Source organism: Megascapheus bottae, chromosome 15 (assembly GCF_031878675.1).
Source record: "Megascapheus bottae isolate mThoBot1 chromosome 15, mThoBot2.hap1, whole genome shotgun sequence".
Classification (NCBI taxonomy): domain Eukaryota; kingdom Metazoa; phylum Chordata; class Mammalia; order Rodentia; family Geomyidae; genus Megascapheus; species Megascapheus bottae.
This window is the reverse complement of record NC_143523.1, coordinates 39,712,565-39,784,653: the sequence shown is the minus strand read 5'-3', so window position 1 is coordinate 39,784,653 and position 72,089 is coordinate 39,712,565.

Genomic DNA, 72,089 nt, shown 5'->3' with positions numbered 1-72,089 from the left:
AGATTCCACCTCACTCCAGTTAGAATGGCCAGGATCAGGAAAACTAATAACAACAGATGCTGGAGGGGATGTAGCCAGGAGGGATCACTACTACACTGTTGGTGGGAGTGCAAACTCATTCAACCACTATGGAAAGCAGTATGGCAGTGCCTCAAAAGGCTAAACATAGGAGCTCCCCTATGACCCAGCAATTCCACTACTTGGCATTTACCCAACCATCCAGAATCTAGGGAATACTAAATCCACTAGCACAACAATGTTCATTGCAGCATTATTCACCATAGCAAAGATATGGAGCCAACCTAGATGTCCCTCAGTTGATGAATGGATCAACAAGATGTGGTGTTTGTACACAATGGAATTCTATGCTGCTGTCAGAAAGAGTGACATTGCCCCATTTGTAAGGAAGTGGAAAGACTTAGAAAAAATCATATTAAGTGAAGTAAGCCAGACTCAAAGGAACTTAGGCTCAATGGTTTCCCTCATTCGTCATAATCAGTAGAAACCTTGGGCTCTCCTAGCAGAGATCTGCAATAGAGCAAAACCTTGATACATAAGGCCATATAGTATGAAGCTAATTGAAAGGACCTCCAGCATATTGAAACAAAAGCCATATAATGAATGATTGTTGTCCTTAATGTACTATGTTATCTCTCATCTCTTTTGCTGTTCCTTGGTTATCTCATATTGTTACAGTATCTCACTTTGTTATCTGATATATTGGATATATTTGTATTTGGTTATTTGAAATTGGATAGGGAAGGGGGAAAACAAGATGAGGGGGGAGGGTGGGGGGAGGGTAATGGGTACCAAGACATGTGAAAGGGTATCAATGTATGTGAATTAATGCACCTTCTATCTGGCAAATATCATGTAACCCTTTTATTAATTACAATAAAAATATTATAAAAAAAAACATCCTGAAAGGAATGCCTGAGATACTCTGAAGTTCCTCTCTTCTGCCACTCAAAACACCATCATCATCATATCACAGCATTTCCACTGATACACAGGTGTGTGTGTGTGTGTGTGTGTTTGTCTGAGAAGGAGAATAAGAGAGAATCCAATTTTCACATCTTGAAAGATGTAAGACCAATGGAAAGACAACTCAGTAAACATTTGGGAGACTGAACACAGTCAGGAAATTCCCCCAAATCATGGAGAGTTCTTTTTGCTTTGTTTTTGTTGTTGTTGTTGTTGTTGTTGTTAGGTTGTTTTGTTTTTTTTTTTACTGGACATGGGGCTTGAACTCAAAGCTTGGGTGCTGTCCCTGAGCTTTTATGTGCTCAAGGCTGTTACTCTACCACATGAGCCACAGCATCACTACGTCTTTTTCTGAGTAGTTTATTAGAAACAATAGTCTCACAAACTCTTCTAGACAGGCTGGCTTTGAACTGAGATCCTCAGATCTCAGCCTCCTGAGTAGCTAGGATTACAGGTGTGAGCCATCAGCACCCAGCTATGAAGAGTTATTTTTAGTTTAATTTAGTTTGGGTTGTTTTAAACTTTTAAACAAAGACCTGTGCGATTCTTGGATAACTCTTACCAAAAACTATGCATTTAGTAAAATAGATTAAATGCAATGTCTAATCTGACATGTTAACATTAATCATCGCCAAGCACCAGACACTGCCCTTAGTTTAAGAGGACAAATAAAACAGGATATGCCTATGGAAATAGGTAGCTTTATTCTCCTGTTGTCCCATTTGAAACACAATTTCTTCTGTTCTTTAAAAACTTGCCATTTTTAAGAAACTATTTTTTAAAGTTTTTCACTAGCTTTATGAGTGTACATTAATAATGCAATGGAATTTTGTGATGACAACTGCACAGGACCTTTGAACAAGTTAATTGAAGGGCCAAACCTGTTCAGAAAAAAAATAATCAATTTTTATTACAACTCAGTACTCTTGAGGAGGTATTTAATATAACTTAAAAAAACTTTTGCTAAATCCATCTGTACATTCTTTGGTCTGCACCATTGTTTGTGTCCTTCTATATATGAAAAACTTAAATAAACAATTTAAATATTTATTTCTGTATACTCTGGTCCATGCAGGTAATTCTCTCTACTTGGAATTGCTTTGCTTATTTTCTCTGTCTCTGTGGAGTTGAGATTCTATCTTCTTTCCCTTCTGACTTCTGAAATTTTGTCCTTAAAAAAAAAATAGATGGCTCTTTCCTATGCACTGAAGGGAAAAAAATAGTTCTTTTCATTATGTTATTATTCACTCTTTATGTTTGCTTTTTCTTCTCTCCTGTCAGTACATCCCATTTAAAAAATCTTGTTCAATAACTAGCTAGCTGAATTCATTTTCACATAAATTTATTCATATCACAGCAGCTACTTGGCAAAGAATTCTACAAAATTCACTGACCTTGAAAGCCAGATAGGTATGAGGAATGCTCTAACTCTTCTTACCAAACAGAAATATCAGCAACGTGATGTTGTTCAAATACTGGAGGCTCCAGTGTACAAAATGGTACTATCTCTGCTTATTAAGTGTGCCAACTTTATTCATTTTGGGACATCAGCTTATTATTTTGATGACAACCTGCCAGTAGTCATTTGCTGCAAGGCGAGTGTGCCTTGCCCAGTATAATGGGCAGAGATTCCTGAACAGACTGCCTCTGTCGTTATGATCCATATGGCTAAGAACAAATGAATGGGTTGGAAGAGAAGGGTTCTTACTCTGGATAACAGAGTTGCTCAGCTGTATAAATGAGGGAAGCCAGGGAGAGTCAGCACATGGCTTTACTTTTTCATTTAATTCATCTGCTGGTCCCTTTCTTACTGCCTCTTCAGCTTTCTTCAAAGAACTTATGTGTCATATGATTCATCTTCAAGATAGTCCTTCCTTTACTGTTGTTATTAGTATACATTTGTACACTGAAGGTCTCATTGTGACATTTTCCTAGAGGCATACCGTGCACTGTGATTAAATTCACCTCAGCACTTTCTCTCGCTACTCCTCCTTAACTCAGAGGCAGCAGGTTTCATTGTTCATGCTCATACATGCAGAAAAAAGAAGCATCATAATTTATAGGAAGAAAATGGAAGCATATAATTATCCTTGTGGTACATTTAAACTATGATCCAATAAAAAGGAGACAATGCTATCCTTGTATTCCTGATCTCTTAATGGGAGGCACCAATGTTATCAATGAGATAATCAGTAGTATCTTCCATAAATATAGAAGAAAGAAACTGACATGAACTCCTGTCAACCTCTAATAATCACCAGGAGCATTTTAGTAACTATCTTCCTATGAATACACACTGATAATTCTAAATAAATGGTTTAAAAGTCCTGTTATCATGGATTGTTCACTCTCCTGGACTTTAGCTCTCACAACCATCACAGGTGTTGAACTTAACAGGTGTTTGTCAGTGGTCTTCATTCATACCTATGCAGATGGAGCATGCTCAAACTTGAACCAGCTAGAGTTTCAATCAATGGGATATGAAACGTTTTCATGAGTACTCTAGAATTTCACATCAGTCACTCTGTATTTGTCCTTGATCTATCTCCTTTCCCTATTGAGACAAGGCCAGATTCTTGCATGTGGAAACTATGCTTCAACTCTTAAAGAGACATTTTCCCCCAACATATCCCTAAAGAGATTTTCCCCTCTGCAAACCTGAGGCTCAGGTAGGTCCACTTTAGGAGGTCTGAGATACAGCACAGAAGGATACAGCATAGAGCCACCGGCTCTGGAAGTCGACTGACAGAGCAAAAGGCCAAAGGAGTCTGTGTGGTTTTGTGGAGTTTTAATCATTTATGCTTTGTGGAGAAAAAGAAGTCATTCTACCAAGACAATAAATGGTAGAGAATCTAATGCTGTAAGCTCCCAGCTATTTGTCTCAGACAGTAGACAAGTGATCCAGTCTGGAGGAGAAGGAAGTCGCAGTGCTAATCCAGGGAATATTAAATGCTAGGCTATCCTCAAACAAAGAGGCTGGAGACCCTGTCCATATCTTTCTATAAAAGGGGAAGGAGGTAAATGTCTAAACAGATTAAAATTAAATCTCAACCATTTGTGAGAATGGCAGTTCAGAAACCAGAAACAAACACACTTACAGGGAAGCAATGTCTTATAGTAATTGCAGACATAAGTTTGTAAGCAGGTTTTTCACTATAAATTAATCCTGCCAATCAAATAATAATTTAGTGTCTCTCTGATAAGAAGGCATCGCATCTCTGCAAAAGGACTTAATCTCATTACTTGGACACAACCAGTTTTTATTTAGAGTTGAGAACTCAGAGAACAGGTCCCCCATTTTTATTTTATTTCTAAGTTTTCATTGACTATAATGCACTGTCTATGTTATCATCTGATAAATGCTGCTTTGCCTATTGACACAACTAAACTAAATAGTTGAAATTATACAATGCCAGAAATGCATAATATCTACTCAATGCAACTAAGGATAGTACATTCTTATTTTGATAGCCTATATAGTATAAAACATGATAGAACACACACATTTTTTAAATTTTATATATCTATTTATAAGTCTGTAGAGCATCTGAGCAACTTTAGTTTGTGATTCTAAATTAACAACTGAAATGATTGAATTCCAAGATTTACATTTTGATATTTTTTTTCAATTTGGCTTCAGTTAGATATTTCATTCCAGAAAAGCCAAACTTCTTCTAGTGCAGGACACTAGTCTGCAGAAGTCCCTCCGAAAGTAAGGAGATATTTAGCATTGATGCTCAGTACTCAGTTCTAAAATTTTAATTATTTGGTTGAATCACCAGGTCACTTATTTTTAGTAGATTTCTCCTCTTGAAATTTTTAAATGGCTCACTCAGTCATCTTTAATAGCTTGAAAGAGAAAGGCATCTATCTTCCCAGTTCCCTCCCCAACTCCAACTCTCCCCCCCCCCCCCCCCCCGCCATAACCCATATACAAACCCAACCCAATTAAGTATTCACAATACAGGAAAAAGTCAAGACTAAAAGGTTAAGGAATGCACTATTGATCAAAAGTCAGAATTTTTTAGCTAAGAAAGGATTTTCAGAATGTGACAGAAGACTCTAAAAATAGGAAATGTATTTCAGCATCAGCCCACGTTCCATGAAGTTCTCCAAGCACACTCATCAACTTAACAGAAAACTTTTCAATTGGCACCCAAGACGTGAGCTCAATAGGCCTCAAGGCTAAGCAGTGGGATCCAGAGATTTGAAATCATGGTGAAAACTCTCCTGGTAGGTACAATTCCCTTTCCTTTAAGCATGTTGGGAAAGACTACCATCTGGGCTCTCCTAATGGCTCAATATGTGAAATATATTTCTTAAAACAGAGAAGCTGGAGGCTAGCCTTGTAGAAACAGGCATGTTTGTGGCTTAAGGAAACAGCCCTGTTGAGTTCAAAGAGAAGCTGAGACCAAAACACAGGCAGGGGTCAGAGAAAGAAAGAGAAAATAACATCTTTCTATTCTCTCTAATGCATTATTCTCCCTCTAGGGAGGCAGACATAGATACATGTTTTTTTTTTCTTCTAAAAAATCAGATTTCTCTTTACTTTGGCAGGAGATAGAATTGGTTTGTGAGTGCTTTATGCTCTAAAAGTTTGCCTAAAGCCGAGATTCTGAGTTGTGACTGATCTAGGTACAAAGACACTAAAAGAGAAGAAGAAACCATGTATTTTGTGCTGATGACATAATAAGAATGTCCCCTCATTTGAATGTGATTTCAGCTAAATAATTGTGTTCTAGATCTGATATATTTCTTCCAAATTTTCCAAGTTTAAAGGGATTTGATAAAGCTAAAGTCCCTCCATATATCCAAGCAATGCATTGATGACTACAGTAGAACACAGACAAATATTCTGTCCTGTTAAGCTCTTCTGACAGGATTTCCAAATTCATCTTGAAAGACATTGAGCATTTCAAATGCTCTGTGATTTCCTATGCTCACTATTTTCCTTTATGAAAATATAGCTAAAATGGCCCCCAAACTAAAAAAAATCAGTGAGTGATCCCATGGTAAGGCATGTTTGAGGTATTTCCAAAAAGAAAACAAAACTTAGCTCTTAATTTAGGAAGACCAAAATAGCAACTTGCATTTCAATCAGGATCTCCTTTGCTCTTCACAATGAACTTGTGAATTAAGGAGAACAGATATCTGTAGATGGAAGGAACATGGTATTAACTAAAGACTAGTTCCCCCACCCCACATACCTCATCCTCATCATTACTTTAACTCTTTCCTTGCTAAAGAATGAAAATGCCACTTACATTTGAGAATTGACATTTTCAACTGACAAGAAGCTATGCCTCTCACTAGACAAAGCCTGGTAGACATGGCAATCACCAAGAAAATGCCAATTACAACCACTATGAGCTACCCCTTCTGTGTATCTGTCCCTCCACCAAAGCTCAATTAGAAGGATTGTCAATATCAAATGTAGAGGGAAATATAGAACAAGTGAATGTCAAACGGTCTGACATTTTCTTATAAAAAATGGAAAATCTCCTCTTCAGTATACAAAAATGAGAACAAATATGCACAAAAACACCTGAACTATAATGTCCTTATCATCTATATTGTAACTAAAACCGGAATACAGTCTCAGAATCTATTGATTAGAAAAAAGATAAATTCAGTATGTTCTATTGCAATACTTCTCAGCAATAAAGAACAAACAAAAATACTAATATATAAACACATGAATAAACCTCAAGAGAAAAAAATCTTACATATGGAAGTACCTACTACACATTTCTGTTTGTGTAAAGTTATACAAGAAGCATAAAGTAAGGATGAAGGTTATCTAAGACAAGAAGAAACAGAGGGAACTTGTTTCAGTGATTGTTATATTTCTTATCTCTTTAAAGGGTCTGATATCAGAGGTTTAAGTATTTTCTTGGAATTCATTTTTAAAGTACACTAAATATTTTCTCATTCTGTTAAATTTACCCAGATGCAAAAGGCTAGCCTGTCAACAAATATTAAACTCACTGGTGATAGGCATAGAATTAGATAGTATGAGTAGAAGTGTCTGATATTTATTTTAAAAAATAGTGTATAAGTTTTCCATTGCTGCTGTAAGAAACAATAACACATTCAGTGGTTTGAAACAATACCAGGTTGTTAGCTGCTATGGAAATCAGAAGTCTGCAATGATTTTCACAAGGGGCAGAACCTCAAGGTACAAACAAAGCTGCACTCTCTCCAGAGGCTCTGGGGGAGAAGCCATTCTTTGTCATTTCCAGGTTTTAGAGGCTGTTCACATTCTTTGGATCTGCCTGTCACAGCCAGCAGCAGAATGTCTTCACATCTCTTTCAATCCATTGTCACATCAACTCCCCCTCTGACTTTTTTACAGGATCCCTGCGATTACACAAGCCCAAAGAGATCATACAGATAATCTTCTCTTTACATATCTGTGCTCCACAGGATGCCATTCACAGCACCCAGGATGAGGACAAGGGACATCACATGAGCTGGTTTTTCCCCATGAGAAATGAAGAGCTATCTGACAAAGCAAATAGAGTAAAATGCTGAAGGCAGCATTCAAGTGGCAAGTTCCTAAGTGTTCCTTTTAACAGATTTGGCTAGTTAGCCATTTCCCATGATGAAATATTAGAGGACAAATCTGAAGCATAAACGTTTATCATGAACAGAAAAGAAGTTTGGCAAAAAAAAGCTTTGGAGGGCTGGGAGTTTCGCCTAATGTAGAGTGCTTGCCTAGCATGCACAAACACCGAGGGTTGATTCCTTGGCACCACATACATAGAAAAAAGCTGGAAGTGGTGCTGTGTGGTTCAAGGGTAGAGCTCTAGCCTTGGAAAAGTCCAAGGACAGTGCTCAGACCCTGAGTTCAAGCCCCACACTGGCAAAAAATAAATGGACACCCTATGGGAGGGTGTTCACAGAATGTGGCTGGACCTAAGGCCTTCTGGTCAAGATGAGAAGCAAATGAGCACAGAATGAGAATGGATTGAGAATTGGGAGTGGCGAAAGAACACTGATGAAGATAACTGTGGTTTGGGGACCAGGGTGAAACTGAACAGCTAGTACTGAGCCGAGATTTCCACCTAGCATGTCTCCTCCAATCTCCTAAATGCACCCCTAGTGTTGGGGACAAGAGGAGAAGCACTAAGCCCTAAATTCAGTGACGCACACTCTTTAACCTAGCTACTCTAGATTTGAGATCTGAGGATTGTGGTTGGAGGGCAGCCCAGCCAGTTAAGCTCCATGTAACCTGCAAAAAGCCATAAATGGAGCTGTGGCTCAAGTAATAGAGCACTAGTCTTGAGCAAAAACAGCTATGGGACTGTTTACCTATGCTCTGAGTTCAAGCCCCAGTACTGTCATGCAAAGAAAAAAAGAATCTTAAATTCATCATTAATAAGCATAAGGTAAAGACAAAAGCTCTCAAGCTTTTTGAGAGGGAGAGCAATCTAACTTAAAAGGAAAAGTAAATTACAGTTTTTACAAACTTGAGAATTTTGCCTATAAAATTCATATCTGTAACCTTCATAGTCCAAGGAAACTGAAATCCAGACAGCAAATTCTTTTTCTGTTGTTTATAAACCAAGAATTTATTCCACCAGAAAGAAATGAGAAAACCAGAGATTAAAAAAAAAACAGAATGGACATTTATAGAATTAAAAAGAAAAATTCTACTGACAACAGAGAATCAATTAATTTGATCTAAAAAAAACAATACAGGGGATTTTCTCAATCTATATTTTTTCTCAGTGTGAGATAATATATTTCTTCAAGATGCTAATACCCAATAGAGCAGAGATATTCATCCAACAAAACAAACATCACTACTCACAGGACTATAAGCTGTAAACTAGGCAAATATGAGGACTACAGCTGACTTACTTCATCCTCTGCCAATGAGAGTCAAAGACAGAAACTGATTCTTGCTTAAACAATAAAAAAACACATCCAAAATAGCAATGTAATGTCTGTCGTAATTAGAGATCAAGCATAATAGTCAATCCATGTCTCTTCATGTGCCATTAGAGTACTCTCTTGTGTTAATCAAAAAATCATGAGCAAAGTACTGGTACCACCCCTATAATTCCAGCTGCTCAGAAGTGTTTGAGATCTGAAAACAGAGGTTCAGAGTCATCCAGGCTGATATAACGAGTAGGCATGGCTCACCTGGCAGAGGACCAATCTTGGACAAAAATGTCAAATGAGAGCTTGGGGTGTGTTTAAACCCTACTGCTAGCAGTAAAAGAAATAAAAGTACATAGTTGATACTATTGAGTATCCCCTCAAAATTCGTGTGCTGAAACTTAATCCCCATTATGCCCATATTAACAAGTAAGAAATTGTAGGAAAGGATTAAGAGAGACTTCATGAATAGACTAAAGTCTTGTGTAAGGGCTGGAGGGGAGTGCCTAAGCCTCTTTCACTCTTCTGTGTTCAGTTGCATGAGAGCCTAACGTTTATCCTTCTGTTCTTTGGGTTCTTTACCATCTGTGAGTAACAAGACTTTTCCTCACCTGTATCCTAGTTTTGAACTTAAAATCCTTCAGAACTGTGAGAAAATAAATTTTTCATTAGAAGTTTCCCAGTCATGGGTATTTTGTTATAGTAAACACAAAAACAAAGATGGATGAAAGGGGTTTTCTTTTGCAAATTACATATCAGCACAACTTGCCATTGTTTGAGGTTGCACTATACTCATAATAATCATGTTGGTCACATATGTTTGGTGAATTTTTTAAAAAAAGAAACCAAGTACAAATTTACTTTTATTTTCTCAAATGAATCTATTTAATTCACCATATACTTACTTTGAGGAAAGCAAGTTTTTATGCCATTGCAAGGTTGGAATTTTCATACAGGTTCAAATATGAGGTAGATTGGAAACACAGATTTTTTTCCCCCTAGAATGGAATAAATTTACAATGTAAGGAGATTAAGGTCATTCATGCAGAGAAACTTGATTATCCTTCTGAGACTCTGAAATATCTTCGATACCCCCACAGGAAAATAAAAAGTGGAAAGAAGTTTCCATATCGGAATATTTTCTAGCATGGATTATTTAAGAGATAATCAAATGTTTGCAGCCTGGGAAATAGAACAGCAATGTCATTATTTGTAAAAAGACTTTGAGATCTTTTTGTTTAAGGCTTAACAAAATTTAATATTTGCCAAATATATAAACCTACTTCATTAAGAATTAAAATAATAGAACTATAAAGTCAAGAGACCTCTCTTATCACTATGTCAAGATTCTGTTATAAAAAAAACAATTACACAGGGATAGCTTAAGGATTAATAAGATAAATAAATTTCTCCCTGCCTAATCACATTCTAAATAGCTGTGATTACGTTTTGTGAGGAAAAGTCAGGAAGACATAAAGCCTAAAGTTCTGCATTATGTCTAATATTTTTAATACAACCCTCCCTTCACTCCCACCCAAAAATGCAATCGAGGGCCGGGAGTTTGGCCTAGTGGTAGAGTGCTTGCCTAGCATGCATGAAGACCCGGGTTCAATTCCTCAGTCCCACATACATAGGGAAAAAAAAAGCCAGAAGTGGTGTTCTGGCTCAAGCGGTAGAACTCTACCCCTGCAAAAATCCAAGGACAGTGCTCAGACCCTGTGCCTAAGCCTAGGACTGGCAAAAAAATTGCAATCGAATCTATACCAATGAGGTACAATGAAAGAATTTCACTTGTACTTTTCTATAAAAAAAAATAGGAGATGATTCAGATTACTATTCTTAATAGTAAGACAATAATAATCAATGATAATATAGTACACATATTGGATAGTTGGGAATTCATTAATATTTTAAATTATTTAATATTTAGGTGAACATAGTTCTGAATGATATTAGATAGATGAGTGGGGATTTTTGGAATTTTCTGTCTTTTTTTTTCATTTCATTTCCAAAACTCGGATATAAGACATTCATGTGCATTTCAAGACCCAATCAATACTTTGACATTTGCTGCCTTTGGTTTTCAATATGTCAGGTTTGAACTGCTACTCAGCCTTTGGCTCTTTCTGATAAACACCATCTCGGGAGAACTTGACTAACCCTCGAAAAGGAAAATATAAACTAAATCCAACTAATGTTCTAACATCACCAAGACAATTTGTCCTGGGATCTCAGACATACTTTTGGCCTCATAAGCAGCAGTGCAGGAGCTCAAAGAGAAGTCACACATCTAACTAAACTCTAGTAGAGAGAGCTGGTGCCAGCCAGAAGATAATTGATTTGTTTGTATTCTTTGTTTAAAATAATGTGTGCTTTCAGACAATGCTCCCCAAGGTGCTGAAAGTGCCACCTGGCTTCTATAGAACTCCCACAGGACATGTGGCACTTTCTAGGGCCTTTGGTACTAACCAAAGTGCCTTTCACTGGCTTACCCACCAAGCTTCATTCAAGTTTTTTTGTTTTTGTTTTTGTTTTTGTTTTTGTTTTTGAGTAGGAGGATGGGCCAGAAAGAGAGGAAAAGCTGTGATAGTTCAATTAAGCCTGAAAGCTACCCTTTCTGGTTTCAAATGAGCATGAAAATGAGAACACAAAACAGAGGCATAAAAAGCAATCATCATTTTTAATTTGCATGGAGACTTTCTGTGGTAATCTTGCTAGGGTAGTCCTCTTTCCTACAAGAAAAATATTTTGGGATGTCCTTATCTGATTATGTTTCCAAATAGTTGGCACTGTCCTGCTGAAAAGAGAGCTGTGTTCACCTAGACACAGATAGGATGGGAAAATTTACCTGAAACTTCTGGCTATATTATTTTCTAACTAGTACTTTTATTCTGAGAGTATGCTATTTGGGCTCTGGCTCATTTTTTTTTCTGATCTGACTGGGCACCACAGTTCTGTTCCAGCAAACTCATTATGTGTCCATCAATTGGCCAAATCAATATGGAATATTATGTAGGAGATGCTAGTAATATATTATTGACCATTTTCTTTCTTACATCTGTGTGGTGAAATACAGGAAGTCTGAAGAGCTGCTTATTAGTTTGTCTCATCCACCTCACAGTTAGAGCTTTCAATTTAAGTTCTATAGTTTATGCATTAGGCGAGGGCTCCAGAATTATTGCACTCCACCTAACCAAAGGCATCTGACTTTTATATTTACTGGTGTAAATAGCAATTTAGCAGGGTGATAGTATTTGTTACACACAAGTAATTTGGCTTCAGTCAATTTTCTTTGAAAAATTTAGATTACAGCCAGTATTAAATTCTCCACAAGAAATCAAACAAACAGAAGCAATATGTGTTATGAAATGAAAGGAACCCAAACAAGCTGAGAAGTGGTGTGGCTCTGCCAAGGTGATGTTATTGAATCTGGCATTGTGAGAAAAGGGCTCAAAGAATACAGCCATCTAGGACTATTGAATTTCAGAAAAGTGAGGCTGGAAGGATTAAGGGATTTGGCCAACAAGACACACAGGGAGAGCTCACAACCAACCCCTCCAGCACAATCCATAAGTACTTTCCCTGGCAGGCTCCACATAGTACCCAGAGGAAGACTCAGTTTTTAGATGAACTTGCCAAGTAGGGTGTTATTCAAAGACCTGGACACATATTGTGCTAAGTAAAGAGGGAAATAAGAAAGATGCATGGGTATGTTTGCATGGCTGTGACCAAAATGCCTGAGGAAGCAACTTGAAAGAGGACACATGTATTTTGGTGCGTGATTTTCAGAGGGTTCAGTCTTGGGTATCCCATGCACAGAGGAAAAATATACAAGCATGTGTAATAGAGAATTGCTACCCAGCTCATTGCACACAAGAAGCAGAAAGGAGACAGGAAGTGGATCAAGGGCAAAGTATTCTCAGAGGTAAGGTATTCTCAAGTACCTACCACAATGACTTAGTGTGAACAGCCACCCTTCACTTCCAGGACTTCCTACAACAGTACATCACCATTTGGTGACCTGAACTTGGACTTAGGAACTAAGGGGATTTTTCATATTCAAATCATTGCAAAAGGTAAGAGAAGAAAATGGAAGAATTACAGTGAGGAAGAAGGCCAGAAGCCTAGACTGATGGCAGGACAGGGAAACGTATGTGGGTGTACATGTCCTTATGAGTTAACCAGAAAAAGGGGCAACTGAACAAGTGCACAGTATTCAAACATCCAATAAATGAATGAAAAGACAAGAAAGTTGAGTATAGTGCCACATGCCTGTAATGCCATGAGAGGTGGAGGCAGCAGCATCTTGAGTCCAAAGCCAGCCAAGGCAAAGTTTAGAGAGACCTTATGTTAAAAAAAAATATATATTATGTGGTAGGACACTTTCCTAGCATGTGCAATATCTGTGTTCCATTCTTAGTTGTGAAGAAAACATTCAAATGACTTGCACATGATAACTAGCCTATAACTATCTCGTCCTTTCCTTGTATTTTGTTTGTACTAGTCTTCCCTTGATTCCTGTGATATGAGGTTCCTTGACTTGTAGCTGAGCCATCACTATTTTCTCTGCTTCAAGAATTCTTCCATTCCTACCTAACAGACTAGCTAGTTTAATACATTCTTGTTTGATGGATTTTGGCTTAAATATCATTTCCTCCAGAAAGCATTCCTGATCCTATGCCAAATGTGAATCCATCTGTTACAGATTTCAGCAGCACTCTCCTTTTTCCAGACATTTTGATACTTGTAGCTAATTACTCAATAGCAAGGATCTTAGATAGAAAATCCACGTCTGCAAGTGTCATATCTCTCTATTGGCCATGGTGTTCTAAGTACTTAGAAAGTGTGCGAGATGGTATTTTCTGGACTCACATAAAGGGGAATTCAATTTGACAATTGTTGATTCAAAGGATGGAGCGGGGCTTATAGCAGCATCCTGATAGTTCTGTTTCTGTTGCTCATTCTCCTATTTCCACATGCATTTAGGGTGACATTGTCTTGGAAAGGGCATAGAGAGTGTGAAGGAGAGTCATGGAAGGAGTGAGTTCATGACTACACATCGTACATCAGGTACCAGTGGCTGGCATCTGTAAGCCCAGCTACTCGGGAGTTGAGGTCTGAGGATTGCAATTCAAAGTCCATGAGACTAATCTCCAATTAACCACCAAAATCCAGAAACGGAGCTGTGGCTCAAGCGGTAGAGCACCAAGCTTAAGCAAAATAAATAATTTTAAAAACCCTAAGGGACTGCACTCAGGCCCTAGGTTCAAGCCCAGTACACACACACACACACACACACACACACACACACACACACACACACACACACACAGATACATGGTATGCACACAGGGACTTATTAAAATGAAACTCCCTTAATAACTAACACTAAGAAAAAATGTGGGTTAAAAGAAATTTTTTGAGTAGTTTGTGATCTGCCTCTCACAAATTGCCTCGACTTTATTGCCTATGTCTTACCCCCATTTAACATTTCGTGCTTTTTGTCAGGATAGGCTAAGTTAGGCTGCAATCATCAATAACCCCCACATTTCAGTAAAGTGAAGAAAAACTAAACACCCATTTTCCACCTACACTAGTCCTAGTCCATTATACAACCAAGAAGTTCCCAAGCATCTATCCCCCTGTGCTAGCGCGCAGTCAAACGGGACACTGCAGCCTTGCAGCAGCTCATAATAATAAGTTTACACTTGCTGTGATGTACAAGGAAGCACAGAGACATGATGGCTCTTAAAAACTTTGGCCTGTAAAAATGGACACATGTTAAATATAGGCCATGTTTTAAAGAACTTCACACATGACCACACTTACCTCAAGGGGGAGGGAAGTCATCTGAGCAGTAGAAGAGAGAACAGAATGATACCAGATGTAAGTAATGTCTATAACATCCTTTACCCTAGATCCTGGAAAGATACTCTTTGCTCAAACTCCCTTGCAGCTAGGGACAGCTGTATAATGTACAGTAAATTATTATCAGTTTATCCCCATCAGCAAAACATATTTTGCTAAGTATCATAAGGTCCGTTTCTCTTGCAGTGAAATTAGATTAATTGGGGCCCTGATACAGTGACGTATTAGCATCAATTCTCTATGTTGGTGACTCTGGAACTATTTGAATATTTTCCCATGGAAATTCAGAGAAGCATATCTTCAAAGGCATGGAGGAGGGAGTAGGATGGGGGAAACTCAGGCATTTCTTTCTAAGCTAAAGAGAATTTTCCAAGGAACCATTAGGAAACTTCTCTTTACCTCCCAATGGCCAGAAATTAGTCACGTGGCTACATCTACCAGAAAGGAATATCGGTGTGTTTTTCAAGCTCTTTAGAATCAGAGGGGAAAGGATGAGTACATCACGATTTTGGGCATTACCCTTGTCTGTGATAAGCATATCAATAAATGCCTTTTGATACCCTTTGTACCTGCTCAAATAAGCAATGAAATCAAATGATCATTGAATTATAAACACTACAGAAAATGAATTAAAAGCCATGTTTATATTCTATAGACACTAACACACTTGGAAGATGGTAAACATACCTGGTATTCCGAACTAAACCAAAATGTCTGAGTCAGAATAAGTAATTATTCTTCAATGGTAGGCAAGCATGAAAATTTATTTACCTATCCTTACAGTACCATTCCCTTTAGTAAGTAAATAGTATTCATTATATTATATGAAATATAATGCCTTATAAAATAAGGCATTGTCTTGTGTGTATATTCCTGTGAGTTTGCTATTTGCTTTTTGTTTTTCTGTTGAGTAAACAGTCTATAAATAGAGCAAACTTAACATTAATCACATGCTTTAACCAATGGCTTCCAAACTTTCTACAAAAAGACACTGTCATCATATGAAATATATATTACAGCTCACCAGCCCAAGAATTTCTGGTTCCATAGATTTTAGCTGGACACCTGATAAATGAATATCTCTAAATCTCTTGATTGCATTTGAGATTGGAGTTACTAATCAAACTACTTTGCTGGAACAGACTAAGAAAATGCTTATTTCTATTTAAATTTTGAAGTCTGGGAAGAAGCCTGTCAAAGCCTTGCCTTTTGCTTCATTGCAAATAGTTGAATATCTCAAAAACAAAGGATCGTCTTATTAATGGAATTTGCTTGAGAAGGCAATTTTAGTGTCTGCTACGTAAACCATAACTTTCAATTCTGTGACTTCCAAGAAACCAGGCTAGAGACAATTCATAAACCAAGAATCATCCCTCTGCATCTGCCTTCCTAGTAGGGATGCCTATGCTCCTGGTTTAAACAGGTGACGTGTGATCCTTATCAGTAATAGACAAAGAAGCATTACCCTACCTATACTCATGCTCAGTGAGGCACATGAACATTCTTCCTTGTTTCTCCACTTAGATGTAATGCTTTGCCTCATTTCTCTAGCTCAACTGCTTGCAAAATCTTTGAGATAATTTTGCCTCTCAACCCTCTATTTCTACCTTAAACTGGAAGCCTAGTGACACAAGGGGCCAAAGTGATCCCAGAATCACAACCCCATCACTTATGCAATGAACAGAAAGAATAAATTACCTTCAGATAAATTGCATTTTTCCATTCTCACCAGTAAATAAGAGAATGTGCTTCAGAACAAACCAATCTTCTTTATGACAATGTACCTCAAATCCCTCAGCATTACAACATAACATTTCTTATCCATTGAGAGCAACTTGTTTTAATTAAAGCAGTCATCAGAACATAAAAGCTATCTCATTGAAAAGTTGGTATGTGATTCTTTCCATAAAGCATGTATACAAGTGATCCCTAAAGAGAGCTTTCATCATCTGAGCAAAATGGGCAAGTGCACAGGTGGTCAGGCCAATTCTCAAAGCCAGGCTTTGAATGCTTCTTTCTTGGAGTAGGAATAAAAAAACAAGTTGACTTCCCCACTGGGTAGAGATATACCAGAAGACTGCTGCCCCAGGATAAAATAATTACCAATAAAGAGGTAGCTTAACTCTTGACTAGTCTGTTTTCTTTTCTTCCCTCCCTCCCTCCCACTTTGAATTACTCAGTACTCCAAAAGAAGAATAAATCAGCAATACAATATGGTTAATAAAATCAGAGATAAATTTACAGCAAGAGAATAATTACCCTATGTATTTAATAGTCTTGTCCTCCTCCATACATTAGGTTTGCCTTTAGGCTAGTTGTTAAAAGAGTCAAGAAGCAAATGGTAAGTGAGTATAGTGATTATGGTTCACAATCTAGGAAGGAAAGTAGATTAATGTCTCATGGTTTTCAGAATCTGGAAAGTGAGAGGTGAAATGGGGAACTAAATGACACTCTCAAATATGTAGAAAGCTTTAAGCGCTAAGGGCTTATTCCTGAACATAAGGAAATAACCTAAAGTATAACAAGAGATATGTTTATTAGATATCCAGAAGACATTGAACAACGAATTCTTGCTAGTTATTAAGCACATGTATGATTATCTGAGAAAATAAACTCCAAGACCTTCTAGTACAAGAAGTACTACAGTACTATAGGGAAACAAGAGGTAAAAGAAAAAACAAGTACAACTGAAAAGGGAGGAGAGAGAAACAAACCTTTGTATTTTATTTTGTTTTGTTTGTGCTCATCCTGGGACTTGAATCCAGAGCCTGGCACTATCCCTGAGCTTTTGTTCTCAAGTCCAGCACTCTAACACTCGAGCTACAGCTCTACTTCAGGGATGGCCTCGAACTACAGCCCTGAAATCTCAGCCTCCTGAGAAGGTAGGATTACAAGTTTGAGTCATGGATGCCTGGCCAGTCTTGATTTTTTTAAGATGGCATTTGAAGTCATCTGCATATTCAAAACACCATAAAAGTTAACCCCATATGCTGTTCATTTTCCCTATATTGAAATGCAAGAAAGCTCTTGTTTTTCCTGAAATTTTGTAATCCTTTTGAAAAACATTGAACTTTGTTTTGGTTTTGTTTTTGACCCAGGAAAATTTAGCATTTGATTTAGTGAATTATCCCCAATCTTATTTTTTCCTTTTGTTCCTACAGTCTCTAATTTTTATCTTGGTTATTTTTTACTCCATGTGTGAACCTTACACTGATTTTTTTTTAAATCATAAGTTGCTTCAGACCTAATTTTGCCCATTGGTGGAATGTAAGGTGCAAATAAATGAAAAATATTTCTTGCTGCCTTATAGTCATTCTTCCATCTGTTTGTGTCACCTTGCTCAAGGATAGAGAAATAGTTCCCCGATTCTTCTGTGATTCCTTCAGAACTTGGTCAGTGGACAGGAAGAATGATCAAGCCAGTGTAAGCTACTATCTAACTCTGTGAGGTCAGCAAAATACAAAGTGCTGATTTTCAAGTTTGACTCTGCTCCCATCATTTCTCACTTTAGAAATAAAGAAAACAACCTAAAGACAAGTTGCCATCACTCTACAAACAGCAAACTTAAGTTGCAAGAATGTGACATGTGAAAGAAGGACACTAGTAAGATTTTAGTTCCTAGTACCAGACCTGAGTACCCATAAATCCTTAGTTCCCTTGGGAGAAAAAAAGAGAAAAAAATACCTTTTCAAGTGAAGTCACCTCACATATTCCAATTACAAAATGACTCAATCCCTTTAACTAAGAGAAAATTATAGCTTTTGTTTCTGTATGTAGGCGGAGGAAAATAGAAGACTAAGCACGTTAAAATTCAACTACTTTGTATAAGCATATCCAGAACAAATATCAATTTCAGAATTCTTCTAAGGGGTATAATTAAATTGATTTTTACATCATCTAAGTAAAATAAGTAAGCCTGCACCTTATAGATATTAACGCCTTTAGCAATTTTGTCAGTTCATAGAAAAGTAATTCATATAAAAAAACTTGTGTTATCAGCAAAACAAGAAACCAACTGACTTATTTGTACAAGCTGGCCATTTGATGCTGAATTAATAATTTCATTGTAGACATTGATGTAGAGTCCTTTCATAAAACCAAAAGGGAATGTCTAAGGAGCTTTTTAAAGCTTTCTGAAATGAGCAACATGCTAATCATATCCATCAATAATTGTTATCACAGTGGCAAAATAATACATCCTTGTCAAAATTAACTGTCACTCACTGCTACCAGCAAAGAATAGCAGAATGTTCATTTCATTAAAACACAGCATGTTTCATGGACAATAAGTATTTGTCCTCTAGTGAAAAGAAAAGGTAGACTAGGAAACAGTTTGTTGGTGACTTGTAGCTCAGCTTTTGGGAATTTATATAAAAAATAAATAAACTAAAGCATATCTTTCTCACATAATGTAATAATTGCAATGATTCAAAAACATAAGCTTTTCATAATTCATTTTTAAGACGGCTCATTTATAGAGACAAATTAAAAAAATAAACAGGTAAGCTAGTGGCTTACACCTGAAAACCTAGCTACTCAGGAGGCTGAGATCTGAGGATCAAGGTTCAAAGCCAGCCTGGGCACAAAAGGACCTGAGACTCTTATCTCCAATTAACCTCTAGAAAAAGGGAAGTGTGGCTTAGCTCGAGGGTAGGGTGATAACCTTTAACTGAAGAGCTCGGGGACAGAGCCCAGGCCCAGTTCAAGCCCTATAACCCACAAAAATAAATAAATAATAAACAGGTAAAATGATAACTAAAACCAATCTTTAGATCACCCTGATCTATTTATGTCTATAGATACATATATTATATAGGCATAATACATTGTCATATTTTCACTAGAAAGCCTTTTATGACCTATTTCCATTTAAATACATATCATCATTATAAATATATGTATATATTTCTGTGGGGGGGCAGATGACATTAGGATTGTGTGTGTGTGTGTGTGTGTCTGTGTGTCTGTGTCTGTGTCTGTGTCTGTGTGTGTGTGTGTGTGTGTGTGCTAGTACCAGGACTTAAACTCAGGACCTCAATGTTTTGTTCAGCTTACTCACTTGTGGCTGGCACTGTACTACTTGAGACACACCTCTAGTAAGCATTTTGCTGGCTATCTGGAGATGGAGTCTTACAGACTTTTCTACCTGGGCTGGCTTTGAACAACAGTCCTCCAGTCTCCCCCAGTAGTTCTCATTTTCTGTGTAGTAAAAGTATTCCAAAGCATTTCTTACATCTTTTTTAAAGACATCACAATTGCAGATTCTACATTATATATTGTTACCCTATTATACAGAGCACACTTGTTTTCCTAACTGAAAATTAATCCCATTGACCAATCTTGTCCAATCCAATGGCAAGGCATCTGGCTACCTCTGCTAATCTACTCTCAACTTCTATGAAATTCATTCTTTTATATTCTATGTGACTGAGATCCTGAAGTACTTGTTTTATTTGCCTGGATTATGTCACTTAACATAATGTCCTTTTTTATATTTAAACATAATGTATGTGATAAATTCCCCATCACTAAAGGTCTCAAACAGTGCACATGCTACTATGCCCAGTCAAGTTAAGTTGACTTTATGTAGATAATCTCTTAATGCTGATCATTTTCTCTTAGTGGAATTTTCATTGTCAAAGGAAAGTGTATGTTTAAGGTTGATACATATTTTCCAATTACCCTAAAATGATGGTACCCATTTATAACTTTGTAAGTACTGTGAGAATTATCAACATTCTCATGGTTCTCTAGCACTGGACATTATTATGTGGGTTCTTTTTGTTAAAACCTTGGCTTTTACAATAGTTTTTGTATTTTTTTTTCAGTGTTGCACATGAAAGGATAAAGGTGGATCCACAGAGCACAATTCTTCTATGGATCCTGTCAGATTTGGTGGCTTTTGCAGGACAATGTGAATTGCACATATTTTTCAAAGGTGAAAAGCCTACAGACAGTCTAAATCCTTCCTTATAAGCTAATTAACCTGACGTTACTGAAAAGCTTCCAACTTCAGGAACCCTTGCCCTATAGCACAGCACCTGCAGTGTGAATGGACCCCAGGGCAAACATGTTCTTCGAGCCCTTAGAACCAAATCATCCAGCTATCTGGATTCACTTAGTGGTATTTAGTGCGACAGAGAGCTAAAGCACTCTCCAGCATAAAGTGATTTACTGGAAAAATCCTCACTTGCTCCTGAGATACTGAAGAGATGAACTTAACCTTTTGCCTAAGTATTTCCGATGTATAAATTAAAAGGAAATCGGTTGCAATTATAAATGAGCATTGTGAAACACAACTTGTGAATGTCAAGGCTGAATACCATTTAAATCAGCTGTGAATATTTCTGTATCTCTAAAGAGTCTGTACTAAGATCCTGCTATTCATGTGCATAAAGGTTATCAGTAAAGTATTTACCTTGATGCTGTAATTGTACAACAACAACAAAAATAAAATCTTTAGGGTTTTGTGATTTTAAAAAAATGAGAAATTGGAGGCAGGTCCTTTAAATATCAATCTTAATTGCAAAATGTGAATATGCTAATCTAATTATATACATTTAAGGATTAGAAATCTGCATAGATATAAATTGCATGGCCTATTCTTTTATTAGAAGTGATTATCACCTTCACTTTTGGCATTTGATAATAACTGACAAAATACCATAAGTTCTCTCTTGCTCTGCAATTCACCAAGGCAATATTACAACTCACATAGATTAAACACCTTTGACATGAGCTCTGGAATTGTCAGAATATATACTAAGACTTTACTTGAAAGGAATTTTTTTAGTTAATTTTTTATTGTAATTAATAAAAGGGTTACATGATATTTGTCAGATAGAAGGTGCATTAATTCACGTATATTGATACCCTTTCACATGTCTTGGTCCCCATTAACCTCCCCTCCACCACCCCCCCGTCTTGGTTTTTTACAGCATGATCATATTAATATGACTTCTTAATTGTGGGACATTTGTTATAGACCACACATTCCAAATGGATCACCCAAAGTGTGCAACAGTCAGATGCAAGAGAAAAAGTTCCGTCATCTTTAGTTTACAATTTACAGTTTGGGGACGGGAACCATCTGCTTCTCTGATATAACACAAGCATTTGAAACATCTTAGAATCCTCCCATAATTCTCGTAACCCTGTACTCATAGCAATTTGTTGATACCAACATCTTCTCAAGTAAACACGATGCATGATTCCTACAGATACTGTGAAAGATACCAAAAATGAGCCAGATTTGACAAATCTAGATTCCAATCCTGGTCTGGAAAGCTAAAATTCAGAAAGTCACTCTACTCATCCTTCTAGCCTCATATCCTGATCTTGGCATAGAAGCAAACATATGGCTACACATGCTAAAGATACACAACGTTTTAGAAGCTGCTTATCTGAGAAATCAGGCATACTGAAGGAAGATTCTAGGAAGCAAACCATGTTCATAAGCAGAATGTGACAGGAAGCTTCATTCAGATTACACTCCAATCACCAAACAAAGGAAATGCTTTGTTTTTCTCTGAATACATGGTCTCCCACTTGTGTGGATATCATCGAAGCAAAGAAAGGAATGAAACATTAAATTTGATCCTTTAGCATACAGATCTTTACAAGTTTCATTTGTCTCCTTGGGTAATTTGTTGTCTTTCAGTTGTTCCCTTTTTACATGCCTCATCATTATGCCCAGGTGGGGCTCCTCTCACCTCATGTTGGTGAGCTGGAAGTGGTTGCTGAAGACCATTTCCTGACACAATTACAGCCTTCCTGGTCTTCCCTTTGAACAATGGGTATTCTTGTGGCATCTACCCACTTTTAAAGTCCTTGTTCCAATCATTATGGTTTTATCCAGGTATGGAATATCTCTGGAACCTCTTTCTTCCAGCTCTAGACCTCTGCTGGTTTGGGGACACCTGCATCCTCAGTGGAGAAGAGGGTGGATTTACTATCCCCTTCACTCTCCTCAAATGCTGTTCAAAAGGCTCTAACTCATTGCTCATGCCTGTCTGTCACCTCAAAGGCCTGCTGTACATGATCAATACTGAGATTCCTCTAGAAGCTGGGAAGATTTATCCTCAGTAAATATCAATTCATATTTTTCCATTAATAAGAAAATCATCCTGACTTGTCTTTTCCATTCACATCCCAGATCAACGAATAGTTTCTTTTCTTCTCTATTGAGAGTCCAGCCAATATTTCTTTTTTAATTAGATTTTTGCTTTTATTAGTTGCTTTATTATATGATGTTTAGAACCAGAATTCATGACAGAGAACTATAATGCATTTTGAATTGTCCAAAAGACTGGCATATTATTCAAGTTAAAACTCAGTTTTCTAACTCTTGGTCTTTTTTGGAGGGGAGCATTAAATCCTGGTTTGTTATTTTATAGTGGTGTCACTTCAGCTAAGGTACTTACTGTTCTCAAGTCTCAGCTTCTCTACCATCCAACCAATATTTCTTACCTGGGTAATTACAATTATCTGTTTACCCTATTTTGCTTTACATTGTTAGTCTCTTGGCTGTGTTTTCAATTCACAAGATAAAGTGATCTTGTTTAAAACAAAATCTTCTCAAAACCTACATGGACATGTCACTTGGAAGAAACTCCTTATGGCAGCCTGAAAGAACTTGGATGATTTTCTCTCCTATTGTCTCTCTGACTACATTCCCTTCCGCTCTTCCTCCTTCTTTCACATGTTCTAGATGTTTTAATTTCTATTTTAGAAAATACCAAGCCTATTCCTCCTTAGAGCCTTGGCATTGCTATAGAATAAAAGACTAAAGGACGAAGCAAGTTTGTTGATTTATTTTACTTAGAAATTAGGTAACTACCTTTTGCAATAAGTTAGTCTGAACAAATTAGTTTGAAATATCTACCAACTAAGATGGCTATTTGTATAAAACTCAGACACAAAATCAGGACAAAAAGTATTCAAATGGAATTCATGAGTAGTATTTAAAGTAGAAGTGTAAATAGGATCACCAAAGGAATTAGCTGGCTATAGAGAACTTAAGCCCAGGGCATTTCAACTTACACAAAAGAGGAGGAGCAATTAGTAGAAAGATACCAGTATGAAAGTGTTGTTCTCCTTGCACAATAAACAGAAGATAGCATTCTGCCAATAATTAGCCTGTTTTTCCTATCAGAAATTTTCTCTTCCTGGGCTCTTGACAATACAAAGTATCATTCAAAAAAAATAATATCCTACCAAAGATGTTAACTTACTACTATTCAAATGCTATATGATCTCTTCTGAAGTAGTAGTTAAGCACAGTCTCTTAGTTCTAAGTAATATGAAATGGCAAGAATAAGAGGGATAGGCCTCCAAGGAGATTCATTTATAAAAAACTGAACTCCCCTTGCCTACATCCTTAGTCTAACACTTTTTTTGATGACTCCCCAAGATTGAAAAGACTTCCAACCAACCAGCCAGTAAGGAACTGAGGCTCTCAGTCTCACAGACTTTAAGTAAACTTAATTTGATCACCAACTACTGAAGAGAACTGGAAATCAAAACCCTTTCATCCAAGCCTTCAAATAAGGACATATCCTCATTCTACAACATGATACCACAACTATAAAGCACAGGACCCACTTAATCCATGACCAGTTTCTGTGGGATAGCAAATGTTTTAAATGACTAAAGTAGAATAATTTAACTCAATGATCGATGATGAATATATTAAGGAAAATTACAATGTGGAAATCACAACAGCGCCAAGCAGTATTTATTAGGGGCTCTCTCCCTACCTCTATCAGGCATCTGATGCTTTATGATAAGAGTCATAATCATCTTAGTATGAATTATATTATCACTGACTTAACTTTTCTCTGATATAATTGTATTTTGTGTCTTATCTAAAATTGAGGAATAAAAATAAACAGTGAATAAATGAGAAAAATGATTTTAAAAAAAAAAAGCCTTCCTTGTCTGAAGAAGGTAGCCAAAGTCTTTGGCCTTCTTTTAAGCACTTTAAATCATCTCCTTTGTTTGAAACTCCTCTCTCCTCTCCTGCTGACTTTTCTGCTAGTCATCCCCACCTTGGCGACATAACTCTAATTTAGGCCTCTATGAAAACCCATTATGATTTCCACTTCACCACCCTTGAATGCTGTTGAATTAAGATACCAGCATAATTAATGGACCACCTTGCTAACACTATTTCTTCTTCATATCACAGAGAAAATGTCAAGTCCCATTTTCTTTGAAAAATCAAGACTTCTAGGAGATTTCACTGCCACTTATAAATTGGTAAATAAACAAAAAGAAGAAGAAAGAAAGAAAGAAAGAAAGAAAGAAAGAAAGAAAGAAAGAAAGAAAGAAAGAAAGGCAAAGACAGGAAAAGTTAACAAATTTATTTGTTCATACAATAATCATACGGGTCTCTAATTAGTATCCATTAAAATGTGTAAGAATTCCTCTTATTTCAGCCTGATTTAATGAGAATCAGTTACTGTCATCTCCAGATATCCTCAGGAAATTGGTTCCAGTGCACCATCCTCCATGTTGAATTTCCTCATGTACAGTATTTACCTATAATTTATGCAATTCTCCTATACCCTTTGCAACATCTCTAGATCACATAAAAACCTAATATATGGATGCAACACTATACTGTTTAAAGAACAATTACAAGAATGTATATTTTCAATACAGACACAACTTTCCCTAACATCATTGATCTGAGGTTATTTGAACCTACAGATGTAGAACCCATTGGTACAAAGAGCTCGAGGCATGCCCTAAAATAACCATGGAAATTCGGGGTGAAATATTACAAGAATTTATCTATAGTCAATACTTCAAGACAAAGCAAAACAATATTTTCTTTTTTCCTTTCCTTCTTATTTTGTTTAAAGCAAAAGGGAATGTAAGTCCCAAAAGGAAGGGCAGAGGGTCACTCAAACTTCCAGGGTGATTTATACTAGGTAAATGGCACTTCTGGAATTAAACTGAAAGGTGGGAGTAGAAGTGATATTATGTCTGAATTGAGGTCCTGGGGGCTGAGGGCTGACATTTGAAAGCTTCAGAGGGAACAGAAACCACATGTGCTCCCATGGCTGCTGTGACAAATTACCACAAACTTGGTTGCTTGAAACAACGGAAATTCATACTCTCAGTTCTATAAAACCAGAAAAATGAGAAGTGTGAGTAGGGCCTCCCTCCCTCCCTCTGGAGGCTTTGGAAGAGAATCCATTCTGAGCCACTCTACACTTCTGGTGCCTGCAGGTATCCCGTTGGCTTGTAGTCACATTACTCTAACCTTTGCCTCCTCCACATTGCCTTTGTTGTGTGGATCTGAACCTTCTTTATTGAATTGTCTCAAATCCCTTTCTGCTTCTGTCTTACAAGAACACTCATCCATTGGTTAAGGGCCTCCCTACCTCATCTCCAGACCCTCAACCTAATCAGATCTGCAGTACTAGTTGCAAATAAGACAATAATTCAAGTGTCAGGAAATGGAACGTAGCTATGTCTTTGGGGTTGTTATTAGAGCAACTGTGGAATCTTTAATTTGCATGAGTCAGGGAGCCAAAAACATATATTTGCTCAAAAACCACTGCTCAGTCTGCTTTGAGAAGGGAGAAAAAGAAGGAATAGAAAAGTATTCACCCAGTAGGCAAAAGAAGCTAGAAAGTCTAGATACAGAGGCTGTCTTCTCTATATTCTGGGTGATAAAGAAACAAAAGCCATATAAGAAAAAAATATACAAAAAAAGGGAAGGAAATACCAAGGCCACATAGCATGAATTCAGGATCCAAATGTAGATGTAATAAAGGATATGATTTGCAAACCTGGAAGTTGGCATAATTTTTCTAGGACTTATGAATATCCTGGAGTCATCAAAAGAATGTCAAATTGAAGTATACCAACACATCTACAATTCAGGGAACACAAGAAGGCAACAGAAATTATGGTGCTTCAGGTACAGTGGAAAACTAGATTCTGGTTACAAATATGTGTCTGACTTGTAACATTACTAACCACTGGTACCAGATCTGCTTCCTTGTCTTGAAAATAGAGGCTGTACTATTATACCAGGATGGCATCCTAGGACACATAAAGACACATCAGAGGCTGTACATACAGGTATACCATTTACAGATATATTTATGAAAATACTAATGTGTGTAATGAACAAACATACATGCACAATTTCCCTTTATTCCAATGATTGTACAGATGCAAAAGTTGAGATTCTCCTAACTAACTTTTCTAGTTTGGATATATTTGAAAGAGGTTGTTCCATGCCACTGACAGCAAAAGCAGCCTATATACCACATTTATGTAATTCAAGCATCTGTCACCTTTAAAAATCAAATGAAAAGTTTTTAATGTTCAAAAACTCACTGACATTCCCCCTGGAAAGTCATTTCCAAGTACCCTTTAAAAAAGTAAATGTGTAATGGAAATTTTAAGTTTCTTATTCACAGCTTCATGCCACTGTGTTTCCTTGCTTTTGAAAATCAATAGGAGCTATTAATCATTTCTCCCATAACCTAGAGACTCACGATGTTTTAAAGGTGAAGTGGAAAATTCAGGCAACTTCTTCAAAGAAGAATGTACCCACCACTGTAGAAAACTCCCTTCATGGATTACAGATAATCATTGGAATTTTAAGTTATTAAATTATTATGTCATTTCTCTTGGGGCATCAAGTAGACACCTCAGGTATGAGAGGTGTTATAATGAACTGATATAATCCTCAAATCATGTGCAATGAAATCATTGTAAACTAGACTCAAAAGACTTAGGTCTCAGAATCATAATCCAGGGTAGCCAGCAACAACTTGGGATTTATTACTGTGACTGTTAATGCCTTTCTCCTCTCTGTTTTGCTGGAATTTTTACAGTTGGTATGATAGTGTCACAAATGATAGTGTCATAGAGAGAGACTACAAACAAACAAAATGGTACTTGAGTTGTACCAGGTATTCTCACTGCGAAAGCTTTCCCCAGAGTGACAGTTAGGTACGGGATCACAACAGGACTTCTACAAGTAGGTACTCATTTGCCTTGCTTAAGTGAATATACACAGCATATTTAGAATCATTAAATGAAGAAAGATTAAAGGCAGCTGGTTAGTTTAGAGACATGGTTCTCAAACTTTAGTGTTCATCAGTATTACTGCAGGAGTTGTTAAATCCCACACTAGAGTTTCTGATTTCATCTGACTGAGGAATAGCTTAATAACTGGCATCTTTTTAAGAAGACCCTAGACTTTGTCTTTCTTATTCCTAAATCTGGGCTGGAATGATAATTTCCATTTCTAATATCCCAGCTAGCATTAATGTGACTGATTAGAGAGCTATGTTTGGAATACCATGGGTCTAAGGCAAGAGATTTTTTTTATTGGGAATCGAGAATCTTTACTTTACTTTCATGGAATTCTATTGTCAAGGTGATATACAGAGGTGTTGCAATTACATATGTAAGATAATGAGTACATTTCTTATTGAATAATGTTATATCCTCCTTCATTTTTATCCCACTTTCCGTCTCCCTCCGAATTTCTCCCTACCAAATTGTCAAGTTCATTTCCAACAGGTAGTCTTGTGAGTATCGCTATTGCAAAATTTTTGTGTGTTAAATAAAAATACTCCATGGGAGGCCTCCATGAAGATCAAGTACGAAGTTGCTAAAAACTGTATCAAGACAAGTATGCTAAGAGATTAATAATAGCAATGAGGACAACCAACACATTGTTAACAGTGAGTACACTTCTCTAATCCTCACAGAAACGTAGATATATATTACCTACCCCTTTTTCAGAAAAAGAAACTGAAGCTCTGATCTCTCTGAGCATAATGTCTACATTTTTCTACTCCACATGACTGGTAAGAAATAAGATTAAAAACAGTGACCAGCTGCTCCTGACTAAAGATTTTAAAAGTCAATTTCCTACTGACAAGAGATTACTGGTTTACTTTAAAAGGTATAAATATATCTGTTACTGCTTTATATTGACTATTGATAGGCTAAAACAGAGTTCTGTATACCTGTTCTGAAATTACCACTAATGTTGGGGTTTGTTTTTTCAATCTATTTTAATTCCTTTTCCTCTAAAACAATGAGTTAGAATTTCATCCAGAGAACACTGAAGATCCAAACAAAATCATAGGCTCCATCCTGATCTGATGAAGGCTGAACTTTGTTGAAATTGATCAGGTAACTACATCCTGATTGAATCTGTGCCCAGCCATGCTCCATTTCTGTCTTAGTTGGTTATAAAAGCCACGCTTGTCTCTACTGGAAGCAGCATCTCTAGGGCTGGGAAGGATAATGAGGTCAGCTCTAACCAAAACGTAAAGCTTTTTCTTTCCTCTCATTTACACGCAATCAGAGTTATTGAATTCAAGCCACATTACAGTTGCCTAAAGATAGCTGTTTCTGCAGTACTAATCAGTTCAAAGAGACACAAGGTCAGCAAAGGATTAGAGAGGTTCAGTTGAACACTCTCTGAAGAAAATGCCTAGGCACAAGTCACAGGTGATAGGAATGTGAAGAAGGTAGAAATGAACACAGACTAGTCAAAACAGCAGTAGTAATGAAATGTGATTGGACTGAAGTAAAATGTGATTAGAATTCTCTTTTTTAGCCAGCATAGCCTTTAAGAAGAGGATGACACTGTAATGGAAATACCATCTTTTGGTAAATGAAGGAAAATGCAAGATTTAAAAAAAATTTAAAAAGCAGATTCTTCTGTGCAAATTATTCTACTGAAGGGAAGCAGAAAAAAAATCACTGCCAAGTAGGGCAGCTTCAAGTTGTAATTAAGGGTAACCCTCCATGCTGTGGGCTGACTGACATCTGGTGCCAGTCCTGAAATCCAAACAAGTCATCAGTAAGACAGTTTAATTAGTGCCAGTGCTCTGCCCCTGGAGGCAGTATGGCCCCATCCCCAGAATAGGGCAAGGGGCCAGATTTTGATGCTTGTCCCTTTTTCCATACTGTCTTTTTTTTCCCTTCCCAAAAAAAGTTACCATATTCTCTTCTCTTTTGGGGTAACATGCCAAGAAAAGGCTTTCACATTTCAAATAGTTATTGATTCAACTGATTTATGACTACAAGGAGACAGAGGGAAATGATTAGATGGGTTTTCCTCCTGCTGCTATGATTAGATTTGAAAATTCTCATGTTGAAGCCAAAACAACCCTATTCTGCTCCCTAGAGGCCTTTCTTCCCCCACTAAGGGACATCGGTTTCCTCGGGGGGCCCCTGTCACCCCAATGAGGGAGAGAGGGAGGAAGGGAGGGAGAGAAAGACAGAGAGAGAGAGAGAGAGAGAGAGAGAGAGAGAGACAGACAGACAGACAGACAGACAGACAGACAAACAGAGACAGAGAGACAGAGACAGAGAGAGACGAGAGACAGAGAGAAATTATTCCTCTTCTGCCCCATAAGTAAACAAATCAAAGGCACTGTAATTCTTTCTAGATGGAACTAAGTGCCAATTTCTAGGAGAAACTTCATACTTGACATTAAGAGGACACTTGTAACCTGTTGAGGAAAAAAAATTGTATAGTACTGAGAAAAAATTGTATAGTACTGAGAATGAGAGCCCTTAGATTCTGGGGGAAGGGAGGAAAGATCTACCACTAATTATCTTACAGTAAAGTAGATCTGAAAAGGGGCTTAAGGCGACAGACAAGAATTCACTGTGTGTCATGTAGGGCATTTTTCAGTTCTCTGGGCCTCCGGTTCCTCTTCAATCTGTGTGACCAAATGGGACATCAAGCTCTGGAGGTGCTTCTCACACTGAATCTCTGTGGTCAGTCACCAACATCATCAGTGGCGATTTGTATTTCCTCAGCAGTTTAGAAGTTAATTTTGACATATGCATCCCCCATTTCATTTGACCTTCACAATGATCCTAGGAAAAAGTATGAATAAGAAAAGGGATCAACAGAAAAGTTAGAAGTTACTATGATTTTACCATTATAATCCTGGTGTTTCTTGTACATCCTTTATAAGCCTGAATATGTGGAAAGAACATATTATAGATTGTTCCATGGAAAGACACCCATCCTGGGAATCTTAACTCATCACTTACTGACAAAGACTCAGTGTACTTATCTGATTAATAAGAACTAGTTGAGTCTATAAAATACAAAACCAGGTATCCGATATGAAGCTGGCATCAGATCTTGTTCTTACATTCAATAACTCACGTAGTACACAACCCCTCATCTTACAGGTCTGAGGATCATTCTTTGCTCTCATCAGAACAACAGAATCACTTCTCACTTATTACCTTTAACCAGTTGTAAACAAGCATTACAATTCATGTCAGTTTGAATACTATGTTTACCAATGAATAGAGCTATCATTAGATTCCCAATATTTACCTATTCGAACACACACACACACACACACACACACACACACACACACACACACACACACACCCCAATGACAGCTTTTAACTGTCCCATCACACAAGTCATTTGCTACATGTACCTGGACCAGCACAGCCCCATCTTCCTCAAGGCAAGCAAGAAGACTTAAGGTCTGCTGGGTGTCAGTATCTAAATTGCTTTCATATACAAAACACCAGGTATTTATTAGGCATCTCCCATTCTAAGGCTTAAATTGACACCAAGATCGCAGGGTTCATCTACAATAAGAGGTTAATATTTTGGATTGTTTCTTCAGAGTTCAACTCTGCTTACATTCTGAATGCCCAGCCATGTGGCTTCAGCTACTCTTTTCATTCCTAGCTGCACAGCAATCTCATCTTCTCAGAAAACCTACTCCAGGCTAAACTGCAATTTCCATGGGCTATTGAAGTAGCATGGGCCAGATACTAGTCCCAAGCAGTCATTCAAATCCCTGTTGCATCTATTTCCCCCATATGGGGGGCACAGAACTATTTCTAATTTGCCAATTTCTTCCTCAAAAACATTCATAATAGGATGAAATAAAATCCAACCCGGCATTCTCTGTGCTCCATCATCTTCTTCTGGATCAGTTCCCTCTCCCATACTCTTCCCTGCCACTGCTGCTGCTGCTCAAATGTTGAACCTTGGTGGCTACAATCCTCAGGCATAAACTACCCTTTCTCCTTCTTTAATTATAACATCTTCTGATTTGTGAAGCCTCAGCTCAAATGTCTTCTTCTCCAGCTCCTGGTGGTTTCCCACCATGATTTTACATGACCAAAGTGAGGCTTGAACTCTGGGTCTGGGCACTGTCCCTGATCTCTTCAGCTCAAAGCTACTGCCTATGCCCTGGGCCTGGGCATTGTCTTTGAGCTCTTCAGCTCAAGCCCTACCCCTTGAGCCACAGCAACACTTCTGGTTGTCTAATGATTAATTGGAGTTGAGTCTCTTGGTCTTTAGTGCCCTGGCTGACTTTGAACTGCAATCCTCAGATCTCAGCCTCCTGAGTAGATAGGATTGCAGGCATGAGCCACCACACCCAGCACTTGTAAGCCTCTTAAACGTGACAGCATCACAATTATTCGCACATCTTCCAGGGAATGATTTGCTAGGCTTAATGCTAAAACTATTAATGTCCACATTTTCCATAGAAGGGGGCTGTCTAAGACCCTACCCTTCACATTATGTCAGTCAATTAATATTCTCTGCTAGGCATAATGGTATATACCTATAATCCTGGCTGCTTGGGTTCTTGAAAGAATGGATGCACTTTTTCCCCACAAAACAGAGAGGAATCAAAAGCCTTCATTTCATGAAGTCTTTCAAACAGCATATTTTCATGAATGATTTCAAGGGAAGCATTAACAGAGAGAATAGTATTTAAATCCTTGCCAGGCACAGTGGCTCACACACTAGTTACTCAAGAAGCTGAGATCTGAGGATCAAGGTTCAAAGCCAGCCTGGGCACAAAAGGACCTAAGACTCTTATCTTCAATTAATCACTAGAAAATGGGAAGTGGCGCTGTGGCTCAAGGGTAAAGTGGTAGAGAAGAGCTCAGGTACAGTCCCCAGGCTGAGTTCAAGCCCCACGACCCACCAAAAAAATATCCTAGTAGGTATCCACTCTAATCCCTAACATAATACCAGAATTTCCACTCCTCATTTCTCAATATTCTTTAATTTTTTTATTTTTTTTTCAATTTTATTTTATTGTCTGAGTGATGTAAAGAGGGGTTACAGTTATATTCATCAGGTAGTGGGTACATTACTACTTGAACATTGATACCCCTTCCCATGTTTTTCTCCCACTTTCTCTCCCCCCACCCTTCCCAATCATCTTGCTTTTTCCCTTTCCCTTCTCTATTTCAAATAAACAAATAAATGTATACACAATATACCAAGTACCAAAGTCAGATACAGAGTCAACATGAGATAAATCATATGGAGACAAACATAAAAAGAAAAGAAAGGAGAGAGAGAGAGAGAGAGAGAGAGAGAGAGAGAGAGAGAGAGAGAGAGAGAGAGAGAGAGAAGAAATACCCTCTCACAGTAGGCTACGAAATATTCTTAAGAACAGGAAACTTAAACTTTACATATTTCACTTTTGAAAGCAAAAGTCTAAATGACCCAAATTTTCCTTCATAGGAAGCAAAGGGCAAAAGCAGTTCTTCTCTCAACAGTTAGCTCAAGAATAATTTATGGCGGTTAATTAAACCTTAGCCTGATATTTTCTATTTTTAAAAGGGGCAACCAATTATTTACTCATTCATTTCCCTTAATGTGCTTAGAAGCACTTTTAAATACACTGTCAAATGTCAAGCAGAGGTGAGTGGCAGCCTGGAATTAAAGCAGCCATCTATGCCTGAGGCTCAGCTTTTCCTGCTTTGCTGGGCACTACTTCTCAGAAATGAAACTATGCTATGCTCTAATGCTCTGCACCTTTTTAAATAACTTTATTGACATGTCAAGGTGGACAAAGTTGTCAAAGGTGATATCAAACAGCCAAATAAATCAAAACTTGATCTATCTTCATTTCCCATTATTTTATTGTCTGTTTCTAACATAACCAGAGTCTGTTGGCAAATCTCTGATGGTTGGCAAATGTCAGATACACTTTCAGTTTCTCCTTGAAGAATTTTCCTATTAAGTTATAGAAGACAAACCTTAATTGTTTCCTGCTTAGGAGAGTTTGATTGGTCTGTGAAAACTAGCCTATGACAGAGCCCAAGGTGGGGGGTAGGGGTAGCGTGTTGTTTCCTATGCTATGGCCTAGTTTCTCACACAGCTGGATATGGAGATGGATACAATTTGAAAATGTGAGGATCTGCTTTATATTTTCACCACTGGACAGATGTTGTCCTCTTTCCTGCTGGCCCCAACAGGCCTCAGAATTCTTCAGAAATGTGTTCCTATTAGACATTGGAAACAACAGAGTTGGATCAAGATCTAAAACCTATTTGCTATATCAGAGTCCAGTAAAAAGTCATACTAGGTCATTGCAAAGAATCATGGTATGCTAGAGCTGGCCATATGTATGGTTCATTAAGCTCAATATCCTATTACACATTCAACTACAAAGGAAGGACTGAGGGAGGGTTTGGTGTCCTCTTTGACATCAACCTTAAAAGTTATCTCCCCTTGGTACTCCTAATGGATATGTGCCCAAGGCCAGGCTGCATTCTAGTTTGCAATTGAGTAATAAGTCAGCAGCATGCATGTGAAGGGGGCAGGGCTGGCTCCTGACAGAGGAGTGATAGAAATTTCACTGAGATTTTGTTACACCCCCACTCTTGCAAGTCTGAAGCAAATGGTGCTTTCATTTTGTTTGCTTTGCACTTTTATTTGCAAAGCTGTTCTTTCTAGAGTTATAATTCCCTTTGCAGAACCTGAAGACACATCATATTTTTATTCCTTCACAGTTAGCAAGCAAATATTGAGCACCTAATATCTAAGTGTGTTTTATTTCACCTGCATTCTTCCTCCCCTTTACCCCATATACTACATGCATATATGTAACACACAAGCAAGAGAGAGAGAGAGAGAGAGAGAGGGAGAGAGGGAGGGCCACACAACTCCCCATTCTCTAGTCTCCACGAAGTTGTCACTTTCCAATAAGACTGCCTGCCTTAATATATTCCTGCAACTGTAAAAAGAAAAGGATGTATGGTGTCCCTTATATGTGAAAACTAGACTTAACTTATAAACTTATAAGTAAATAGGTTGAGTAGTGTTGCAAGTGTTTATAAATATTAACTGAAATATGGTGAATTCAAAGGAGAACTGAAATAGTGGGATTTCTTAGACAGGCAAAGTCCAAGTTCAATAAAATAAACACCAGGAAATCAGTACTTGAAAATGGTGGTGTAGAGTCAAGGGGAGAGGGGTACACTAACAAAGAGGAAAAGAATGGGAGAACACAGTTGAGAATTCAATGTATATCCTACAAAATGAAGAAGAATGAGGGAAGGGGTGGGTAGAGAGAGATAGGTGAGAATGTTGAAAGGGTAACATTGATCATGAACTTTGTTAAATGAAAATCCCTTTGGCCAACTACTTAAACATGCTTTTTAAAACATAAATAAATAAATAACTTAAGATCATAAAATCTTTGCATGACAGACATTTATTTTCCATTGGTTTGGAAACTAAGAAGTCCAAGATCAAGGCACCAACATCCTAGGAAGGCTTCTCTGCTTCCAAAAGTATTACTGCCTCCTGAAACAGTGGGAAGGATGGAAAAGGAACTAGCCTAGCGATTTCCCTCCCCCAGGGTGTGTGTGTGTGTGTGTGTGTGTGTGTGTGTGTGTGTGTGTGTGTGTGTGTGTGTGTGTGTGTAAGAGACAGACAGACAGACAGACAGACAGGGAGGGAGGCGAAAGACCCAACAGCTGTACATATGTATAGGATCATGGTGTCATTTAAATATAACAACTTATGGGCCAGGAGTTTGGTCTAGTGATACAGCACTTGCCTAGCATGCACAAAGACCTGGGTTCAATTCCTCAAGACCACATACCTAGAAAAAGCCCAAAGTGGGGCTGTGGCTCAAGTGGCAATGTTATAGCCTTGAGAAAATCCAAGGACAGTACTCAAGCCCTGAGCTCAATCCCAGGACTGGCAAAAATAGATAGATAGATAGATAGATAGATAGATAGATAGATAGATAGATAGATAGACAGACAGATAGAGATCAATTTATGAAAAGCACAACTTTTCTTTCTGGTTTAATAATTCCTTATGTCCTGTGCTTTCCTTTTCTCCTCACACTCACCAATGTCTGATCCATTCTGCTTTCTAATTTTTCCCCTATTTATTGTCCTTATTGATCAATAAAATGTAATTGTACGAGAATTCATTTTACTCTATTTTTGTTCATTAGTATTTTGCCAGCATCTGAAACAATGTCCAATGTATCATAGGCATTTAGCGCATTTATGGAAAAGGTTAGTAAATAAGCACTCTGAGATAGGCATCGCTGTTACTATGTTTCCAACCACAAAACAAGTTCAGAATTCCCACCCCTACCAAGATACAAGAAGAAAAATGAAGAAAGATACTTTAAAAATACTTACAATTGGGCTGGGAGTTTGGCCTAGTGGTAGAGTGCCTGCCCAGCATGCACGAGGACCCGGGTTCAATTCCTCAGTACCACATCCATAGAAAAAGCCAGAAATGGTGTGGTGGCTCAGAGTAGAACACTAGCCTGAGGAAAGCCCAAGGACAGTGCTCAGGCCCTGAGCTCAAGCCCAGGACTGGCAAAAAAAATACTTACAATAATTTGAAAGTAGATTCAATTTGTAGATTACAGGTACATTGCTCCTTTACATGTGTCTCGAAAGAGTCTGATTGTGTACTTAGAATGTGTTCAGTACATGATCAAACATTTTGTAATTGGCATTGTTCTTCTGATGATCTGTCTGTCATGGTATATCTCAATTAAGAAGACAACAGCAAACATACATTCCAAGTAAACAAAAAATCTTTTTTTTCATGACGACAACAACCACTTGTCTTTGTACAGCTCTTAACACTCCATGTGGGAGCTTTCATATCAATTTAATTTTCACCTTGGTAAAGACTGTTTTACCATCATTTTGTTATAGAGAGAAGGGAATATCAAAGCTGTCATGTGCTCTAATCAAACTCACACATCAAATAGCAATCTTCATGGAATCTAGAAGCTGGAACTCAGAAAATCACTTAAGCCTAGAACTCAGGTCAGACTTCTGGATTCACACTTGTATTTTATCTCTTCTAGCTGTGTGACAGGACTTTATTTATCTTTTCTGTGTCTCTGTTTCTTATTCTTTATTATATATTCTTATTGAAATTAATAAAAGGGTTACATGATATTTGCCAGATAGAAGGTGCATTAATTCACATGCATTGATACCCTTTCACATGTTGTGGTCCCCATTACCTTCCCCCCCCCACCCCCCATCTTGGTTTTCCCCCCTTCCCTATCAAATTTCAAATAACCAAATACAAATAAATTCAATATATGAGATAACAGAGTGAGATACTGTAACAATATGAGATACCCAAGGGACAGCAAAAGAGATGAGAGATAACATAGTACATTAAGGACAACAATCATTCGTTATATGGCTTTTGTTTCAATATCCTGGAGGTCCTTTCAATTAGCTTCATACTATATGGCCTTATGTATCAAGGTTTTGCTCTATTGTAAATCTCTGCTAGGAGAGCCCAAGGTTTCTACTGATTATGACAAATGAGGGAAACCATTGAGCCTAAGTTCCTTTGAGTCTGGCTTACTTCACTTAAAATGATTTTTTCTAAGTCTTCCCATTTCCTAACAAATGGGTCGATGTTGTTTTTCTGACAGCAGCATAGAATTCCATTGTGTACAAATATCACAACTTGTTGATCCACTCATCAACTCAGAGACATCTAGGTTGGTGAATAATGCTGCAATGAACATTGTTGTGGTAGTGGATTTAGTATGCCCTAGATTCTGGATGGTTGGGTAAATGACAAGTAGTGGAATTGCTGGGTGATAGGGGAGTTCTATGTTTAGCCTTTTGAGGTACTGCCATACTGCTTTCTATAGTGGTTGAATGAGTTTGCACTCCCACCAACAGTGTAGTAGTGATCCCTCCTGGCCACATCCCCTCCAGCATCTGTTGTCATTCGTTTTCCTGATCCTGGCCATTCTAACTGGAGTGAGGTGGAATCTCAGAGTTGTTTTGATTTGCATTTCTTTTATGACCAGAGATGTGGAGCATTTCTTCATGTGTCTATAGGCCAGTTTTGTTTCTTCTTCAGAGAAGACTCTCTTTAAGTCTTTGGTTCATCTTTTAATGGGATGGTTGTTACTTTGTAGATTAGTTTTGGAGTGATTCAATTTTTTGAGTTGTTGATATATTTTAGATATGAGGCCTTTGTCCGTTGTTTGGTTGGTGAAGATCTTTTCCCACTCTGTAGGCTTCCTAATTAATTTACTAGCTATGTCCTTTGCCATACAAAAGCTCTGCAGTTTAATGCAGTCCCACTTATCCAGCCTTTCTTTGATTTGTTGTGATTTTTGGTCCTTATTAAGAAAGTTTCGACCTGTGCCAAAGAGGCCTAGTGTATCTCCTATTCCTTCTTGTAAAGTTTTCAGTGTGTCAGCTTTTGCCTCCAGGTCTTTGATCCATTTGGAGTTAATTCTAGTGCAGAGTGACAAAGAAGGATCCAACTTTAGTTTTTTGCATGTGCTTAACCAGTTCTGCCAGCACAACTTGTTGAAGAGGCTGTCTTTCTTCCATTCTATTTTTTTGGCTCCCTTGTCAAAGATTAGGTGTGGGTCCTCAGTTAAAAAAAAAAGAAAGAAAAGAAAACTCTCCACAGTCACAAGGCTCTTTGGGAAGTAAATGGCAGGCTTCCTGTAGCACAAGTGGCTTTATGACAGGGACAAAATGGGAGCACCCCAAAATTATTTCTCATCCTTGTCCCTGAGCCCATCCTTGCATTTTTCCCTGCTCATACTGAAAGCTCTTCCAACAGAACCACTATATAACTCACGATGGAGATACAATTTTTTATGGACTTATTTTAAAGGCTAGTTCACATTTCTGTGAATTTATCAGTAACTCGGTCAGAGAATTCAAGGCCCAGTAGAGTATTTCACAGTCTAAATGCCAGATGTACTTATAAGAGGCCAAAGCATGTGTGATTAGAGTTGAGAGCAGCTACTGACTCTCCCAAATAAAATCTAAGATACTGTGGTTTAGTTGCAGGCCTCCTGTGGGGAGTATTTTTCACAATAAAAATGCAGTTCTTTGGTAGCAGGTTACAAAAGTCTTAATATACTCCAAAGAACAGCCAGTTCTACAGCTCATTGAGCAGATTCATTTTGATATTAATTGGTGTTTTCTAATTTGTCACCTACAATGTTTATATGCACAGTCTACCCCTCAATAAAACATGCTTAACCACATGGATCTGGTATTACAGCACCTCTAACAATGTTTAGTTAAAAGCATAGTTTGTTATGAGCACATAGCATAACTGGGTGGTGAAAACTGAGGCCATTTTGAAAAGGCAAAGGACTCCCATAGTGATTCCCAAAGTCTGGTTCCAAGGCTAAATTCCAAGAAATGCTCTTTGTGTCTCTGTCCCTGGTGCTGAGACACATTCAGTACACATTCAGTACACAGTGTAGATGTGATACCATTGACTCTGTCTACAGGGAACTTAATAGACAATAGTCATAAGAAATAAACTGATACTGGTTTTTACTATTTCTGAAAGCTTAATTACATCACTGCTGTAGTTTAAATATGAATGTCTCTATGCTGAAATTTAATCTTAAGAGTAAGGTATGAGAGAATAATAACTTAATCTGATGATGAAGTCTGAAAACAGATCCTTTGTGAGATGATTTTGCATTAAAAGAAGAGTCAGATAAAGAGACAGAGTCAAAGAGACAGAGAGAGGCAGAAAGAGAAAGAATAAGAAGCTATAGATAACTACACTGTTGGTGGGAGTGCAAACTTGTTCAACCACTATGGAAAGCAGTGTGGCAGTGCCTCAAAAGGCTAAACATAGAACTCCCCTATGACCCAGCAATTACACTACTTGGCATTTACCCAACCATCCAGAAACATGGGCATACTAAATCCACTAGCACAACAATGTTCATTGCAGCACTATTCACCATAGCAAAGATATGGAACCAACCTAGATGTCCCTCAGTTGATGAGTGGATCAACAAGTTGTGGTATTTGTACACAATGGAATTCTATGCTGCTGTCAGAAAGAATGACATCGCCCCATTTGTTAGGAAATGGAAAGACTTAGAAAAAATCATATTAAGTGAAGTAAGCCAGACTCAAAGGAACTTAGGCTCAATGGTTTCCCTCATTTGTCATAATCAGTAGAAACCTTGGGCTCTACTAGCAGAGATTTGCAATAGAGCAAAATCTTGATACATAAGGCCATATAGTATGAAGCTAATTGAAAGGACCTCCAGGATATTGAAACAAAAGCCATATAACGAATGATTGTTGTCCTTAATGTACTATGTTGTCTCTCATCTCCTTTGCTGTCCCTTGGTTATCTCATATTGTTATAGTATCTCACTTTGTTATCTGATATATTGAATTTATTTGTATTTGGTTATTTGAAATTTGATAGGGAAGGGGGGAAAACCAAGACGGGTGGGGGGTGTGGGGGGGAGGGAAATGGGTACCAAGACATGTGAAAAGGTATCAATGTATGTGAATTAATGCACCTTCTATCTGGCAAATATCATGTAACCCTTTTACTAATTACAATAAAAAATGCAAAAAAAAGAAGCTATAGATATATGTGTGTGTCTCTTGCTTTTGCCATTTGATGGCCTGTACCAACCATCTCAAGACAACTCACAAGAAGACCATTTCTAAATACATCTCTCAGCTTTGAATTTCCAAGTGAGAAAGCTCAAGAAATGTCTTCTTTTTATATGTCTGGCTTGAGATATGTCATTACAATAACAAAACTGGATCACATGTAATTGCCATATCTACAGCACCAATTATAGTCCCCAAGAGAATAGTTTTGTTTTGTGCTTTTATTTTTAAAAAGGAAGTGGTTTTGTTTTTTATCCCAGTCCTAGGGCTTGAACTCAGAGCCTGGGCACTGTCCTCAGACACATTTTTGCTCAAGACTAGTGCTCTGGCACTTGAGCCACAGAAGCACTTCTGGCTTCTTCTGTGCATGAGGTATCAAGGAATCAAACCCAGGGTTTTGTGCATGCTAGATGAGGACTCTACCAATAGGCTATCCTCCTAGCCCCGAATAAATAGTTTTTAAGAAACCAAAGTTTCTTTTATTATCAATTATCTTATGATTAAACCTTACCTTTTCCTAATAAACACAAGCCTGTTCAGATTTTGTGCTTCACAAAACAGTAGGTTGCTTTTGCTAAGACAGTCAGGCCTATAACCCCCCCCCCTTCTGTATCTTCTTTTTTTTCTATCTCAAGTCCATGTCCACCTACTAAATACAGTTGCAAAAAATTTCCTGCCTTGTCTTTGCCATTATTGCAACATTTGATCAAGTCGTAAGTAAGTGAATTTTCCCAGCAGGTTTTTAGCAAGTCCTCCCTCCACTTCCCCAAGTCCTCCTCTTTCTGCATTCTCAGCATGTAGAAGTCACCTGTGAGAGATAACAATGACTCTAGCCAAGATGGTTGCTGTAGAGGTAGAGAGCAGATTCTGTCTATTAGAATTAAAGATACACCCATCATACTTTTATATGTTTGCAACCAGGTATAAATATTTAAGTAAGTTGGAACAGACCCAGGGTTAGTACTGAAATTACATGCCTTTCTGATGCACACAATTAGGGAAAAGAAAGGGATAGAGTACACTGGGTATTAGTATGATATGCTGGTTGTATCTATGAATACCTATTCAGCACTTAAGTCTCATCCATGATGCAGGACAAGGTAGAAGGGAGTTACTGAGAAGGTCGCTGTTGAGCAATTCACTACATACATGACCATTTGGGTAGAGCTCCACTCCAGCCTTTAGCATTCAAACTAGCTGAATTCCTTAGGGACTTTCCCCATTTCCACCAGGGTCTCAACATCATATACATTTTCATCAATCAGTGGGAGTCACTTGCTATTATTCTTCTTGTTAAGCATAGTCTGGGAAATGCTAACGTGAGGTGCCCCCTAAAAAGACCCCCCCCCACACACACACACTATGCCTGAGCCATTCTCTTTAGTCTCTATAGCATTAGGCATTAAAGATTGGAATGGAAAATGGAGAAGAGCCTTGTAGTCCATTCAGAGACTCTTCCTTAAGAAATGAGCTGACAGAAAATATCCAGTTCCAAGATTGATGCTAGTGAGAAACAGTAATGCATTTCAATGAGGAATGATATATCCCAAAACATCTCTTTTTTTCATTACACTGAGGTACAAAGTTACTATATTTATTATATTTTTAAAGCCATAAACCATTTAGAGCCATTATCTTAAAGACAGATTTGGAAATGTCATACAAGGTTTCCATAGGTATAAATTAATACACAATCTTGACTTCAAATAAAACTTTTTAGACTCCCCAATGAGTACCGAAGTCATATTTTAACAGAATACCACATAGATTTCAAAATGTCCTAGTTTCTCCTCCCTAGAGTTGCCATTTTTCACTCAGGCTAGAACATAATTCTTTGGCAATAAAGGGAAGGAAAACATAGTTCCTCTGTATACCCTTATAACTTGTGAATGCAGTATGGTCATTTGGATATATTTGCACTTACGGGATTGCATTTAATCCTCTAACAACTCTCATAGAGACATCATTTCCCCCATTTTGCACAGCGAATATGCTGTGGCTGACAGAATTCACAAAAACTGCTAAGGGCATAAAAGAGATAATAAGAAGTAGAGTTAGCACCCAACCCAGGACCACTTGACTCTAAATCAGTGTCTTAGGTGATTCAGAATTCAATACATTTATGTTTATAATGAATATCTTGTTATGACTTAAATAGCTTTAACATCACTTAATAGAAGCAGCCCTAGATAACCCTGAACAGCTGGTAGCCTCTACAGAATACTAAGCAGGACATCTCTTTGTTCCTCCAGATTTACTTTCTACCCTGTGCTATGTCCCAGGAAGCTGACCTGTATTCACATACCTTTGCCCTCTGCTTTCCATTACATATGGCCAAAGAGAAGCCAAGCAAGAGACCAGCACAGGAAACAAGAGGCTGAGATACTTCTTCCACTTTCTCCCTGCAGGGTTGTCCCAAATAGTCTTCATCCTTCAGAGGCTGTGAGCTGCAGGTTAGGAGAGGCCTCTTAGTAATTAGACTTGACAAACTCCACCCTCCTCTCTTTCCAGCCTAAGCTGGGAAGAAACTGACCCAGGCCTCTGTACTATTCCAAGTAATTTCTCAACATCCTGGCCCTATATCCCTCAGTAATTCTTTTATTAAACTGTCCACCAGTCATCCAATTAAACTATACCATCTGTTTCCCCCTGACACCTTCTGTGACACATGGGGGCTTATCACTGGTTTTCCTATCATATTAGGAATTCCTGGCTAAATTCTCCTGGAAAATATTGCTCCACTCAAGCTGATAGTGATGATGAAGAAATGCAGGCAGATGGGAGAACGATTTCAGCAGCTCCACTAATGCGGAGATTCCAGACAGGGTACCACGCATGGAGCATATAATCACTGTAGGGAAATAACTTTAACAAGGGCAGCTGACTGGACAATCCATGGCTGCCTCTCAGTCTGGTCTTGTCTACATGTCCAGAGCAAAATTTGATGAATTTCTCCTACTGGAAAGATGGAAGGCTACATGGTAAGCATACAAACATATATAGTCTTTATACCAGCAACTCACTCACAAACCACATAATTAACATGTCAGACTTAGAAAAACTGAGAATCAGAGAGAAGGAACTTGATCAATGTCATACTAGTCAGCAGAAGAACAAGGATTCAAACCAAATCCAGTCTATTAGGATGCTGAGTAGAGTTAACTTACAAGTGTTATACTGTCCCAGAACTGACTTTTACTATGTGGATTTTCGTTTGATCCATGTTTTGAACACTACTTCCCAGCCTGGAAAGATTCTTGTTCCATATTTGCTTCTTGACCCTCATTCTCTACTAAAGCAGCCTTAATTCTTCAGTAATCATCATGCCTTCCTTTCACTCATCTCAGTTCAGTGCTTGCCTTGAAATATAGTATCTAGAGGTTTTGCTTAAATTTATTTTTTACTAAGTTAACATTGTGAAATCCCATCAAATACCCATTAAGATTCAAATCTCATTTTTTATTGTTATTGTGAGGATGATGTACAGTGTAGTTATAGTTACATAAGTCAGGTAATGAATACATTTCTTTTTTAACAGAATCACCTCATTGTTTTCTTCAGATTTTCCTTCCCAGCTCTCCTCCCCCACAAGCTGTAAAGTTTGTTTTCAGCATAGTGTCTAGTGAGTATCACTGCTGAATTTGTTTCCCATTCTCCCACCATTTCCATCTTCCCCCTTACCCTCCTGACGAAGAAAGGGGGGAGCACAAGAAGCAAAATAACATAAAAACTATTGTTTTCTTGGAGTTAATTTCAATAAACATCATTTTGCATGATCATAAACCCATGGTTCTCCTAGAAACACAGCAGTGTACCTATCTACTGACTCCCAGATCAGTGACTGGCAAGAATTTGGATGGTTCCAAGGCTGCTGCTGAGCCAGCTGTGAGGACCTCTACCACCCTTCATTGGTACAGATGCCCCATCTTTGTATTCTGGGTAACCCCTGGTGCAATAAAAGCCCTTCCCTCTAGAGCTGTACTTACTATTTGAGAAACTAAAACATCATTGCAGTCTGTAAAAGAAGAAATGTTAGGCTCACTAACCCGGAACCTCATTCTAAGGAGTGTCTATGGAGACGTATACCCATGGACATTCATAAACAAATACATGAATAAGCTAGACAGCTCTGCACTCAGTGCAGAGTATGCACTGCACAACTCATAAATGGCATTTTAACAAAGTGCCAAGTTTCCTAGGCTTCTCCTTTTATTCCTGTGACAAAAGCTAAGCTATGTTCTTTCCTCTGATGTATTACTCACATGAATAAAAGATGTTCCTTGACACTAATTCACCCTGCCTCTGTGACTGCCCACTATGCCCTCTACATTTGTCTGGAGAGTGGGTGGTAAGCCTTTGAGGAGTTATGCACCCCCAACCAAACTCTATTGATTACACTGTTCAGGGACACCTCATTAAGCAATTGATACAGCCTGATAATACAGCATCTAGGTTCCAGTTAATGGCTGTCATTTTGGGTTTTTTACCTTTTTTTGAGAGAGAGTTTAGCAGCAGGATGTTTTTGCTTTCTCTCAAGCTTAAAGCACCAAAATTCCATTTCTGAGAATGTTTATGAAGAATACCTTTGTAAGTGAGAGAAATCCACAGTTCTCTTTTGTGACTTCCTGAAACTGGTACTAATTAACCAACTAATCAAGGGTCAGAGAGGAAGCTCTGCTTCCTCTTCCCAGGATGAAAGGTTAAAAATAGTATAAAGAGCCTGAGATCAGCATACTTGAGTTTCTGTGTCTTTGGTCATCAGTTTCTAGTTTAGAGAAATAGATAGCTTTATTGCGTAATTTTTTAATGCTAGTACAATTCCATAATTTATGTCCTCTCTTGGGCTTCATTTTATGCTTCTTTTAAAGCATCCTTCAAAGTATCATTGACAAGTAGTTATATGGAAATACTACTGGTCCAATGCTGGTCATCTTTCAACAGCATCAGTATGAGGTAGTTTGATTTCCAGTGGCATTTACAATGCACAGAAACATCTTCTAAACAACTCCTATGAACTATGGTGACTGTTTAGTATTGGTAGATTTGCTAATGATCATTATTTAGTTTATAAATAGAAACTTGGCATTCTCTGTTCGTTAGTCTAAAAGCTATCTTGGGAATAGGGTGATCAATCTGTGGAAAGATAACTTGCCTTCAAAAGAAGACTCTTAGCCAGGTATGGTGGCTCACACCTATAATCCTAGCTACTCAGGAGGCTAAGATCTGAGGATCTCAGTTCAAAGCCAGCCCTGGCACTTATCTCCAATTAACCACTAGAAAACCAGAAGAGCTTGGGGACAGCGCCCAGACCCAGATTTCAAAACCCCACAACTGACAATAAAAGACTCTTTATTCCTTCCCATATGTCTTCTTCATCTCAGAATTCCTTCTTGCTTATTGCCTATCAAATGACAGTCATTTCCTAAGAAAATTCACTGGCAACATTATTTTTCAAGATGCCTGTAGATTCAAATCTCCTAAATAATACATAAAATGGCCTGGCATGACTACTAGCCCCACATTGAGCCACCAGAGTACAGTAAGCCAGTATGGACTAATTGATCACTTGACTGACTGGCTGATGATTGAGTGAGTGATTGAGTGAGTGCTAGAGATCTTCATTGTCATGTGCAAATGTGCTGAAAAGCCATGCTTTCATGTTTTCCATTCAAATGCTCTATGACTTCTCTTTTTGAGTCATGAAGTCCATGTGGTAGCAACTACTTCTAACACTTTCCCTGGATTTTCCCAGAAACAAATAGGACCATGGTTTTGAGCCATTCCCAGTTCTCTACCAAAGGTGTAACACCCACAGAAAGACCATGTTCTTTGGAAATATTTATGCATGCAATGGAGGTCAGCATTTTCCAGGAACTGCCTCAGGAAAACAGAGAGCCAAACATTCAAACAAGCAAGAGTACACTGGAGGGGGTTCATGCATTATGGATTTCTGACCAACTATGAATAATAGATTGCTCAGATTTTAAAATGCATCGCGTAAACTACTAGGTGCCATTAATATTATGTACATAAATATTTTAAAAGCTCGATGTAAATATCCAATAGTCACTTTGGTTAATTGTGATCAGAGAAGCATGTGTCTTCATACTTATGCTAAGCAATGGAGGTGGTTTGGGGAAACAGAAGAATGAATGAAATGAAGAGCAATTGCAAGCTCAACTGGGAAAATCCTGGATCTTTTTTTTTTTACTAATTTAGCTCTTATTTGGATGACTCACAAAAACACTTACATATTTCCAAAAGGAAATAAGGAATTTACAAAAATGAGAAGACTAGTATGTCAGTTCAAACACTTTATCTTGGTCTATACTGCACAAAAGCAGTCAGTTGAAAAGTAGCTACCAACTTTCACAGGAGAAAGGCTATCAGTATCCTCAGTTGCAGAAAGCAGCTTCCTAGAGAGGGCTATCTTCTTCCCATGGATCCTAAAAAAGGAGTCCATGATTGGTTAACTGAAGCCTACGTCTTCAGCTTCATGCACAAAATTTAGTGTTCCTATGAAAGTCAGACTTAAGGCCATCTACTGAAAACAATAAAGCGTCTAAGAAACTACTACACACAACCACAAAAGTGGCAATTGTATGATTAAAAAAATAATGATGAAAGGGATGACATGGTTCAAGATGCATTGTATTGGTAAACTGCTTTGTTAAATAGTAATTTCTCTGTACAACTTCCTAAAGATAATTTTTATCACTATCTTCTGCACAAAGAACTATAGTAATTAAGTCATAAATAATGGGTCTTAAGAAAAAAAGAATTTGAACCACAGTAAAGTGGACTGCCTTTCTGTCTGTTCTGTGATCCTCTAGGATCAGCAAGTGAATGATTATCTTCTGCTTTTCTAGAGGGTGAAGGACAAGCTATGAGTTTAAGCCCCACAACCATCACCACCACCGCCACCAACACCAACAACAGCAACAGCAACAAAAAGGCAGTGGAAGAAGCAGAAGCAGGGCTGGGCCCTGGCTACAAAGAGACATGATAACAAGGTGTCTGAAACCCTCTTTGGCACCTAAATTCAGCTAGGAAAAATGCCAGCAGAGTTTGTGGCCTCTGAAATCTAACACCAAGTCTGACTTATAATTAGTGCCTAATAAATATCTAAGGGAGAGACAGGTGGACAGGGAAGGACAAGTCAAACAAGCAGGCAGTGTAGTTTTCCATAAGCCTTGATTTTCCTTCTCATGGCTGCTTCAGACTTAGAAAGGCCGGTTACACTTCCATGGAGACATAAACAAGTGTTGGACTAAAAGAGTTCCATCTGGAGAGGTAAATGGCAAAATAATCCATAAATGCATTCTTAAATGCAGTAGGCCAAGTCAAATAACTATAGATAACTCAGCCTGATGTGGAAAACTCAGGCAGAATAAATACCAAAAAGTCAAGGATTGTTTAGATCAGCTCACAATGAGTCAGAGTTTCTAGAAAAAGCCACTCTCCAACCAGGAGACATGCTCAGCCTTCTTTCAAATAGTCTTTCCAAACCTTGCAGACTAGAAAGGGAAATGGCCTTCGAACTATGCATATGAGTCACTTGTCTTCGTTTTACTATGTTAGGTGTTTCAAATTATGCAAGCAATCCATGTGTTTGCAAGGTGAAACTATCCAAAGTTCTACAAGAACTTAATCATCTTCACAGCAGCCCTACAGCCAACCTCATCATACCTGATTCAGCCCTTCTGCCACATGACAGGGTTAACTGGATTGTGTAATATGTGTTTCTTCAAATCCTGATACTCGTTCATCTAAGTGTACTGAGCGATCTCCAAGTAGAAAACTTCATTTTGACTTTCCCTAAATAGATTCATGCTCCTAATAAGTCTTTTTATTTCACAAAACAGTGGATCACAAGTAAACTTACAATAGTTCCCTATGAGTGCACGTGCATACAGACATGCAATCACCTAATTGTGAACATAATTTACACCCGGTGGACTGCAACTTTGCTTCTGCTGTTTCTTACATTCCTTTTCTTTCTTTTTGCTTCTCCCTTTCTTTCTCACCCCACCACCACTCAGGTAGCCCAGATTAACACAATCAGATACTCCCCCTTCTGCAATTTTCCACAGGGTCCTGCAGGATCATTAAATACATACATATATGCCATCAGCTATAAAAGGCACAATTTTATTTTGTACCACTGAAAAAGAAAAATTACTCTAATCAAGGAATCTAATAGAAGTCCCCACCTTAACAGTAGGAAAGCCAATGTCTACATTTCACATGATATAAGAAGTATGCTTTCCATGAAGAATAGAAAAGGAAACTTACATGTGTGGACCTTGGACATGAAAGAAAAAAGAGAACAAAATCTGTTCTGAGAATTTGATTAGAAAGGAATCATTGCCCAGATTTACAACCTGACTTCACACAACCATTCAGATTTTGAAAAATAAAACTTCAGCGATGAAATTTAATTTTAAAGTGGTCATGATTTACTGGTGACACAGCTGACACTTCACAGAAACAAATACAACCCCTTCCCCAAAAAATATGACCTTAATATGAACAGTGATTATAAGAAATTTGTTTGTAAGATGAATATAACTTTCAAAGAGTATAAACATAGACTGACAGTATTAAATATATGAAATTGCATGGGTTTTATACTTGCTGTTTTATAAAGATGACCTTTATAAAGTTGGTTGCTTTTATAAACATCTTTCTCTATGTCTTATCATAGTCATTTAGTAATGACCTTCCAAAATGCCTCCTAAGGCAGCAATTCTGTCCCATTCATTATTTGCAATGACTACATGATATCTATGAAGTAGTTTAAGCAGAGTCCACGCAGCCATTTTCCTTTGGATGGAGTTTTTTGGGAAAGGGGGTGGTTCTGTTTACTTTTCGTCTCTTCTCTTTCCACATGCATTTTAGGTTCTCATTATGTTCCTTCTGGTTCAGCACTACATAAATAGGTTCAAGATGTTTTATTAAGTAAAGGTTTCCCATAGGGCACCAGGAAGGATTTTTCTCTCTGTCCCACTAGGAAGCATTTTCACCATTATTGTTCACCCATCTTTTTTGAACCTTGCCTTGCCATGGCTCATAGACAGTGGGTGCCATATCATTTGCTGCTATCACTAAAATTCTGAAACTAGGGGCCAAAGCAAAACTCCAATGTGGGCTGGGCATGGTGGCTCATGCCTGTAATCCTAGCTACTCAGAAGGCTGAGAGCTGAGGATCAAGGTTCAAAGCCAGCCTAGTCACCAAAGGACCTGAGACTCTTATCTCCAACTAACCTCTAGAAAATGAGAAGTGGGGCTTGACTCAAGGGTAGGGTGGTAGCCTTGAGCTGAAGAGCTCAGGGACAGTGCCCAGGCCTAGAGGTAGACCAGTAGCTTTGAGCTGAAGAACTCAGGGACAACTCCCAGCCTGAGTTCAAGCCCCATGACCCACCAAAAAAAATCCAATGTACTTGCCTTTCTCTGATGGGGACAAATGATGCTGTGAAGACATTGGTTGGCACTCATCAAATGACATCATGCCTATACACAAAGGATCCAAAGAATAGGCCAAGTTTTATAATACAAGTCTCGCATTACTCTTAGGAAACATTTCAGGCCCAAAGGAATCTAGACAACACAATGATCAGACTTCAGAAAGATAGTATCATCCAAAAATCAAACAAGGATGAATATCCAATAAAAGGGAAGGGGTTTTTTTGTCCCAAAATGTTTGTTTAAAATAACATATCAAAAAAATAAAATAAAAGATCAATGAGGTTTCCAGACCACAGTCCTTTCTTGCCACTTCTGACCACAAGAGTGCAATGAGACATTGTGAAGAAATGCTCACTGCGGTTCAAAATGAAGATTCAATATATTGATTACTCAGTGCAATCAATTCCATGCCATTAATATGTCTAGAAAAGTAATTTGAGTTGCACAGAAATGATTTTCCCCAGTCTCTGCTGCCACCCACAGTTTGAGGTACAAACAGTACAAGAAAACCAGCATACATGGAAATCTGCTCCAAATTAATCCACCAGCAGAATTGCTGTTTTTGTATACTTTTCAATGTATGTACCCTTACACACACATACACATGTGCTTGTATGTACACAGCCTTTTGCTAGGTGAAGAATAAAGAAGATATTACTTTGTGTTCAATTAAAACTTACACCAGATTTGGCATTTTTCCCACAGTTAAATAGATCAATGTAGTTGAAATTGGGCTTGTCATTTAATTAAGCCTGGACATTAATAGTCCCGTGGCCTTCAGAGACATCTCTGTGTCTAACTGAACCCGTTTGGATTGTCAGGATAAAGAGACAGCACTTAAGAGGATGGATAGGCTGCAAATGAGACCAAATTACAAGGGCTTTCATCTAGAATGAAAATGTCTCAATATTCTTGTAATTATGGGTGAAGGGCTTCTATTGTTTTCTTCAGTGAAACACTAATTGAGCTTGAACAGTCTCAGTAATTCATGAGGTGAGGATTATAACCACCACCTCACAGATAGGAAATAGGACCCCCTAAAAGATTATTTACCTTCCAAAGGTATCGTTGGTTTGCACCAGACTGTTCATTCAGAGATGTACAGTTAACATAAATTTTTGAAGTAATATTATTTTCATTGGTATTAAAAGCTAACGTATCTCAAAACACTTCTTCCTGAAAGGACAAAGAAAAGAGTATTTTCAAATGGAAAAGCTTTTTGATACAGGATGTTTTCTCCATTCTAAGAATTTTACTTGTCACAACTGGCTTCATGCCAACCCTCTTCTAGCCATTCCCACAATGGCCAATGAATCCCTAAATACAATGTGAAAATAGGAAGTGCCATCTCTATCACTACCAGGTCATTCCAGGGAGAGAAGATTCCGATAGCCTACATGTGTTGTTCTTGCTAGTTCAGAAAATGAGCAATATCACCCTTACATGAATAGAAACTATTCTGGAATTCCAGTCTCCCAGTATCAATTACCTCCTTCACCAAAGGTGGTGAGGAAAGGGGCACACAAATTTGACTAAAATTCAATAAGACTGATGTCCAATAGACTGGTAATTTCTGAGTCATATTTTATAGATAGTCTTCTACTGGAAATCAGTATCTCAAGCTAAAGGATAGCGTGTAAAACTCAGGCCAGGCATTTTTTTTCTAACATGTCATTATTACAGTTTCAAAAAACCGTGGAGACTAGACAGACCTTCCCCGGCCATTTGGTTACACTGAAGACCCTCGAAGAAGTCACACAGTGCCTCCAATATAGGCAGTATCCTAAAAGGCTCAATATGGACCCTTAGCAAGCAGAATGATGGTTCCAAAGGCTGGCCCGGTCATCTTCTGAGTTCTATGACTTGGAGTAAATTCCCTAACTTTGTGTCCTGTGGTAGAATGGTGGGAGCAGTGTCTGTTGTATTTCATAATTCTAAAGACTGAAATCAGATAATTTACTTTTTTTTCTACTAGTCTTGGAGCTTGTACTCAGGGCCTGAACATTGTCCTTGGACTTTCTTAAGGCTAGAGCTCTACCACTTGAGCCACAGCACCACTTCTGGCTTTTTCTAAGTATATGGTACTGAAGAATTGAACCTGGGTCTTTTGTGCATGCTAGGCAAGCACTCTACCACTAGGCCAAACTCCCAGCCCCAGTTAATATACTTTTTTTAGAACTATGCTTAAAACACAATTAATGAATGTTAATTATTAAGATTATACCAAAAAAGAAAAAGAAATAGAAGCAACTCCAAGCACAGGGTATTCCAGAAATGACCAGTTGACCAATCTCTGCCCCATAGAATGAAATTAACTGAAATAATTTTGCACCTTACAATAATATAACCCTTGTAACCCTTGTACATGAGGCAAATGACAAGCCAGGCATGCCACAAGATAGTTCCCAGGGAGACCAGTGCCTGAAGAAGATGTGAACATTGACTCTAGACCTGAGAAATGTAGTCTGCTACCTGCCAAGTACTGAAATTCATTGCTGCTTTGTGTGTGTATGTCTTTCAAGGTAAAATTTTAACTTGGCCCATGTCAAGTTAGCCTAAGTCAAAGCCTCCATTTTAAGGTTCAGAATTCAATTAGCAAAGACAAGTAATTCCTTTTACCTCACTGCCAAGTGATGCTCTTTAGAGAAAGGAGATTTCTACTGCAATTCTGGCAGACATTCCGAGATCTTCTGCTGGACACCTTGGCCTCTGCATACCCAACCAGGAAGCCAGACTGAGCCCTGCGTCAACACTGCTTGCTCTTCTTGAATAACATCGTACCTGGGAGTAGAGACCCAGATCTATTATCCCTGGCATGCAGGCTGGCAAAGTGGGTCTTGCTAATAACTTTGCTCAATTCTCAGGGCTGATCACCTGTGAAATACACCAATAACTCATTCTCTCTCATGTTTGTATGTAGATAGGTGACATGATGACTGAGACTTAGGGTGGCTGCCACATGTTCAAGTACATCAAACATGTGATTATGGGTTCTAAGTGTAAGTCCTCACTCTGCCACCCACCAACTATATAACTACTGTAGTTCATTTTTTATGTCCTTGATATGGTCAATGATTAAATGAGATTATTCAAGTGATAAAATTTTTAAAGGGTTAAAGCTTTATATTCTTATTCTACACAGTCAGACATAGAACAAAGAATACATTTTTGCCAGTCCTGGGGCTTGAACTCATGGCCTGAGCACTGTCCTGGGGCTTTCCTCAAGGAGAGCTCTACTACTTGAGCCACAGCACCACTTCCAGCTTTTCTATGTATGTGGTACTGAGGAATTGAACCTAGGTCTTTGTCTATGCTAGGCAAGCACTTTACCACTAGGCCAAACTCCCGGCCAGAACAAAGAATAACTTTTTTAAATGCTTCAAATTCCCTTAACCCACTCCCTGGCATGCCATTGGATGGTAAGTACTATCTTTCATCTCTATATGCCCAGTGTTTAACACAGTAGTTGAGACAGTAAGAGTTCAATATAAGCTTACAAAAGGGCAGTTAGCCAGGAAGCAGTGAATCACTAGGGCAGACATCAGCAAGCACATGAGATCTTCAGTTCAGCATCTTGGCTTTACCCAGGCCCAAAAACATAGGTAGATGGTGTGTAAACAGAAGGAGGCAGAAAATGCCACTGGTTCATGTTTAAATTATATTTTAATCAAGGCAATGGTGGAGAAAAGACAAGACTTTTTTTTTCATCATGTAATATCTGCCTAAAACATGATAAGGACTCACTTGCTTCCCAATTCAAGATCAACTCTATTAAAACAAACTGAGGCTGATCAAGATGAACTGCTCATGTCGTGTGAACCACATAGATATCCAGTCTAGAGGCTTTCAGGTCTCCAGATTCTGGCTCTTGAGGTACAGCAGGGTGACACAGCAGCGGTCATCCACATGACTTTCCCAGCTCAACACACTGGAATTTTTATAGCTGGAAAGCTCAGATGCTTTAGGTTCCTAGGAACAAAGCTGGAAGTTCTGGTGCCCCAATGAGGCAGCATGAAATTCACATACGTTCCTCATCCTCACAACACATGGGATAGCCAGAGAGTCAAAAGTTTCCAAATTTCCATGTTACTCAAATGAGTAACAAGTCTTTATTGTGCCTAACAGAATCACTTTGAGCCCTTGTTTAAAATGGAGCAGCCCATGGTGGTGGGGTTCTGAAGGCTTAGCCGGAGCTCAGGAATGTACCTATTCTGACAGAGCATAAGCTTCTGATTCAGAGGCCAGAGGCTTACAAATGACTTGAAAGGCTCAGTTAAACCAAGGGTCAGAGATAGAGTTATTGTCTAATACCAACTTTATAGGAAAATCTAGGACAGTGCCCGAGCTAAAGAATGCCTAATGACCTGCAGAAAATTTTTGTATGCAAGGCCCCACTGGATCTTCACCTGTTTCCTCAGTTAAATATTTAAGCTTCCTTTGTTTAAAGGCTAAAAATATTAAGTGCTTAAAATATGCTATAGCAAGTGAGTACTTAAAATTTTTAATGCCCTTGCTTTTGGTCTAAAAGCTCCATTTTGGCACCATTGTTCCCCGATTTTTATAGAAAAGAGAATCCAGCTGAATAAAAAATTGTCATTCTGGGTTTATTCCATGTAGCTGCTGCAAGAGGCAGATAGGCTCCTGTTCCTCCTTTTAAAAGGGCAGCGATGAAGTTAAAGAGAAAAACAAAATATCTCAGTTTCAAAGTAATTGAGGGAACAATCCTCTGGGTTCTGAAAATGTTCAAGGGAGATCTCGGGATAGAAATGCTGCTAAATGTCCCCAGTTAACAAGGGGGTATCATTTGGTGTAAAGCAGTGGGCTGAATCTGCCTCTATATTTCCCACATCATATGATAAATGTAAGGAAAAGCAAATTTCTCTTGGTATTCCACATTGTGATAAATGTAATTGTGTAATGCCAATAGCACTGGAAAATTGCAAATCTCCAAATGAAATGCTCCTTTCGATCACATAATCAAGTGACTGGCCGGGCCTTAGAGATCTTACCTAAATTATAGCTAATTTTCCGTGGCAACTTTTCCTCCGCACCTTGCTCTGCTGGGCTGGCAAAGTAGGCAGAAACAAAAGTCATTAATTGCATGAAAAAAGCTTTTGCTTGCTTTCCCCATACCATTCATATGCAATGCCTAGCCCTGAGTGCTTTGTGGCTATAGGGGAATCTTGATCACCATGGAGACAGTAGCTGAGTTTGGAACGTTCATTACCTTAAGAAAGAATAAGAGACAGTATCATAGCTGGAAATTTGGGGCTTTGGATCAAAACTGTCCAAAAAGGACTTCTATTCCTTATTAATTTTAAAATACAGAAATCTGTGATATTTCTCTCACTGTACTTAAATCTATCGGAGAAATACCTAAGGAAATACATCATAAATATCTTTCTATACTTAGGTTGAAAGAGGCAAAAATCAATTACAGCTAGCTAGGTATGCAGGGGCATTTATTTTAAGGATATAAGAATTTCTCAGAGTTCCTGAAGACAAAGAGGCAACAAGGTCTCTGGAACCTACAAAGCAGTTGTTCATCATGTTTATTCTCTGATATTTTTTTCTATGTGTACTTCTGATTTTCTTAAAGGCCAATATTTTCTTCTACGCAGTAAGCAACGCAGCTGGGAGAAAATGTTTGTCCTAAAACTTGGGTTCCAAGTTACAGTTTTAGACAATGGAGACTGGCGAGCTTAGGCTTCTCTCTAAACTCCTTAGGACAAGACTCTACATGATTCTGTTGGGTCACATGCTCACCACTGATCCAATCCTTTATTTTCAAGTAGGAGTTGGGTTGTGTTATTTGAATGTGACTGTGAGGACCCATTTCTAAGAATGGAGAATTGGAACCAACCATCAAGGCTCATTTTCGAGCTGGAGAAGTTCTCTCCTAAGGCAATAGCTATGTAATTATTACACTTTTGGTCCACACAACTACCCTCTGAGGGAGGAAGCTCATGTCATTTGGCAACTAAGGAAATTCTCAATCAAAAAGGGCATATAGGTATCAAGTATTAGGGCCAAGGACTGAATCTAGGTCTTCTATTTCTAAATGCTTTGTGGAAAGAGACAAACACAGCCTCCTTCCTTTTGTTTCATTTCATTGACTGCAGAAGAATATCCAAGCTCATTCATTTAACCATTAGAAAATAAGTGCATGATTTGTACAAGGCATTATGGACACACTTTCTGACTCATCACCAGATTCTATATAGAGACCATGTGGTCTAACCTTAACATGCTTAGAATTAATTCACAAGCACTTAAGAAACCCATTGCCAGGGGTCTTCAGACTGTCACATAATTCCACATGTCATCATTCACAGATGAGACCTCAAAATGGCTCTTCCTATACCATCATAAGGCTTGGGTCTCCAGAGAATGACCCACCATTGGCTACAGGCTAACACAGTGGTTCCTTCCACATGCCCCTTAGCCAATGGCTAATTTCTACATGATAGAGACTAACCAGAAAAGAATATATATTATATAATTTATAGAATATATTATATATTATATCATATACATTTGCATAGTATATATCAATATATTTGTACATAGTGCTATATATTCTGTTATTATATTAATATATGTTATTAATACAATTGCATAATAACACAAGATTGATATATTAATATGCTTTATATTAATGTGTAATACATTGATATATAATATATTAATATATTATATATTCTTTTTTTAATTTCATTTTTTTAATTTTATTTCTATAAGTAGTTGTACTAAGTAATTGGCAACTTCAGCAAAATATTATATGAACACAATGAATCTTGAGCAATGTCATCCCTTTCTTTACTCTGCTCCATCCCTTCCATCCCCAACCCTTCACTCAATTTTCTTAATTTTGTAGAAACAACACTGCATTTTATTACTGCGTTTCTTCCGTCTTCCTCTCTTCCTTCATCTACCCCACCTCCCCCTAATCCTGGCTCCCTTCTTAAGAGTAATGATTTCTGGTGTTTTTTTTGTTGGTCTGTGAGTTATCCTTTCTAAGGAATCACATCATTGAATTTTCCTATGAATCTACCTACTTCATTTAAGGCACTTATACACACTTGCATGCTAACCAGAAGTGTATATTTAAAATGTTATGGGGTCAAGAGGAGGGGATTCCACATCCCTCCAGGTGGGGATTCCACGTCTCCAGAGTCCACCACACAGAGACAGTCTCATATAAAAAGGTGAATTTATTGGGGAAGTAAATGGTGAACTGACCGGCCAGGGGAAATAGATGGAGAACTCACTGGCCAGGGACACAGTGCAGCCTCGGGAGCTGACACTGACCCCCAGAGGCTCTCACACTGGTTTTTTTTTGTTTTTGTTTTTTTTTATTGTAATTAGTAAAAGGGTTACATGATATTTGCCAGATAGAAGGTGCATTAATTCACATACATTGATACCCTTTCACATGTCTTGGTACCCATTTCCCTCCCCCCCCCACACCCCCCACCCATCTTGGTTTTCCCCCCTTCCCTATCAAATTTCAAATATCCATATACAAATAAATTCAATATATCAGATAACAAAGTGAGATAGTATACCAATATGAGATAACCAAGGGACAGCAAAGGAGATGAGAGACAACATAGTACATTAAGGACAACAATCATTCCTTATATGGCTTTTGTTTCAATATCCTGGAGGTCCTTTCATTTAGCATCATACTATATGGCCTTATGTATCAAGATTTTGCTCTATTGCAGATCTCTGCTAGGAGAGCCCAAGGTTTCTACTGATTATGACAAATGAGGGAAACCATTGAGCCTAAGTTCCCTTGAGTCTGGCTTACTTCACTTAATATGATTTTTTCTAAGTCTTTCCATTTCCTAACAATTCGGGCGATGTCATTCTTTCTGACAGCAGCATAGAATTCCATTGTGTACAAATATCACAACTTGTTGATCCACTCATCAACTGAGGGACATCTAGGTTGGTTCCATATCTTTGCTATGGTGAATAGTGCTGCAATGAACATTGTTGTGCTAGTGGATTTAGTATGTCCTTGTTTCTGGATGGTTGGGTAAATGCCAAGTAGTGTAATTGCTGGGTCATAGGGGAGTTCTATGTTTAGCCTTTTGAGGCACTGCCACACTGCTTTCCATAGTGGTTGAACGAGTTTGCACTCCCACCAACAGTGTAGTAGTGATCCCTCCTGGCCACATCCCCTCCAGCATCTGTTATTATTCGTTTTCCTGATCCTGGCCATTCTAACTGGAGTGAGGTGGAATCTTAGAGTTGTTTTGATTTTCATTTCTTTTATGACCAGAGATGTTGAGCATTTCTTCATGTGTCTATAGGCCAGTTTTGTTTCTTCTTCAGAGAAGACTCTCTTTAAGTCTTTGGCCCATTTTTAATGGGTTGGTTGTTACTTTGGAGGTTAGTTTTGGAGTGATTCAATTTTTTGAATTGTTGATATATTTTAGATATGAGGCCTTTGTCCGTTGTTTGGTTGGTGAAGATTTTCTCCGACTCTGTAGGCTTCCTAATTAATTTACTAGCTATGTCCTTTGCCATACAAAAGCTCTGCAGTTTAATGCAGTTCCACTTTTCCAGCCTTTCTCTGATTTGTTGTGATTCTTGGTCCTTATTAAGAAAGTTTCTACCTGTGCCAAGGAGGCCTAGTGTATCTCCTATTCCTTCCTGTAAAGTTTTCAGTGTGTCAGCTTTTACCTCCAGGTCTTTGATCCATTTGGAGTTAATTCTAGTGCAAGGTGACAAAGAAGGTTCAAACTTTAGTTTTCTGCAGGTGCTTAACCAGTTCTGCCAGCACAACTTGTTGAAGAGGCTGTCTTTCTTCCATTCTATTTTTTGGCTCCCTTGTCAAAGATTAGGTGGCCATAGGTCTGTGGTTTAATATCTGGGTCCTCAGTTCTATTCCATTGGTCTTCAGGCCTGTTCCTGTGCCAGTACCAAGCTGTTTTGAGAATTATAGCTCTGTAATAGAGTCTAAAGTTTGGAATTGAAATTCCTCCGGAGCTGTTCTTTCTGCTAAGAAGTGTTTTTGCTATACGGGGTCTTTTATTATTCCATATGAAATTTTGGATTGCCTCTTCTATTTCTTTAAAGAATGACATTGGGATATTGATAGGTATTAGGTTGAATTTGTAGATAGCTCTTGGCAAGATTGTCATTTTCACAATGTTGATTCTTCCAATCCAGGAGCATGGGAGGTTTTTCCATTTCCTTAGTTCTGCTTTAATTTCCTTTTTTAGGGTTTTAAAGTTTTCGTCAAAAAGGTCCTTTACTTTCTTAGTTAAACTAATTCCTAGGTACTTTATATTCTTTGAGGCTATTGTAAAAGGAGTTTCTTTCCTGATTATTCCCTCGTTCCTCTCACTGTTGGCATAAAGGAAGGCAGTTGATTTTTGAGGGTTGATTTTATAGCCTGCTACTCTTCTAAAGTTTTGAATCAGCTCAAGTAGCTTGGGAGTAGAGTCTATAGGATTCTTTAAATACAGAATCATGTCATCTGCAAAGAGGGATAGTTTTATTTCCTCTTTCCCTACTTGGATCCCCTTTATGTTTGCTTCTTGCCTTATTGCACTGGCTAGGAATTCTAGTACTATGTTAAAGAGGAGTGGAGAGAGTGGGCATCCTTGTCTCGTTCCTAATTTTAGAGGGAATGGCTTTAGATTTTCACCATTAAGTGTAATACTTGCAGTGGGTTTCTCATACACAGCCTTTATTACATTGAGGAATGTTCCATGGATTCCTAGTTTCTCCAGAGCTTTTAACATAAAGTGGTGTTGGATCTTGTCAAATGCCTTTTCCGCGTCTATTGAGACAATCATGTGATTTTTGTCCTTGCTCCTGTTGATGTGTTGAATTATATTAATTGATTTGCGTATGTTGAACCAGCTTTGCCTCCCTGTGATGAATCCAGTTTGATCATAGTGTATAATTTTTTTTGATGAGTTGTTGTAGACGGTTGGCCAGTATTTTGTTGAGAAGTTTTGCATCGATGTTCATCAAAGATATAGGTCTATAGTTCTCTTTCTTTGATGAATCTCTGTCTGGTTTGGGGATGAGGGTTACACTGGCTTCATAGAATGAGTTTCAATTTCATTGAAGAGCTTGAGGAGTATTCGTGTGAGCTCTGCTTTGAAGACCTTATAGAATTCAGCTGTGAATCCATCTGGCCCTGGGCTTTTCTTAGGTGGAAGTTCTCTAATTGCCATTTCTATTTCAGAGCTTGAAATAGGCCTGTTGAGTTGGCTTAGTTCTTCTTGGTTCAGTGTGGGTATGTTAATATTGACTAGGAATTCATCCATTTCATCTAGATTCTCAAATTTGTTGGCGTAAAGGTTTGAGAAGTATTCCCTCATGATATTCTGGATCTTGGTAATTTCTGTCGTGATATTACCATTTTCATCTGTGATTTTGTTTATTTCGATATGCTCTCTTCTTTTTTTGGTAAGATTTGCTAAGGGCTTGTCAATTTTGTTAATTCTTTCAAAGAACCAACTCCTTGTTTTGTTGATTCTTTCTATAGTTTTTTTTGGATTCCAAATCATTTAATTCTGCTTTGATTTTAATAATTTGCTTTCTTCTACTGGGATTAGGGTTGGTTTGTTGCTCTTTTTCCAGTAGCTTAAGGTGAGACATTAACCTGTTGGTTTGCAATTTTTCCAACTTGTTGTTATAGGCACTCAGTGCTATAAATTTTCCTCTGAGTACTGCCTTTGCTGTGTCCCAAAGGAGTTGGCTTTTTGTGTGCTCCTTACTGTTAAATTTCATAAACTGTTGGATTTCTGTTCTGATCTCTTCGATGACCCATTGGTGATTCAACAATGTGTTGTTCAGTCTCCATGAGTTACAGGGTTTTCGTTGGTGGAGATGTGTGTTCAGTTCCAATTTGATGCCTTTGTGGTCTGAGAGTGTGCATGGAATAATTTCAGTGTTTCTGAATCTGTCCAGATTTGTTTTATGGCCTAAGATGTGGTCTATTTTCGAAAATGTTCCATGTGCTGCTGAGCAAAACGTATATTGTGTTGTTGCTGGGTGGAATCATCTGCAGATGTCTGTTAGATCTACCTGGTCTATATAGTTGTTCAGTTCTAAGGTTTCTCTGTTGAGTTTTTGCCTTGTTGATCTGTCCATAGGTGAGAGTGGTGTGTTGAAGTCACTGACAATTACTGTATTTCGATCTATGTATGGTTTCAGTGTAAGTAAAGTTTGCTTGATGAAGTTCGGAGCTCCGGGATTGGGTGTGTAAATATTTAGGATCGTTATGTCTTCCTGGAGGAAAGATCCCTTTAGAAGTATGTAGTAACCTTTGTCTTTTCTTACTAATTTTGGTTTGAAGTCTATTTTATCTGATATGAGGATGGCAACTCCAGCCTGTTTATGGGGGCCGTTAGCTTGATAGAGTTTATTCCAACCTCTCACTCTCAAAAGATGATTGTTTTTTGGGGTAAGATGTGTCTCTTGAAGACAGCAGAACGATGGCTCTTGCTTTTTGATTCAACTAGACAGCCTATGCTGTTTAATTGGAGAGTTAAGTCCATTGATATTGAGAGTTAGGATTGAGAGATATTTATTAGTTCCTACCATTTTTAAAAGCTTTTATTAGGGCCTGTGTCTTGACAGTTCTTGTGGTACTTAGATGGTATGCTGTTTAGGTGCCATTTCTTTCCCTATATTCCATTTATTTTGGTTTTCTATGTAGTGTTGGTTTTGTTGTGACATATTGTTGCAGCTTTTCCCTGGAATGGAATGTTTTTATTGTTCCCTCAGTTATGAATGAGAGCTTAGCTGGGTACAGTATACTTGGTTGGTAGTTATTTGACTTAAGGGCATGACATATATGCTTCCAGTCACTTCTTGCTTGCATGGTCTCTGCTGAGAAATCTGGGGTGATTCTGATTGGTTTTCCTTTATAGGTTACTGAACCCTTTTCCCTGGCTGCCTTTAGGATCCTTTTTTTGGTTTCTATTGATCCAGTTCGGATTACGATGTGGCGGTGGGATGTTCTTTTCTGGTCAGGTCTGTTTGGGGTTCTAAAAGCTTCTTGTATCTGGATGGGCCTGCCCTTCTGGATATTTGGGAAATTCTCTGAGATGATTCCCTGAAGTATATTTCCAATACCATTGACCTCTTTCTCCACGCCCTCCTCAATACCAATTAGCCTTAAATTAGGCTTCCTAATTGTATCTTGGACCTCCTGAAGCGCTCTCTCATTTTTCCTAGATTTGGATTGACTCATTTTCTGTTCTTTCTCTATGACTAAATTATCTTCAGCCCCGGAAATTCTCTCCTCTGCATTGTCTAACCTGCTATCAAAGCTATCTACTTTATTTTTCATCTCCCTTGCTTCTAATTGCTCATTTTTGATGCCTTGCATCTCTTCTTTTAGATCATGTATGGATTTCTTTAGCTCCTTGATTTCCATTTGAGTGGTTAGCTCAGTAGCTTTATTTTCTTTGAACATTTGCTGGAGTTCAGTCACCTTTTTATTTGTGGATTCTATGAATTCATCCATCTTTCTTTGAAAAACCTTTATTATGGCCTCCTTTATGGCGTCTTCTTTTTCACTTATCACCTTGTTTATGGTTTCCTCTTGTTCGCTATGGCTTTCTCCCTTATCTCTTTCTTTATATTTTCACATTTTTCATTAATGATGTTTATCAATTGCATTTGTACAGCACTTGGAAGACTCTCCTCTAGGATTGCCAGTGACTGTTCCATTGTCTGTTTACATTGGGTGGAGGATGTTGTTTCTTGATTTGACATTTTTCTTGAGTTTCTTGTTCTGCCCATTTGAAAATGGGAGCAAGATAAATACTAAACACGATTATAGTTTTTCAGATATAACCAACCTAGACCTCTGTAGCTGGCAGACTCTAGATGTTCACAAGTTTTGATTGGTGTTATCACTCTTTCTTTTTGTGCAATTACCGACCAGTCTAATACATCCACTGATAAGCGATTCATATCCAAAACAATAAGCCTCTCAATCCAATCTCTACTGTCTTTAAGTCCCTCTGAGCCTAGAGAATAATTAAACACCTAGATATACAGTGTTGCTCAACAGCCATCAAGTGTAGATCCATGCAGTATAAGGGTTGAAAGACGAACAGAGGTCCAGAGATAGAAAAATAGATTGAGAGAGGTCAGGGGGTAAGTAGGTAGTGTATTTGAGTACAAAGTTTGGAAAGTATTAGAATAAAACTTATGTGTTGCTGCACGACTAGCTCTTAGCCCAACCAGTGGCCTCACAGTGGACCATGGGATGGGTCTGCGAGCTTCCGTCTGAGCGCGGTTGGCAGACGTTTTCCTGTGCTGCTTCCAGGGGCGGCCCCAAGACAAGGGTTTGGGGATTGAGAGTTTCAGGGGCTGTCAGCAGGACCAGCAGGAGACCCCTCTGTTCCCAGGGGCGGGGCCCAGCTGAGGAAGTGGGCTCCAAGGGCGGAGCCTCGCCTTTTTGATTCTAAGAAGGGGAGCTTGGCTGCTGGTCGGCCCTTCAGATCCCTACTGTGTTTCCACTGCTTTGTCAGAGTCTGTGATTGTGGGGGGCCCCTCGGTGCTGTCTTGCTCAGGATTCCCAGCTGGAGGATGCCCGCTCAAGAATTGAGGGGGGGCAGATGCTGGCTCCTATTTTCTCGCACCCCCTACCCACTGTTGTAAGGCAGGGTCCCAGCGCCTTCCACTCTCCAGATCCAGTGGCCTGGGAGAGGAGCCTGGTGGGCGGGTGGGAGCTGGGACAGCTCCACCTCCCCTGGTGGGGTGCTGAGTCTTAGGGTCCGCCCGCTTGTCAGTCTCCAGTCAGAGGGCTGGGGGTTGAGCCCGTTGGGCGGGTGGCAGTTGGGACAGCCCCGCCTCCCTTGGTGGGGTGCTGGGTCTTATGGGTTGCCTGCCTGTCAATCTCCAGTCAATGGCCTGAGGGAGGGGGCTGTTGAGGGGAGGGACAGGATTCTAAATTCCTTGCCCCCCTGCTCCCGCCAGTCTTTGTTGGGCGGGGTGTTGGGGTCTGAGTTAAGTTCTATTGCTTGGCACCCGCTCCACTTTCCCAATGTGTTTGGGGATGCGCTGTATTACTCACGCCTCTGCGTCCGTCTGCGGGTGCTCCACGGTGGTGGGGAGTCTTTCACTCCCCTCGGGTCTCCGCCGCCGCCTGTGTTCGGCGTCTGGGTTCCGCTGCTTGCTGTTCTGGTTCCGCGTCTGGGTTCTGCTGCTTCTGCCGTTCGCTGGCCCGGTTCTGTGCTGGTTTCTGTAGCAGTTGGGCTCCCAGCGTGGCGCCCTCCACTGCCACCGCTTTTCATGGCTTGGAGCTGGCGCCCGCTGCCGCTTTCCCAGCATGGAGCAGGTACCCGCTCAAGCCGCTTTTTGAGCCAGCCCCAGCTGCTGCTTTTCGCGGCTTTCCGAGGCTTTCCGCGGCTTTCCGAGGCTTTCGCGGCTTGGATCCTGCGGCGAGGGGTGGGGGAGGGGTCCTCGCGTTCCGAATTCTTTGAGAAAGTTGGTATCTGGATTTCTTTTCCGGTTTGAGTCCTTCTCCGTTGCTTTTTGAGTTTGTTGTTGTGGATTTCTTAAGGTAGTTGTCTCTTGGGACTCCCTGGTTCTCTCTTTTTGTCAGAGAGAGCTAGGCAGCGTCCCTATTGTCTCGGTGCCATCTTCCTTCACTACTCACACTGGGTTTTTAAAGGCAAAACCCATGAGGTCGAACTTGGCCACACAGGTGGCCAATGGGATAGTTACATACGCAGAGGGACCACTGCCAGCTCCAGCCACACGCAGGTAGCCAATAGGGTTACAGCCCAGTGTTTGAATTTACCTATCACCTTAGATGGAGTTGGCGGGCAAATTGGGAAGGTCTCCACACAAAGCAGGCCCACCCCCACCAAGTGGATATCCCTCCTCATGGGGGGTGGGGAGAAGGTCAAGGTTGCCCCTCCCTAGAAGGGCAAAGGTGGCTGGGCTGTACCATTGTCGACCTTCCACAATGGGGCGGGGAACTCTTAGGCATCTGAATGGCACCAGTCCCTGCTCCCCTTAACACTCCCTGCTCCCCTTAACACTACCTTTAAAAATTCTAGCCTGCACATATGAGAGAGAACCTGTATTCTTTGTCTCTCTGGGCTTGACTTAACATGATTTTCCCCCAGGTTTTCCCAGTGTTTTGCAAATGATGCAGTATTATTTCTAATGGATAAGTAAAATTTCACTGTGTATCTATATCACATGTTCTCAATCCATCTGTCCATCGAAGGACATCTGGCCTGATTCCATCCTTTGGCAAAAAGTGAAGAGTACTCCCATGAAAATGGTTGTGTTCGTGGCTTTACTGTATTTGGGTTCATAATCTTTTAGATAAATGATGAAAAAGTTGGATCATTGGGGAGTTCTAGATTTTGTGTTTTGAGAGACCTTCATATTATTTTCCAGAGTGATTGTACCTACCAATAGTGTATTAGGGTTCCATTTTCCTATATCATGCCAGCAGCTGTTACTGCTTATATTCTTGGAAATGACCATTCTAACTGGGGTAAGATGGAATCTCTGTTTGTTTTGATTTGCATTTTCTTTCTGGCCAGAGACCTTGAGCTTTGCTTTATATCCTGTTGGCCATTTTTACTTCATCTTTTGAGAAGTGACTATTCAGCTCTTTTGCATTTGTTAATTGGGTTGTAGATTCTAATTTATTTTTATTACCCTTACGTAGTTGAACAAAGGGGAAAGTTAGTAGATTAATTTGCTAGTCATGGAGCTTGAATTCGGGGCCTCAGCATTGTCCTTGAACACTTTTCTTGTTTTTGTTTTTTGTTTGTTTGTTTTGCCAGTCCTAGGGCTTGAACTCAGGGCCTGAGCACTATCCTTGGGCTTTTTTTTTCCCTCAAGGCTAGATCTCTAGCACTTGAGCCACAGCACCACTTCTGGCATTTTTGTGTATATGTGGTACCTAGGAGCCAAACCCCGGTCTTCCTGCATGCTAAGCAATCACTTCCACCACTAGGCCAAACTCCAGGTCCCTGTCCTTGGACACTTTTTGTTCATAGCTAGCACTCTGCCACTTGAGCCACAGCACCACTTCCGGCTTTTTCTTTGTATGTGTTACCAAGGAATTGAACTCCAGGCTTGGTGCATGGTAGGTAAGCACTCTACCACTAGCCCATGCTCATGGCCCAAAAAAAGAATATATTTTATATTCTTATCTTTATGTTATTATTTTTCTAGAACCTGGGAGAGTGAGTCTGTACTGTTAAGAATCCCTAAGTAAATTATCTATATTGCAAGCAAGTAAATAACTTGGCAATTAACAAATCATCACTGTGGGTTCTCAATTGAGATCTGAGATGCACCAAAACCCGAGCACTCCCAGCTTGCATTGGGGTACCTGGACAATGACTTCTCCTGTGGGAGGAAATCACCAGAACTGAAGAGAAGAACTACCTAGGATGGTGAAAAAGGCGATTTCTCAGAGAGTTATTTCTAGACTTGCTAACTGCTCATTACTCAACTATGCAAGAGCCCAGGGGAAGAGAGAAAATCAGATGCAGAAACAGAGTGAGGGCATGAAAACATGAAAATGATAAATCCCACTGAGGACTGGTCAGGAGAACAAACCTAGATAAGGGCAGAGCCTTCTATCTAATCTAGTGGAGAAACATGATAATTTTTATTCCACTTTTTATGACTTCTCTGTCTCCTGTTATGACTGTTGATGTCATATTTTTTATATTCCACATGTTTTAACTTTTATTGTACAAAACAATAGGGTTTATTGTGTTATGTTTATATTTGCATATTATGTACTTCGATCCTATTACCCTATGTCCATCTCTTTTCTCCATTTTATTCTCATAAGCCCCTTTCCTTTTTTTCATATACTTTTATTGTAATTATTAGAAGGGTTGCATGATATTTGCCAGATAGAAGGTGCATTAATTCACATACATTGATACCCTTCCACCTGTCTTGGTTCCCATTTCCCTCCCACCCACCCCCACCTCTCATCTTGTTTTCCCCCCTTCCCTATCCCATTTCAAATGACCAAATACAAATATATCTGATATATCAGGTAACAAAGTGAGATACTGTAACAATATGAGATAACCAAGGGACAGCAAAAGAGATGAGAGATAACTTAGGAAAAATCATATTAAGTGAAGTAAGCCAGACCCGAAGGAACTTAGGCTCAATGGTTTCCCTCATTTGTCATAATCAGTAGAAACCTTGGGCTCTCCTAGCAGAGATTTGCAATAGAGCAAAACCTTGATACAAAAGGCCATATATTATGATGCTAAATGAAAGGATCTCTAGGATATAGAAACATAAGCCATATAATGAATGAGTGTTATCCTTGAGGTTCTATGATGTTTCATTCTATTATAAAACAAGTGGACCTTTTAGGTTAACACTGCTTGTGATTGTGCTGTATTGCTGTTTTGTTTTGCAGTACAGTTTCACTGTGTCATCCAAACTATGTTCCATTGCTCTGCCTTAGCCTCCTAAATACTGGGATTATAGGTATCATCCATCATATCTAGCTATCTTTATTTTTTATAATAATCATTGAAAATTGATTGAAAAAGCACTGGCTTTTGGATAACAAACTCTGCAGGGAATTCATGCCACTTCTTCCCTCACTTTCTGATGATCTAGGCACTACCAAAGCCCGAAAAACTGTTTCAAGGCTATAAGGAATGAAATGATCTTTCCTAGTACTGTTGGTATCTACTCCCTGTGCAGAGCCCATATACCAAGACTCACACTGAAGTATCAAGGCCAGGCAAAGTCTCCTTGAGATGAGATTTCAAAATCCTATGTACCAGTAGACACTTGAGAATGAATTGCTCTCTCAAAGCAAAGCCCGACGACACATCCTTTGTCATATGGTTTTCCCATGGAAAGCAAAAACCACAGGCACTTAACTCAGGCCCCAAAGTACACAACTAAGGAGCACCTGGCACTATGAATAAATTTTGAATGCATCTATTTCCTAAGGAAAAAAACAAGTGGCTGTCGATGGTGCATTCTGCATGTACTGCTGATAGTCTCTGCCTTACTAAAGACCAACACTGCACATTACCAAGCAGTGAAGAGCCCAAGGGAAGAGAGTGAATGGGTTTTACAAACCATTGGCAGTCTCTAGAAAGTCTGCACTGTTTAGTATTTTAAAATTAAACATCTGCTTGAAAGATCTGTTATTTTATGAATTTTTTACCAATTCAAACGTCACATTTAATTTCAAGGAGAAATCAGAGTTTCAAGAAACTTTATTTTTGATCAAGACAGCTCCATACACCTTGGGCTCAAGAAAAAAAAATTTAAGTTCCCTTTGGATTATTCATGGTCACTTCTATCCTTATAAAACTCCTTTAGGAGGCAAAACAAAACTAGTTATGTGTTTTTTTCCTTCCAACAGTCAGGAGCAGTTGAGTGTGACTGTGGGTTTATAGTCCCTCCAAAGATTAAAAACAATCCCACTTAAAATGTTCAAATCAAATTCACAAGCAACCTAATGAGCTGTGAATGTAAATGTAAATGCATTACTAAGTGAGCACCCATAAAAGAATTATGTGCCCTAAGTAATTACATACAGATGCCGACTCTCTGGAGTTCAGTTTGGGACATTTCTCAGCAATGGGGAATCTTATGTTTATCCCTGAGTTTCAGATACATTACTACCAAAAAAAAAGGAACCTATTTTGCACAGTAAAGCACAAGCTGAACTGAAATTTGTTCACCATAAGAAATCCTTCACACCCATGGATTCCCAAGAGGTTCTGCCTTCATCTCCCTAGAAAGGCACACTTCATCTCGATGAACAAGGATCATTGCAGCATGCAGAGATCTTACCTGAGTACAGTTCCCACAGAACAGGACAAAACTGAAAACATAGAATATCTCTTATTTAATTCCCATATGAAGATGATGGGAGAGAGTGCACAGCAAGAGATTGGTAATGTTATCCAAGCTGGTAGTGCCAAGTTTCACACGCTATTCCCATGGCTCTTCTTCAGTATCCACTCAGTTCCATTCAAAACCATTTCTCTCATTAAGAATTGTTTTGATCATTGGCACAAAGCTGTCTTTTCACTTAAAAACCCTAGGTATCTCCTTTCTATAGCATTTCAAATCCTTGAGCTTGTCGTAGATAACAAACTAGAACTCCTACATGCCTCTTCTCATTTTCTTTTCTTGGTACTTCCCACCATGAAGGCATCTGTCTCCCACAAGGCACCTGTTTTATCTGTTCCTCTATTGAGTAAAAAGTCGTTCCTTCTTCTGCACCACTATAGGTCCCACTCTGCAGGAATGCCTTCCCTGAATCATTCTTTTTTCATTCAAAACTCAACTCCTGCTTCCTTACACCAGTCATGATGTTCAACTGTACTAGTGAAATCAATGTGCTATACTGTGCCAAGAGAGAAGGGGGAAAAAGTGGACTGAAAGTCAAAGTCTGTCATTTTCCCGCTGTAGAACTAAGGGTGTTCACTTACCTCTTATGGGAGACAAGGAGTTTGAATTATCCTAAGAATAATGATCCTCCTATTTTCATCCCAAATCATACCTTTGTTTCTAGGCTGGGAACATGACTTACATAGTAAAGAAATTACTTAATAAGTGTGAACCCCAACTTCAAACATCGGCAACACAGCCACACATATTCATCCACCAATATACGCACACAAGGTCTTTGATCTTTATCATATTTGCACACAGTAAAATCTCCAGGTTATTCTAGTAAATAAAAGCATGTGTAACATTTGAAAGACATGGTTATGCTAAAAACATTATTCATTATTATGCCAGAGGTCTGTGGCTCATGTCTATAATCCCAGCTATGAAGAAAAAAGAAGTAGAAGGACTGTCTTCTAAGATTAAAGGTAAGTCCTCAGGTAACAGCTAGATCCTATTTGGAAAAATGAAGAAAGTAAAGAGAGATGAGGAAATGCCTAGCAAATACAAGGCCCTAATCTCAGACCCCTGCACTAAATAAATAAACAAAATAATTGTTTATCTGAAACTGAAACTTACTTAGATTGCCTAAATCTGATTGGGTAATTCTATGCATCGTCCCATGGTCTCTGGTTACCAATCCATTTAAGGCTCATGAAGACTCTTAGTTGTTTTGTCCATTCTCCAAAATTTCAGTGTAGCCCTCAAGGGCTTTGGAATAAAGAGAGACCAATGCCTCAAATTTAAGGTGACCCAGTAAAATAAACCTGATTTAAGAAAAACAAATCTTTACCCTCTATTTAGATTAACCAAAAATTTTACAAACTGAAACACTTGGTGGTGGTGGTTTACCCAACATCCTCAGCAACAGCTGCTGGGGCCTGACCTGCCACAGATGCCCCATAAAGGAGCCTAGAAAGCAGCCCCAGTAACCAATCTCCATAAATCCCTTACTGGTTACCCTTCCCTCTGGCCATATATAGATGGGGAGCAAAGGCAGCTTTTTTATTGCTTGTGTTCAGTTTGCTTATGAGATTCCATATATCTGGTTACCGTACAATACTCCCATCCCCACTCCACTCTCCTCTCTCTGCATAGTCAAATGGCAGATCCTATGTCTGCTTCCCTTGAGAATGAGCACATGTTCCCTAATAGATGGAAGGAATTGTATCATTAATTTATGTTCTTGGGAGGTAAATTGTCTTTTCTTTACCATCATGTCTTATAAGGTCCTTGCCTACATTAAATTGAAAGGGAAAAGTCAATACTATGTCAGAGAATTGCAGTCACTGGCTGGCAAATAGAAGCCGGACCAGAAAGAGTCCTGAAGCAGGTGTCAGCCTTGTCTCTGCTACTGCCTTACTATCTCAGTTTCCCTTCCTGAAAATGAGAACACCCACACTGGCAAGCTAAAACATCCCTTCAGCTTTAATGCTGTATCATTTTAAGCAAGATTTACATGGAGGCCAACTAAGGATTTAAACTCAACTGGAGGAAGTGAGATAAATATACCATTTACAGCAAATAACTCGGCTGTCTAAAGAACACTGCTTCCTCTACACGTGTAATGAAAAAGTACCACAAAAGCACCCAAATCATTCATTTACTCAGCAACAGCCCTGCACAAAGGAGCAGAGACTTTAATTGTATATTTCTTTCTTGTTTGACTCAAGGCTGAGGTGTACTGTATAAAGACAGCTAGACATAAAAGAAATAGATGGAGACAAAAAAAGAGAGAGAGAAAGAAAGAGGGTAAACTCTGTTAGGGCTTTAGGGCTATCCATGGCCATTTTCCTGGAATTCTCCACTCATGGTTTATCAGCTGGCTTCCTAGCATTCTCCCAAGCATTCTTCCAGCCTTCTCCCAAGACTTTTCTCAACTTGTCCTGCATCTCAACATACACCTCCTACAAAAAAGTAATCCTACAGCCCATGGTAGACATAGTTGGAAAAACACTCCTCAAAGCGTTGTCAAAATTTTCTTCCACCATAGGAAAGAGACTTTAAAAGACACAGAAGAAAATTGTCCTGCATTCAAAACCACAGCAACAAATAACTCGTGTTATTTGTTTTATGTGGAAGGGCAAATATTCACATTCAAAATAAATGGACAAGGGGTGCCAAATGCTACCTATGAATATCTGCTTTGCTCAGTTCAAAACTTCTAGATATTTGAGGGTATTCAAATGTATGCCAAAATATTTTCCACTATTGACTTGGGTTTCTCCTGGCAAAACCAACAACACTTGGCAAGCTCTCACAGACATTAGGGTTTTCAAATAAGCATTTTATGAAGTGAGAATCAATAGGTTTTCATAGCTCTCTAGAGGAACTATATGTCATCATCCACTAAATTCTACTGCTATCGTTTTCCCCATTGAGCATTTGGTAAAATGCATTCAATTCTCCTGTAACTATAATGGTAGCATTACATGGCAGACAGGGACTTCTGAGATCCATTCAATCTTCTCTTTGCCCTCAGGCAAGTCCACCCTTGAGCTCCTGCAAAAGCAGTGGTGTCAAGTCCTAGACTAAAAGGTCCCCTAGTGAAGAGGCAGAAATTCTCAGACATACACTTATAAAAGTACTCTTTTACTGGAACCATAATTAATATATTAGAGAAGTTCTTGCCTGGTAGCCTCCACTACCACTACCATCACCACAATTGTCCTGACCTTTAACTGATCATCCCTTTCAGATTCAGATCTCATAGTAAATATCTCCCTTTAGGA